This window comes from Cenococcum geophilum, assembly GCF_001692895.1.
Source record: "Cenococcum geophilum 1.58 unplaced genomic scaffold K441scaffold_81, whole genome shotgun sequence".
Lineage (NCBI taxonomy): Eukaryota > Fungi > Ascomycota > Dothideomycetes > Gloniales > Gloniaceae > Cenococcum > Cenococcum geophilum.
In genome coordinates, this window is record NW_027137639.1 from 382,805 (window position 1) to 454,721 (window position 71,917).

General features: G+C 39.9%; 8 protein-coding genes across 8 annotated transcripts; 3 read left to right on the plus strand and 5 right to left on the minus strand.

The window, feature by feature from the left end:
* Window positions 1–30,191: 30,191 nt before the first annotated feature.
* Window positions 30,192–32,222, minus strand: K441DRAFT_670317 (DNA primase large subunit). Its single transcript, XM_067650269.1, has 3 exons — window positions 31,988–32,222; window positions 31,328–31,857; window positions 30,192–31,246 (listed from the first exon to the last, which is right to left on the minus strand). The coding sequence occupies exons 1-3, from the start codon at window positions 32,175–32,177 to the stop codon at window positions 30,437–30,439; spliced, it is 1,530 nt and encodes a 509-aa protein (XP_067497192.1). The 5' UTR covers window positions 32,178–32,222; the 3' UTR covers window positions 30,192–30,436.
* A 248-nt stretch (window positions 32,223–32,470) lies between these two features.
* On the minus strand, window positions 32,471–33,694 carry K441DRAFT_691015 (4-nitrophenylphosphatase; the record flags this gene model as incomplete). Its single annotated transcript, XM_067652442.1, has 5 exons — window positions 32,471–33,133; window positions 33,201–33,292; window positions 33,349–33,417; window positions 33,557–33,578; window positions 33,629–33,694. The coding sequence occupies 5 exons, from the start codon at window positions 33,692–33,694 to the stop codon at window positions 32,471–32,473; spliced, it is 912 nt and encodes a 303-aa protein (XP_067497193.1).
* A 215-nt stretch (window positions 33,695–33,909) lies between these two features.
* Window positions 33,910–36,089, minus strand: K441DRAFT_670320 (peptidase M18, aminopeptidase I). The gene is made up of 3 exons (XM_067650270.1): window positions 35,873–36,089; window positions 35,754–35,815; window positions 33,910–35,427 (listed from the first exon to the last, which is right to left on the minus strand). The coding sequence occupies exons 1-3, from the start codon at window positions 35,937–35,939 to the stop codon at window positions 34,030–34,032; spliced, it is 1,527 nt and encodes a 508-aa protein (XP_067497194.1). The 5' UTR covers window positions 35,940–36,089; the 3' UTR covers window positions 33,910–34,029.
* Window positions 36,090–36,828: 739 nt separating this feature from the next.
* On the plus strand, window positions 36,829–38,892 carry K441DRAFT_592782 (WD40 repeat-like protein; the record flags this gene model as incomplete). Its single annotated transcript, XM_067644898.1, has 4 exons — window positions 36,829–37,121; window positions 37,221–37,348; window positions 37,404–37,978; window positions 38,041–38,892. The coding sequence occupies 4 exons, from the start codon at window positions 36,829–36,831 to the stop codon at window positions 38,890–38,892; spliced, it is 1,848 nt and encodes a 615-aa protein (XP_067497195.1).
* Window positions 38,893–39,956: 1,064 nt separating this feature from the next.
* Window positions 39,957–40,934, minus strand: K441DRAFT_670322 (uncharacterized protein). Its single transcript, XM_067650271.1, has one exon. It carries the CDS (start codon window positions 40,775–40,777, stop codon window positions 40,301–40,303), a length of 477 nt encoding a protein of 158 aa, XP_067497196.1. The 5' UTR covers window positions 40,778–40,934; the 3' UTR covers window positions 39,957–40,300.
* Window positions 40,935–45,402: 4,468 nt separating this feature from the next.
* On the plus strand, window positions 45,403–46,503 carry K441DRAFT_701073 (uncharacterized protein; the record flags this gene model as incomplete). The annotated part of the gene is made up of 4 exons (XM_067653300.1): window positions 45,403–45,425; window positions 45,525–45,634; window positions 45,875–46,095; window positions 46,234–46,503. 4 exons carry the CDS (start codon window positions 45,403–45,405, stop codon window positions 46,501–46,503), a joined length of 624 nt encoding a protein of 207 aa, XP_067497197.1.
* Window positions 46,504–48,553: 2,050 nt separating this feature from the next.
* Window positions 48,554–52,431, plus strand: K441DRAFT_691019 (glycoside hydrolase family 3 protein; the record flags this gene model as incomplete). Its single annotated transcript, XM_067652443.1, has 7 exons — window positions 48,554–48,623; window positions 48,685–49,291; window positions 49,365–49,680; window positions 49,737–49,948; window positions 50,080–50,341; window positions 51,426–51,572; window positions 51,643–52,431. The coding sequence occupies 7 exons, from the start codon at window positions 48,554–48,556 to the stop codon at window positions 52,429–52,431; spliced, it is 2,403 nt and encodes an 800-aa protein (XP_067497198.1).
* A 693-nt stretch (window positions 52,432–53,124) lies between these two features.
* K441DRAFT_691020 (uncharacterized protein) lies at window positions 53,125–54,440 on the minus strand (the record flags this gene model as incomplete). The annotated part of the gene is made up of 3 exons (XM_067652444.1): window positions 53,125–53,637; window positions 53,682–54,014; window positions 54,150–54,440. 3 exons carry the CDS (start codon window positions 54,438–54,440, stop codon window positions 53,125–53,127), a joined length of 1,137 nt encoding a protein of 378 aa, XP_067497199.1.
* Window positions 54,441–71,917: the final 17,477 nt, after the last annotated feature.

Sequence of the window (71,917 nt, forward strand, 5' to 3'; positions counted from 1 at the left end):
GTGACTGAGGCTGATCCTTTTTAATATCTGCGTGTCCCTTCCATACGACATCTTTAACTATACCAGTAGTACCGTTTACTAAGCCTAGTTTAACCCAGATATTATATATTAGCATTACTTTCGCGCCAATATATAGGGCTAGTTTCTCTATAGTATCGCACTAATCAGGAGTAACTTTCCGCGCACCTACACCAGTGTTAACTAACTTAATAGCCACCACTGGCTATAAAAGGTCGCGAAGCCGAATAGTGTTATACTTGCCTACAGCAGCGCGTATACCATATAGCCGAATTGCGTTATTAAAGCCCGCAACCTTATTGGTAAATAGGCCCTGCTTACACCTAGTTAAAAGAAGCTTCCAGGTCAAATCACTTATAGAATCACTACGTAGCTCCGCAAGGGCGGTCCTAAATGTAGAGCTCTTAGCGTCATCACCGCCCTGCCGCATAACTTGATCTAGGACAGCAGTTCGGTCAATCGCCTCATAGGCTCCCTTTCCATGGCTAGCGAGCTCTGACGGCCTAGCGGATAGATTACTATATAAGGCCGCCTGACCTACAGGGGGAAGCTGATGGAAATTACCTACTAGTAAGATGTTCAAGCCCAAAGTAGTCGTCGTTACGCGTAGGGTAGATCTGACGGAGGCGGCGATCAATCCAGGCCAGATATACTTGCCCGATCATAGATTTCTCGTCAAGGATGAGATAGTGAATATCCTTAAAAGCTTATTATAGAGGCGTAAGACTAGCAGCAGGCAATTCCTCAAAGGGGCGATTCACTGGCAACCTCAATAGTTCGTATATAGTTCTACCATTAATATTAAAAGCAGCTACTCTAGTAGGGGCGGCTCGAACCAATGGCGACGGCTTGCCATTGGACATGGCTATATTATAAAGCGTAGTAGACAGAACAGCAATAAGATGTGACTTGCCGGTTCCCGCCTCTCCATCAATGTTAATCTATAGTAGGGGGGGGGGCCAAGGCCTAATTGGATCTGCCTGTAGTAATTAACTATAATATTATAGATATAACGCTGACCTGGTTATAAGGAGGACGGAGTTACTATTTAGGATAGGCGGCTCCATGGTAGAGGCTATAGCTGTGCTTCCTGCTAAAAAGTCCTCTTATTAAGCTGCGGGTACGTACCACCTACTTTAGACTCGCACCTTTACTAATTACTAATTAGATTCTTCCACTTTTATATAGCAACGCTCCACTCCTTCTTTATTCCGTCTTAGTATCTTTATATATTATAATAAAGGACTTAGATATTATAAGGGGATAGGATATTAATGCTCGTCGCCTTAAGGAAATTAAGAGATATAATCTTGGATAACATATAAGAGGCCGGGCTTAAAAAATCCACGTTTTGTACTACTAAAGATAAAATACCATGCAATTAGTTTATTTAGAAGATTCTTAGCAACTTAACTAAAAAGGAACGTGCTTCAAACAGCTAGTCTAGATAGGCTATTATTCCTTTTATATTATCTTAGAGAACCAATGCCACTAAACGGTAAAATAATATAAAGTTAGAAGTTAAACCTAATTTAAACCCATAATAACGCTGGTATATACATTTACTTCCAAGCCAATCTCCGAATTATATGGTTTTATATTACTAAATAAGCCGTTCTTACTTAAAAATATAACCTTCTAGTTTTAAAGAATAAACCTAATCACCTAAAGTACTGTAAAGCTTTATATAGTCTATAAATTTTAAAAGGTAACACAGAAACTCTAATAGTTAAAGAAATTAGTTTCTCGCTATTTTAAGAAGTCGCAGTATTAGTAGGTTTTATCTTAGACAAGAATAAAATTACTTAGCTTAATATGGTCACTAATAAGGAGGTTTATATTACCTAGTAAGGGCCATTACAAGCCTTATTTTAGTAGTGTATGCTATATAATAGAAGTAGAGTAGAATTTCTACTTAAGAGTACGGATTATAAGTCCCTTTAATAACATCTAGCTATTTATATGCTAATAATTACAGCTAAGTATTTAATTATAAAAGCACCGTACTAATTACTAAATAAGTAGGGCATAAACCCTCCTAGAATTGCCGATACTCTAATCTATAGTATTCGCACGCTAAGGCCGCACTTAAGAAACGGCAGAAGATTACGCCTAAGCCAATCCGCAAGCACTCAGATATTAAGTTTATTAATAAAGATAGCGAGAATAAGAGCGATGCTTTATCTATCTTATTAACACGCAGCGGTATTCTAAATCTATTAAGTCTAAAGAAATATAATTATAAAAGGGAGTAACCTACTAGAGGCATCCACGGGTAAACTATGGTAAACTACGGCAAGCTACTAGAAACAGCCGCAATAATCCAGTTATCTAGCCTATGGACAATCCCAATAATATAAAGCATGGTAAAAATAATTACGATACTCCCTAGAGTAAAACTGCTTTATATCCCTAATTAGCTTAGACTCTATATAATAATTTAATACTATACCCGCAAAAGCTTGCCTTAGTAAAATTATAGAAACTAATATAATCTAAGATACCTTAGGTAAAAATGCGCCTAAGGATAATATAACCTAAGCTAAGGAGATATAGGCTATAATGCCTATTACATAAAGGTATAAGCATATAGTTATATAGAGTACATCTTAAATTAAACTAACATTAGCTCTTTTTAGATTTTAAGAGGCCGCTATAGCTAAAGCAGGAGGTAAGGTTTAATGAATAGAGCAATAGATATACAAATGTTCGGCTAAGCTATATAGAGTTCCTAAAAAGGCCGTCTTAGCAAAGAACCCGGTCCCTATTCCTAGTAAATAGGGTTTAAATCTAAAGTTTAAATCATTCCTATACTAGCTATATAGCGCATCTAAAATATTCCACTAAGAGCGCACGCAACTAAACGGTAGGGTTTTTGCTAATAGTATAGGAACCAGAAAAATCATAACCGCGTACTTAACTATTATCCTTAGTTACCACTATGCTATAAACCTAGACAAAGTAGATACTAATTAAGCGGCTAGGAATGCGAATTAGTATCTATAAAAGGATAACTAGGCTAAAGACGCCGAGTGTCCTAGCTAGGATAAGATGCCTTTTCTATACTTATATATAAATCGAAACGCCATATCTATAATGCGAAGACAGTATAATGCAAATCTAGTTATTATAATTCTAAGTGTAATTACTAGCTAGAGAGACAATTATATCTTATTATTTAAGGACTCTACGCTTGTAATAAAAGAGCAGACGCTACTACGGTTTATAATATACTATGAGATAGAAGGTATATCTAAAGGAATGGCGCGACCAAACCCTTAGGAATAGCTTTAAATGGGGACTTTAGGGGACTAGTCAGATTACAATGCGATAAATAATAGTCGGACTCTGTTGGACTCACAAGGTGATATCACGTATCTACAAGTTGTAGGTAGTATGATGGTTGTTGTTGTATATTCTTCTTGTCAAGAAAGGGGGAGGGCAAGGAACTTAAGGTTCCTCGCTACGGTAGTGCCGCGGCGACACGTGATGACACGTGACGACCGCTTACCTTATTCCCGACACTAGCAACTCTTCTTTTGTGGTTACCATCTATATACACTTATAGATTGCCACTATACAAAGATACAAAGCTAAGGAAAAGAAGAAGGAGAAAAAGGGAAGACACTAGGGGTTAACGCAAATACAAAGGGGCCACTAAGGCGCTAGTGGTAAGCGAGCCAATAGCAATTTTCCATGCCGGGCATAGGAAATCCTAATTGGTTGGTGGAATTTAGGGTCGGCAGAATATGGCAGAATTTGGCAGGTAACGCGTCCTAGAAAACTGTGTCGTTAAAATAGGGTTACGGAGCTAGCGGGACGTAACTGGATACGGCTAGCTCGAGCGAATGGGAACGACGGTTGACTAATAGGAATGCTCTTGAATTGCCTTTGTCATCGCATCTACCGGGTTGTCTTAGCCATTAATCCATCGAATCCCAAAGAGTTCTTGATGCTCCACGAGGACCTCTATGAGAACTTCCACGAGGACCTCCATGAGGACCTCTATAAGAACCTCCATGAGGACCTCCACAAGGACCTCCATGAGGACCTCCACAAGGACCTCCATGAGGACCTCTGCAAGGACCTCCACGAGGACCTCTGCAAGGACCTCCACAAGGACCTTCACGAGGACCTTCACGAGGACCTCTGCAAGGACCTCCACAAGGACCTCCATGAGGACTTCCACGAGGACCTCCATGAGGACCTCCACGATTGCTTTGTGGTCGACATTGATTGTACCCTCTGCCGTGTTCCAATTCCCTGCTAAACTTCTCCTGATCTTGTGGTGGTAACGTAGATCTGGGTTGTTGCGGAGGTTGTTGCGGAGATTGCTGCGGAGATTGCTGCGGTGGTAACGTAGAGCTTAATAGAACAGGGCGTGGTACCTGATCCTACTGTGGCAGCGTTTGAAGTTTGTTAGGCCGCGAAGCAAGGGGATCTTGCGCTTGCTTAGGTTAAGGGGCAGTAGTCGAAGTTGCGGGTTGCATTGGTGGATCCTGGGGAACTAAAGACAGAGGTAGAAGTGATAGATACAGAACTAAAGACGGGGGTAGCTGCGGATATTGCTGCAGAGGCTGCTGCGGAGGCTATTGCGGAGGCTGTTGCTAGGCAGGAGGAGGACCTTCTGAAGAATATCGGTTGGTTTTTGGTTTCCGTAGTTAACGTGTGATCTCAGCTTCCGTCCATATTGGTTCTTCTGCACTAGTAATAACGGCCTAAATATTGCTAGCAATTGGGTTACTGTTCTCAGCAACGTATACCCCATTCCTACGGAGGAAGTCTTAAAAGTCCCGAATAATACTAGCGTTACCGAGTGCCCAGGTGTCGGCGGTCCATCCTATAAAATCTTCCCTAAAGTATTCCCATAACTGTAAATCGGCGTAGTGGCTATCTCGGTAGAATAGAATATAGTGTAGGAGAAAGCCGTTAACTTGTTTTGCGGTACAGGTTGCCGTATCAAGGGCGGGGAATTCGTCCCAATCTTCATCGATAAGTTTCGCGTACATAGCTACCCCTAGTGGTAAGGAGTCTCTCCAGTCGTTTGGAGTAGCCATGGTTATGTATTATAGAGTTATAGGAAGGGAAATGTTGGTGTAGGGATTGTCGTTTGCCGTCTTCTGTCGCGACCGTGATTTGATAGTGGCTGTATTGTGTTTTTGTCGTTTAGTACGCGTCCGTGACGTATATTTGTTGTTTGGTACGCGTTCGTGACGTATATTTGCGATTACAGGGCTCAGGACCAGTTCTGGCCTTAAATCGCGAAGACTCGTAAAGCGTGTTGTTCTGCGTGATGGACGCAAGAATCTGTAATCTGGGGAAGGCTCAGGACTAGTTCTGGCCTTTAGATCCTTGGATTCGTGGAAGAGTTCTATTTAAGGTTCAGGACCAGTTCTGACCTTAAAAGACAGCTTCCCTTAGCACAAGTAGCACTGGTATAGTGGCTCGTCTCTTCTTAGTGAAAACCTAGCTGTTCTATAGTATAACAGTGAAGTTAACCACTGATCAGTGTTGGACTTACAAGGTGATATCACGTATCTACAAGTTGTAGGTAGTATAATGGTTGTTGTTGTATATTCTTCTTGTTAAGAAAGGGGGAGGGCAAGGAACTTAAGGTTCCTCGCTACGGTAGTGCCGCGGCGACACGTAATAACACGTGACGACCGCTTACCTTATTCCCGACAGACTCTTATAGGTAAAAAGAAAATACCCTACTTATAGTTCTCTAACGGCCCTCTATAGAAGTATATAGACTATTACAACTACGCTCTTTAGCAGAATCTTATAGGATAAGTTTTATAATAAAAAAAATAAAAAACTTATATTAACTAATTCCTTCATTCTTAAAAAAAAGTGGTACCGCTATACCTAAGATTCTTTGCCTAGGCTATTTCCAGTACAGTAATAGAGAATAGTGTTATGGATATATGCTGGTTTATTATAAGCGCCCTTAAAGATACAGATTGGGCAACCGCTTAAGCTAACCTAGCATTTTTAGAAAATACACGTCCGCGGAAGTTAATAAAATAGCTAAACTATAGACCTAATTTTTAAAGCAGGGAAGGAGCAACCCTAAAAGTGCCTTGTAGTCTGCGATATATAAAGAATTAGTTAAGGTCAGTGGCCTAATTCTTATAAATTTTCTTATTCGCCGTAACCGGGATACTATTGACTTTAATAACCGAAAACTAAAAGCTGTCCTAGGCTAGCTCTAAATTTAATACGTAAAGTATAATTATAAAACTAAAGAACTTAAATTCCTATACAGTATAGAAGGTGCAATAGTGTTAGAAATAGAAGAGGCATTCTAGTAGAAAATAGTTGAATAAGAGAAGATGGTTCTCCTACTGGGAAAAAACTAGTATAAATGGCCAGCAGCTCCTTAAGCAGCTACTTTACGTGCTATAATATAGTAATAACGCCCGGGTTACTTTTATAGAAGGATAGATTTAATAAGGATCTTCCAGATAACCAAAAAAATAAACGTTTAGTCTAATACTATACCAACGCAGTTAAAAATCCTATTAAAAGTATCTTGGATTAGAACAAGGAGGAAATTCTTTATAATAACGCGAAGTTTAAGACGCTTTTAGCTATCTATAAAGAAATTACAGTAGCACTATATATTAAAGGCTATCGTAGCAAATTTTTTATTAGTACTAATTTTTTATTTATTAGGGCGGTATATATACTAGCAAGTAGCAAAACACTCTATCTTTTTACCTCTTAATAGTAGTACGCTTAACTGGAACTCTAAGCTAATACTTATTTTAGGCCTTAGTTGCTAAATATAGTAAGGATGCCGTTATATACCTCCTTAGAGGAATACTACTAAAGTAAAAAGACCATATAATCTATAACTCGTGGAAGCAGCTAAACAGATTATAAACTCTCTTATTATTTCTAAAGGCTATTATAGAGGGTATTACTATTAACGGCTTCCCGTATTAAAAGTGGAATTCTAAATAAGCTTAAGTTTAAGAAAAATATAGACATAAATAAGCCTGGAAATTTAAAGAAGCAGCTAATGCAAATGTTATAGATTATAGTAGCGATGTGTTTTTAATCCTTTTAGCGCGGAATTAGGTAATATACTAGGTAGTTTGCCGTAAATTCTTCTTTAGTAGAAGAAGTATAACAGACTATTATTTTTAGAATTAGGCAATATAGTAGGCAGTATTCCGCAGTCTTATGGTTAGTAAAAAGCAAATACTAGATTTTTTTTTATAGAATTAAGTAATATACTCGGCGATATATAGCAGTCTTACAGCTAATAGAAGGCATATACTAAGTTATTTTTTATGGAACTGGGCAATATATCGGCAATATACCACAATTCTTTTATTAATAAGAGAAGATACTATCTTGCTATTTAAGGAACCGGGCAATGCGCGGGTAATATATTGCAGTACTCTATTAATAAAAGAAGCCGCTAACTTATAACGCGGGAACCGGGCAATATATAAGCCAATATTCGGAATACTCTGCTTATAAGAGAAGCCTATTAGCTTATAATGTAGGAACCAGGTAACGCACGATTAGGTATATCACAGTGCTCTATTAATAAGCAGCGCCTACTAGTTTACTATTTAAGGACCTAAGTAATACGCTAGGCTATATATCGTAGTGCTCTATTAATGTGGCAAGTCTGCTAGCTTATGATATAAGAGCTAGGCAATATATAAGCTAATATATTAAAATACTCTGCTAATAGACAGTACCTACTAGCTTGCAATTTAAAGAATTGGGCAATATACCTAGCAATATGCAGCAACTTCGTGCTTAGTGATAGAAGTCTGCTAGCTTACCGCTTAAGGAACTGGGCGGTATGCTAGGCAATATACGGTAATTTCGCGCTTAGTAATAGAAGTTTACTAGCTTACCGCTTAAGGAACTAGGCAATATACTAGGCAATATACAGCAATTTCTCGCTTAGTAATGGAAGTCTGCTAGCTTACCGCTTAAGAAACTGGGCGTGTACTAGGCAATATATGGCAATTTCGCGCTTAGTAATTAAAGTCTGCTAGTTTACTCTTTAAGGCAGTAATCTTATTAAATTAGAGCTCTTGGCTAAAGTTATAATTAATATAAACTTTAAATCTAACTATTTAATTAGTAGAGTAGAGTAAATATAAAGTTAATATAGCTTTTAGAGCTTTAGATCTATACCTAATTTAAAATACAGTTAAGAAAAAATAGATTATTAGTAACTCCATACTTAATATAAGGCTAATTAGTAACTCCTAAAGCTCTGCTACTAACTTGGTGTCTATTAAGGGGCGTATTAACCATAAAATTTAGAACACCCGCTTATTTTACTACTATTCTCTTTATACTAGTACACAGCTTATTCTAGATATATGCCCTAATCGCAATACTATAGTCACGTTTGCATGCCTTATATAATATTATTATCTTAACCTTTTTAATCGCGATGAGCTTGTTTCTAGGGGGTTCGTATAGGAGGTAGGCAAAGATATAGGAAACGCCGATTATAGAGAAGACGTTAGTTAAGGAGGAGGCTCTATTGCTATACTAAAGTAGGGAGTCGCGATAGAGGCCTAGTGGCAAAGAGGGGCTCTTTTAAATTGCTTACTAATGTTAATTACGTATTAATATGCGAAGTTAAATCTAGAGCCTTATTCTAGAGCCTTACTAAATAATTAACTTAATTATAGATTTAAATAAGCCATGGTAGTAGCCGCCACTAATTATAAAACGGGTGATATTAAAAGGCGTACGGATTGAACAGTTATAATATAGAGGCGATTTACAACCGAATAGTAAGGAGCTTTAAGCTCTATATCCCTTCGTCTAGTAAAAGAGACTTTTTATATTAGGCGCTTTAGGCGCTCCTACCTAAGTTAGCATGCTACGGGCACCCTAGCTAGCGTGATTTTATTAGTAAGCCTCACCAAAACGCGTTAACTTATAATGCCGATGAAATACTATAGAAGGCCACCACCTATATATATATTTAAGGAAGTTAGGCAAAATGTCGTAATATATAATATTATAACTATAGGTTTCTACCCTTCCTCTATTAACCAGCTGCCAATTATATAGGATAATCTTCCATTAAAGTCTTCCTCTAAATTACTACTACCTATCCGCTTTATACGCATTCTTAACGTTAATAAGAATAAGCCTCCCTCTTAAATCTTACTGCTAAATACTATCCATCTATCTATTACCTACTCTCTATATTAGAACCAATTTCCCCTTAACTTAACTATATACTAGCCCTTAACCTATTTTTAAAGTAAACGTCGTAATAGTATATATACTAATAAGGAGTTATAGATATTTTACGCTAATTAGTTATTATAGATAAATAAAAACCCTAGGTATATAACTACCCTAGCTAAGCACACTAAGCGTCCCTATATTAAAAAGGCGTTATTAAAGAATAGAAATAGGACCACTAAGCCAGCTCTAAAGCCGCAAAAGAAGAAAGTAGCAGATAGTTACTAGAAGAAGATTAGAGGGTTTCTAATTAAGTAAGAGAAGAATAGTAAGGTAGCTAAAGCTATAAAGACAGCTTAGCTACCTATTAAGAAGCCTCCGCTAACCCATTCTATCCTACCAGCCGCTAGAAATGCCGCTATACGTAGTTTAAAGAGAATTAAGTTAAATAAAAACAGCGCCGTGGAGATAGCTATTATGGAAACTAGAAAACTATAAAGAGGGACCTCTTTAATATTATAAGTCAGACAATTAGTCGCATAAAGGAGGGATAGGATGCTTTATAGACTATATTACCCGCTAATCGCTAAAATAGAGAGTTTAAAGACAGAAATTAAGGAACTTTAAAAAGCTAAGGTTTAAAATATATCTATTATTAATCTAATCCGAGACGCCTAAGTAATAAAATAGGATTATCTCTAAGGTTATAAAACTATATTCGCAACTAACTAAAGCGCATAATATAAATTAAAGAAAGGTAATGTTTTAAGAGCTTTTGGTAAAGGACTAGCTTAAGGTTATAAGGGAGGACGTACTATATACGCCAAATAAGGTGTATTAAGTGCTATAAGTGGTTAAACAGTTTAACTAGCGGCTGTTTAATATAGAGGATCAATTAAGGGCGGTATAGAAGGGCTTAAAGAAGGCTATAATAAAGGCTTAATTAGCTTTACCTAGTCTCCTATTAAAAAATAATCAAAAATAATACGTAAATTCTATACTTAGCTAAGTTATTACCTTTTTATATTAGTAGTCTAGCAGAATTTATAAGGTTTAATAAACTAATAAGTTAATTTAGTTTTTAAATCCTAAAGATTATAACTATATAAGACTTATACTACCTAAGGCAATCTACCGCAAAATGCCGCTTGACTCGGCATTTTACGTATTTACTAGAACTTCTTAATTCACCTTACTATTAATAAGCATTAGATAACAGTAATTTACCTACTAGCGTTACTACGGGAGTACTTAACTTTAATATCCACTTCGCCTAACTCTTTACCTCTACTACCTTAACTAACTCTTGCACGGCACCTCTACGCGACATTAATTAGTTAATTAATTAGTTTAACCGCTAATTGCTGCTTTAAGCTATAACTTATACCCTAGAACTACAGCAATCTACCTAGTTAATTAATTCTTATAATTAGTTTATCTTACCTACCTACTTTAGACTTACACCTTTACTAAACACTAACTAGATTCTTCTACTCTTATATAGCAACGCTCTACTTCTCCTTTATCCCATCTCGGCATCTTTACGCATTACTATAAAGGACTCGGATATTATAAATGGATAGGAAATTAATACTTATCGCCTTAAGGAAATTAAGAAGACAATCTTAGATGGTATAGTAGAGGCTAGGCTTAATAAAGTCGCGTTTTATACTGCTAAAGATAAAGTACTACGCGACGACTTTATCTAAAAGGTTCTTAGCAACTTACCTAAGAGGGAAGGTATTTTAGAGAGCTAGTCTAAAGATACTATTATTACTTTAATAACATCTCAGAGAACTAATACTATAAAATAGTAAAATAAGTTAGAACCTAGAAGTTAGACTTAAACTAAATTCGAATCTATAATAACGCTAGCGCCTATATTTGCTCCTAAGCAAATCTTAAAATCACCAGGCCCTACATTATTAGGCAAGCCGCTTTTGCTTAAAAATATAACCTTCTAATTTTAAAGAATAAACTTAACCACCTAAAATACTATAGAGCTTTACACGATCTATAATATTATAAAAGCCAATACAAAAACTCTAACAATTAAAGAAATTAGTTTTTCGCTATTTTAAGAGGTTATAGTATTAGTAGGGTTTAACTCAGACAAGGATTAAATTATATAGGTTAATATTAAATCCTATAAGGAGGCTCGCATTACCTAGTAAGGGGCATTATAAGCCGCATTCTAGCAATGCATGCTATACCACAGAAGTAAAGTGGAATTTATACTTAAAAGTACCAATTATAAGTTCTTTTAACAACATCTGGCTATCTATATACTAACAATTGCAGCTAAGCATTTAATTATAGAAACACCGCACTAAATACCGCGTAAGCAAAGTATAAACCCTCCCAGCATCGCCAATACCCCAATTCACTAGTCTTTACGCGGTAAGCCTATATATAAAAAAAGGCGGAAGACTACGTCTAAGCAGACCCGTAAGCACTTAGAGTACTTAAATAATAAGTTTGTTAATAAAGACACTAAAAGTAAAAGCAATACTTTATTAACCTCATTAGCGTACAGCAGTATTCTAAGTTTATTAGGTTGGAAGAAACGTAGTCGTAAAAGGGAGCAACCTGCTAGAGCATTTAAAGGCAAATTACGGCAAGCTACTGAGGACGGCCGCGGCAGTCCAGCTATCCAGCCTATAGGGGGTCCTAATAGTATAGAGAAGAATAAAGACAATCATAATACTCTCTAAAGCGCAACCGCTCCAGATCCTAAACTAGCTTAACTATAGGTTATAACCGCAGACGATTTGGCTGGTAATACTATACAGGTTTCTACAGAAGACGATAACCCAAAAGAAGAGGCCCTTAAAGATATAATAAACGAAGCCAATAGGGAAGTAGAGGCTGCTAATTGTATTAAGTAAAGGTATAGGTATATAAGCATATAGAGTACATCTTGAATTAGACTAACGTTAGCTTTTTTTAGATTTTAAGAAGCCGCTACAGCAAAAGCAGGTGGCAAGGTTAAGAGAATAGAGCAGTAAATATATAAACGCTTAGCTAAGCTATAGGGGGTTTCTAAAGGGGCCCTCCTAGGGAATAATATAGTCCCTATTCCCCGCAGATAGGGTTTAAATCTAGAGTTTAGAGCGTTTCTATACCAGCTATATAGTGCATCTAAGATATTCTACCAGGAATATATAAAGCTAAATAGTGGGGTTCTTATAGACGGTATAGGGACTAGCAAAATAGTAACCGTATACTTAACTATTATCTTTAACTACTACTATACTATAAACCTGGACGAAGTAGCTACTAATTAAGCGGCTAGAAATGCTACTTAATATCTACCAGAGGGCCACTAGGCTAACAACGTTAAGTGTCCTAATTAGGATAGAGTGCCTCTACTATACTTATATGTAAATTATAACGCTATATCCATAATGCGTAAACAGTATAGTGCTAGCCTAGTTATCGCAGTTCTACATATTATTACTACCTAGAGAGATAATTATATCTTATTATTTAAAGACTTACCACTTATAACGCAAGCGCAGGCACCGCTAAGAGTTATAATATACTATTTAACGGCGGATGTTTCTCTAGGTATAGAGCAGCCAACTTTAAATAAGTAGCTAGAAATAGGAACGTTAGGAAACTAGACCGCCTATAATACTTTAAATATTTATTAGGCTCTTATAGATAAAGTAAAGACCTCTTACCTATAGTTCTCTAATAGTATCCTACTACTTAAAAAGGGCAATCCTTTAATTAGTACCTTGGCTGCCTCGGCAATAAGATTTATTATAATTACGACATCCAAATGCCTAAAACAGCGTGTTATTAACAACTTTATAATCACTAGAAGAGTCCACCGTTTCTTATCTAACAGTAAGCGAGAGGATAAAGGTTAGCAGTTAGTTAAGACCACGTTTTTTAGTAGGGTTTTATAGGATAAGTTTTATAACGAGAAGAATAAAAAGACTACAGTTAACCAATTTCTTTATTTCTACAAAAGTACTATACCGAAACGCCTTAGATTCTTTATCTAGGCTATATCGGGGACTTTAATAAAGAATAGTGTTGTAAACATATATTGGTTCATTATAAGTGGCCTTTTAGATCTAGATTGGGCAAGCGCCTAAAACAATAGCATTTTTAAAAAATGCACGTCCATTAAAGTTAAAAAAAAATAGCGAAGCTATAGAGTTATTTTTTAAAATAAGGAAAGAGCAACCCTAAAGGGGTCTTATAGTCTACGGCATACAAAGAATTAGTTTAGGTTGGCGGAGAAATACTTATAAACTTTAAAATTCGCCATACCTTAAATACTATCGGCTTTAATAGAAGAAAATTAAAAGTTATTTTAGGCGAGCTCCAAATTTACTACCTAAACTATAAGTATGGAACTGTAGAAATTAAATTGCTATAGGGTATAGAAAGTATAATGGCGTTAAAAATAGAAGAGGCATTCTAGTAGAAAATAGTTAAATGGAAAGAAGATAGTTCTCCTAAGGGGAACTAACCAGTACAAATAGCCGGTACCTCCTTAAGCACCTACTTTATGTGCCGTGTTGCAGCGATAACGCCTAGGTTACTTTTATAGAAGGATAGATATAATAAGGATCTACCAGACGACGACAAAATTAATATATAAGCGAAATTTTACGCAAAATTAATTAAATCTCCTATTAGAAGCATCTTGGATAAGAATAAGGAGGAAATTCTTTATGGTAATATAAAGTTTAAGGCGCTTTTAGCTATCTATAAAGAAGTTATATAATTAAAAAATATTAGGGGGTATTATAGTAAGGTTATTATTAGCACTGATTTCCTAACTATTAGGGCGGTATATATAGCAGTAAGTAACAAAACACTCTATCTTTTTACCTCTTAATAGTAGCTTGCTTAACCAGAACTCTAAGTTAACACTTATTTTAGGCCTTAGTTGCTAAATATAGCAAGAACGCTGTTATATATCTCCCTAAAGGAATATCACTAAAGCAAAAAAACCATGTCATCTATAACTCGTGGAAGCAGCTAAGCAGACTATAGATTCTTTTATTATCTCTAAAGGCTATTATAGAGGGTATTACCCTTAACGAGGCATACTTTATTATGCTTATAGAGCTTAATCCGTCCTTTAGTAAATAGGAACAGTTTATATACTATATCTACCAAATTAGCCAAGAAAACCCTCTTATAACAGCATATATTTTATATAATACGGCTTCCTATATTAAGGTTAGAATTCTAAATAAGCATAAGTTTAAAAAGACCGCTATAGATAAGATACTAGACGTAGACACAAATAAGCCAGAGAGTTTAAAGGAGCAGCTAGTAGAAGTACTCTAGCGAGGTATTTTTAATATTTTAGCGTAGAATTAAGCAATATACTAGGTAATTTGCCGCAAAGTCTTATCTAGTGGAAGAAGTATACCAGGCTGTTATTTTAAGAATTGGGTAATGTAGTGGGCAATATACCGCAGTCTTATGGCTAATAAAAGGCATATACTAGGGGTTTTTTTTTAATAGAGTAAGCAATGTTTCTTAGCAATATACCGCTTTCTTACAGTTAATGGAAGGTATATTAGGTTATTTTTTATAGAATAGGGCGATATATTGGCAATATACCGCAATTCTTGTATTAATAAGAGAAGTTTACTATCTTGCTATTTAAGAAACTGGGCAATAAGCGACCGGATATATCGCAGTGCTCTAGTAATAAGCGATAACTGCTAGCTTGCTATTTAAGGACCCAAGTAATACGCCAGGCGATATATCATGGTGCTCTATTAATGTAATAAGTCTGCTAGCTTATAACGCAGGAACTAGGCAATATACGAGCTAATATATTAGAATACTCTACTAATAGGCGACGCCTGCTAGCTTACAATTTAAAGAATTAGGCAATATACCTAGCAATATACAGCAACTTCATGCTTAGTAGTAGAAGTCTACTAGCTTGCCGCTTAAAGAACTGGGCAATATACTAGGTAATATACAGTAGTTTCGCGCTTAGTAATAGAAGTTTACTAGCTTACGGCTTAAGGAACTAGGCGATATACTAGGCAATATACGGCAGTTTTGTGGCTAATAACTAGAGTATACTAACTTGCCGCTTAAGGAACTAGGTAATATGCCAGGCAATATACGGTAATTTTATGCTTAATAATAGAAGTCTGCTAACTTGCCGCTTAAAGAACTAGGAGTGTGCCTATTAATATATAGCAATTTCGTATTTAATAAGAGAGGTTTACTAGCCTACCCCTACGGTTACATTTCCTATGCACTAGGAAATTTTTTTTAGCCACGTTGTTACGGCCGAAAATTAGGGTTGTGTATTTGTAGCAAATTGCCAAAATTGCGACTTACGCAGGTTTTGCAGACCCCGATTTTCGCTTGCAACAACGTAGCCAAAAAAAAATTTCCTAATACAGGGGACTAGCTCCCGTAGGGGATTTATTAGAGTAGGAGACTAGCTCCCATAGGGGATTTATTAGCGTAGGGGATTTATTAGAGTAGGGGACTAGATCCTATAGGGGATTTATTAGAGTAGAGGACTAGTTCCTATAGGGCGGCGAAATATATAGGCATTGGCTCCTGTAGGGGATTTGTTTAAATAAGGGACTTATTTAAGTAGGGGATTAATTCTCCTATAGCCTCTATTTAGGCGGTATAAGGCGGCTTCTAATAGGCTAGTAAGTAGATTACGTGTTTTATAGAAAAATAAAGCCTATATAAAATGGTAGGGTATAGGGACCTAATAATCTGGCGGAAGATTGGGTTATTCACTTTCCTGGGTTTATTTAGCCTACCCTATACTGTTTTATATACGTTTTAACTAAGGCTGCTACCTAGCCTTAACTACTTAAATCTTTAGTTATATTATAGAAGAGTATAAGATAATAAAATATTATTTTATTTACTCTGCTAATACCTTTAAATCCTTCTATACTTACTAGAGTATCTTCTTTATCCTAAAATATAGCTCTAGATTATCCTTCTCCTACCTCCCACTATTTAGAAATACTACTTTCCGGAGCCTATTAACCTAGGGGACTAATAACTAATAGTACGGCGTAAAGTACTCCTCCGCTGTTTTAATAAAATCACCTTTATAAGCTACCTCTCCTTTTTTTAACTTAGCTAGCTCTTTAGTGTCTATATAATTCCACTTCTTAAACCTTAGAATCGGCTTGCACTCCTTATTTGGACCCTTATAATAAATGCATATCTAGAAAAGCACCCAGAAGAATAACTCTAAATTATGCCTAAAGGAGTATTTCTTGCCTAGAAGCACTCCTATAGCTATAAACGCTCTTATACTAGTCTTACCCTATACTCCTAAAGGTCCTTCTTACTTCTCTTTAATCGCAAGATTAAGATTAATTAAGAATAACTTCTAGGAGGAATTATTGTCTTCCTTATTTATTAAGAGGTTGCTTATTAAAATGTTATATTAGAGGATGCCAGCCTATATATATAAAGACTTATATCCTTTAATGCCACCCTTTAGCGTAGTAAGTATTGCAGCCAAAGAGCTTACCTTATAAAGAGCCTTTCTATAGTTATAAGTAATAACGCGTTAATATACCCGATTCTATATAATAGGGCGCTTAATTAGAGAGCTTAAATACGGGCGCTTATTAGGCGGTAATGGGGCGTTAGTACAGCTAGATAACCTCTTTCTACTAGTATTTCGGCCTTTTCTTACACTGCCTTGCACTCTAGCTACGCTTAGAGGTACTATTAAGCTTTTAGGCTTATAGTTTATCGCTTTTGTAATATCCAGCCCCTTATAGATATTAAAGATGTTATTATTTTATCTACCTATATAAACAGTTCTATGGTAATAGTACCTAGCTACGTTAATTACTTCTTTTTCTGCTGCCTTACGTAGCAGTTTACCTTCTTTTTTACGCTCTAGGTACTACTATAAGTTTTTAATAACAAGAGGTATCTTAGTGGTGTTACCCTTATAGTGCGCTTTTTAGCAAGTTGTTGCCTAACTGGTAATATAGGGTGCCCGCTTTATAAGTTTATTAAGGATAAGACGCTCGGTCTAATTATTGCGTACAACCTTAATATATTGTTTGCCGTCTAATGTTAAAATAGTAGGGTTAAACCTAAGCTACTTTTTATTTATTAAGAGAAACCCTAATATCGCCGAGGTAAATTATAGTCCGTCTTTATTAATATCAAATAGTAATAATGCGATGCCTCCTACCCGGTTATACTCCTATAGCCGTATAATAGATCTATAGAGGGTAAAACCTAGGACAAAGCGATAATTGTCCTAAGTAGTAAAGACTTCCTTTACGTATTTCCCTAAAGCAAACCATACCTGTAAGGCTATATTGGTGTTTAGATTACTCTTTAGCTCTCCTGGTATAAGTATATATAACTAATAGTATTAAGAGCTTTCGCTAGCTATTAGATTATCTATAAAACTAATATTTAGCTTTTGCTTCGCCGTAGACCCTTATAAGGGCTGCTTAGTATATACAACGAGCTTTTATTATGTTTTTAGGGCAGACCTATACTCCTCTATAAAGCCTAAAAATAATTTAATTAGGTTATTAAACCACTCTAGGATATTATCTTACTCTACGCTTTTAGGCCAGTTACGCTAACCGCCCTTATCGGCGTATAGTGGATTATCCCCTTCCTTGCATTTCTTAAAAACGGCAGCGCTTACCTCTTTAAAACCTTCTACTTCCCTAAAGAATGCTTTATATAAGCTAGGAATCCCCACATAAAGAGGGCCTAGCTCCTCCTTTAAAACATTATTTACGTATTTCCTATATTCGGATAAGTTAACAAAGCTACTTATATTGCGTAGATATAGGGTTTAAATATAGAATGGTAGTGGTTAGGGGGGAGGCGTAGACTCTGTAATGGTAGCGATAGTTTTACTCTAAACGTCCTTATCTAATTTATAATTAAGAACTGTTTTTAGGAGAGGGGTGAACTATTTAATATTAAAGTTATCGGAATTAACTAAAGGGAGGAGTTAAAGAAGGTTATTATAAAGAGTGCCGCAGCTAGCGCTAGATAGGAGTAGTTAAGTAGCGGGAAGGTTTTGTAATGCTAGAATAAGATTAACAACAAGATTCTTAAGCCCTATGTGTATTAGACGGGACCTATAGTAGACTAATTAACAATTACTTTTATTGCCTATTTAGTGCAATAAGTCTAAAGAGCTAAAGATGCCTAGATTCTAATAAGTTAAGTTAAATAAATCGCGAAAGTTATTTAGCCCTTCCCTAATAGGTTTTGCTTTAATTATCTCTAATTTAGAGAAATTTGCTATTATGGGTAAACGCGATAAAAGCTATATTGGGGTGGCTGGCGTAGTAGGCGGATAGGTAGGCAAGAAGGGGAGATTAAAGAGGCTAGTATATAACGGACAGTATAATAGTAGAGAATTAAATAAGTATAGGAAGGTTAAGAACATATTAGGTGTGTCTTATAATAAGAAAATAACTAGGGAGAAAAGTGTAAGGAAGGAAATAAGGTATAAGCAAATACGCAGAGGATTAGAGATTAGGTATAGAAAAGTTAAGCCGATTTAACGTGGTTTAGATAATTGTAACTTAAGCTATAACTAAAAATAGCTTTTTTCTTCCAAGACCGTTAAATCGCTTGGCTTAACGCTATACCTTTTTGGCTATGTTTAGTATATTTAGCTTAGAATTAGGATAGGATATAGTCTTTAGAATTAGATTTAGTTCTTAGAATAAGATCCTATTTTTAATATTAAGAGAGATATCCTATATTTATCCTTAACATTCCTACCTTATTAATATAAAATTTAGAGTTAACCTACACCCTAGTTACCTATAAAAACGCTAAAGACTTTAATACCTTAACTTTAATTCTTTATAGAGGACTAAGCGAGTTATAGGGCGGCTAACTTATCGCTGCTAAGTATATAAAGGTAGAGGACTTATAAGCTTACTATAAGCGAGTTTTTAACTTTAATTTAACGTACATGCAAACGATAATAAGATACTCTTAACATAGAAGTAACTAGATAGAAAAATAATACCAAGCTAAGGAAATCCTAATTAGCGCCTTAATTCTTAGCGCCAGAAAATATAAATATAATTGCGAAAATCTTTTCTTATAAGAAATTTCTTATTTCTTTAGCTTCTTGGAGGCTCCATCTATAGTGCAATTTACCTTTCTTTTGCGTGTTCCTCTTATTAATAGATCTTCTAAATAATTATCTGGCGCCTCTCCTAGTTGGTCTCTTTACTTATATAGTTTACCCCTCTAAGCTATCTCTATTATAACATCTTTAAGCGGTTTATATATTCTAGTATAATAATAAAGGTAACGCGGGTTTTTAGTATAGTATAATATAAGTCTTTTATACGGTATACCCGCGGGTAAAACCTAGGTAGGATACTAGTATACTATTGCAATAGGACTATATATAAATATAACTAATCTATATCTAGGGTTTCGGAGACGCTTTAAGTCCTCTATTATATAGTAAGTTAGCAACCATAATAAGAGATACTTTAGTTATCCGTCTAAAATTGTAGTATCGGAAATTGTTAATACTTTAGTTAGGGGAGGTATATCTCTAAGGAAGTTTATAGAATTAGCTAAACTATTCTCTACTTAATTATTAGTATTGCTAAATAATATATAGATGTTTTATAAATATACCTAGAGGTACTGGCAAACCTTTAATATAAACCTTTTTTGGTTAAGGTAAGTCTGTTTTAGCCTCGCTATAGCTTTCTATTAGCTTAGGTAAGACTATCTTAGTTTTGCTGCGGCCTTTTAAGCTCTTAAGGTAATTGGTATATATTTCCGTATCCTCTTATATATTACCCTCCGTATTATTATCGATTTTATAAGAGTTAACCTCCTTAGTTGTATAAGTAGGTATAGAGGGCATCTGCTACTATCCTAGTTAATCTCCTTACTTATACGGTTTACTCTTCTTAGCTATCTCAATTATAATATCTTTAAGCGGTTTATATATCTTAGCATAACGGCGGAGGTAATAAGGATTCTTAGTATAGTATAATAAAAGTTTCTTTTGCAGTATAGCTACCGCTAAAACCTAGGTAGGATACTAGTATATTACTATAATAGGACCGTATAAAGATATAATTCCTCTATAACTGGGGTTTTGGAGATATATTATATCCTTTATTATATAATAAGTAGGTAACTAGGATATAAGATACTTTACTTATCCGCTTAAGATTTTAGTATTAGAAATTATTAATACTTTAGATAGATATATAGGGACTAAACCATTCTCTGCTTAATTATTAGTATTGCTAAATAATATAGGTGTCTTATAAATATACCTCTAGGTACCGGCGAAATATATTTAGAACCTACGACTGTATTTATCTGCTGGGATAAGCCTTTAATATGGTTCTCTTTTGGTTAAGGTAAGTTTATCTTAGCCTCGCTATAGTCCTCTATTAGCTTAGGTAAGTCTATTTTAGTTTCGCCGTAGCCTTCTAATCCCCTAAGATAATTAAGGTATATTTTTTATATACCTCCCCAAACCATATCCTCTTGTGTATTACCCTTTATATTATTATTATTTTCGTAAAAATTAGCCTTATTGGGTGTTTAAGCAGGCGTATAAGGCATCTGTTTCTACATAGGGTTAGAAAGCTACGATTATTTCTTTTCCCCGCTACTAGATGCCGTGTCTTTATTATTAATATAATTCTAAGATAATTTAAGGTTTCTAGTAGGTTAATAATTAGGTATATTATCTTCGGGGCGATAGTATATTATAATGTTTTTATAAGCACTAATTAAGGACTTATAGGTTATATTAGTAATATATCTAAGCTTAGTTAAGGTAATATATATAATGTCTAGTATTTTTATAAAGATGGTAAGGGATATATAGTTAAGAGGTTAGATTTAGAGGTAAGTTAAATTAATAGTATATAAGAACTAGGAGTATAATGTTTATATTCCATTTCTCTCCTAAGGCGGAGTTAGGATAGAAGGTAGAAGGGAAAGGCGGAGTATACTAGCCGCCCCTTTTTACTTTATATAGTGTCTATAGTATAATATTTAGTAGCTATAATTACTTTTAGCTTATATATCGTCTGCGCCCAAGACTATAGGTGCCTAGAGTAATCTATAAGTAAGGCATTATTAGGGGTAGCTATTAGCTAAGCTGCTGCTAAACTTAAATGGCTGACAATCCCTAACGGACGCCGTATGCCTTAGTAGGGTTTAGAAGCGTTTATATAAAGTTAGGAACTAGAATTAGAAGTTAATAATAACCCCTAATAACGCCTCTTTTAGCAGGAATAGCATTATATAATCTACTTCTGACGCCTATCCTTCCCGGGGCAAGACACTATCTAAATAGTAGACTTATTCTAGCCAGTTAATCTTATATATTAACCCCCTATCTATAGTAAAGGAGCTATTAGTGCCTCTAGGGTGGTTTAATTACTATTTTAGCTAAGCCCTTTATAAGCGCTCCGCCTTATATAGGTGGTAATTAACTTCTATTAATCTGCCTTACGTTAGGGGAGATCTTTTACTTAAAGCGCTAAGTAGCCGGTACTTAGAGGTCTATAGGCTTGTTCTATATCCTAATAACATTAACTACGATTTCTCCTTAAGTGGTATCCGTAACCCTAAGTACCTATAAGCGCAGCGTCCCTAAATTGTTAGCTAGTGAGTAGGCGTTTATAGATAGAGAAACCAACTTTAAAGATGACGGTAACGTAGAGGCGTTAGCTAGTTGGGAAAGTAACTTTAGTAATAAGGATTAAGAATGGGACGTAGAGATATTATATAACGGAGAAAATGGTTTTAGCACTAAAGATTAAGAAATAGGGGCAGATAGTAATAAAGAGATATTAAGTAACGAGGCTATATAGGCAACGGTTGGATATAGTGGCCTTAGCTTTATAGTCTTAAATCTATAAACATAGGATATAAATGTAAAGAATATTTTTAATAAAAGCTGGTAAAAGGGTTAAGGGGTTGTTCGGTTGCACCTCCGTTACGAATATGGAGGCTCCATATTGTAACGGAACCGGAGCTCAAATGTGAATATGAGGGTGTTGTTCGGTAGATCTGACACCGTTTNAATATGGAGCTCCTCCATATCGGTAAGCGCGTCAAATTTGCAAGCTATACTGTATACGGTAGTTGAAATGAGGTTCTTGGCACCGTTTCAATATGTAGCCTTCGAGCTCCCGTTCCATATTCCATATCAATCTGGAGCTCTCGTATGCACGACTTCTTATAATACGGCAACTCCACACACCCTAATTGCGATACTGCTATCGCATTTGCGGGCCTTATATAATATTATTACCTTCGTAATTATAATAAGCTTGTTTTCGGGGCGTCGCGGGCGTCGCGGGCGTCACTGTAACTCTACTACAGCTCCTACTGGAGGTGGGCAAAGGTGTAGAAAGCGTTGATCGCAGAGGGCGTTGGCCGAGGAGGCTCTATTACTACACCAAAGTGGGGAGTCACGATAGAGGCCTGGTGGCAGAGAGGGGCTCACTCGAATCGCTCACCGACGTTAATCACGCATTGTGCGAAGTCAAATCTGGAGCCTTATCTGGAGCCACCGAACAATCGTCTTTATTACAGATTCAAACGAGCCACGGTGGTAGCCGCCACTAATTACAGAACGGGCGACACTAAAAGACGCACGGATTGAACAGTTATNAGATGGAGCCGATTTGCAACCGAACATACCCTAAAACTTTAGCCTTTTTTTGTTTAGCCTATTGCGAAATAAAATAATATTTTACTATTCCTACTAGAGTCTCTACCCGCTTAACTTATAGCGAGCTATAAAGTATTTATAATAATTTATACTTTTACTTAGATAAATTTATTTACTACCTTAAAAGTAATAATAGAAGGTAAATCTATGCTAACAACTTAGGATTTTTTTTAAATTTCTTATAGACCTGGGACGCATGCCACCTTAGTAACTATTAGTTATATTTAAAACTACGGTACTTATAGATTTATATCTTAAGCATATAAACATGTTTTTTTATAGTATTTTCTTTTTATTTAAATTATTTCTCTACTTATAGTATATAGCGGTTGTTTATCTATTCCGGTGTAGTAGGGAGGGGTAGTTAGGTTACGCGAGAGGGCTTAGGCTTATGGCTACGCTTATAGAGCTATTTATATAGGAACTTCTTTAATATTTCTAAATCTAGGACTTATATATTTCTTTTTTTTATAGTTCTAGTATTTTCCTAATATTTGCTTCTTATTTATATACTAGGCGTTAATAAAGGGCGCTAGGTTAGATTATCTAGCTTATATAATTACCTAGCTCGCATAATTACCTAGCTCGCATAATTACCTAGCTCGTATAATTACCTAGCTTGCATAATTACCTAGCTCGCATAATTACCTAGCTTGTATAATTACCTAGCTCGCATAATTACCTAGTTTATACAATTGCTTAGCTCGCATAATTGCCTAGCTTATAGGATTGCCTAGCTCCTACAAGCACTATACTTATACGGTTACCTAGCTTGTATAATTACCTAGCTTATAGGATCGGCTAGCTCCCATAAGCATCTAGCTCGCAGGATTACCTAGTTCGTATAATCGCCTAGCTTGCATAATTACCTAGCTTATAGGATTGCCTAGCTCCTATAAGCACTATGCTTGTACAATTACCTAGCTTATAGGATTAGCTAACTCCCACGAGCATCTAGCTTGTATAATTAAAGCCGAAGTTATTAAACCTATTAATACCCTATTTACACGCTAGGCATTAATTAGAGGGCGCTAGGTTAGACTACTTTATTTATATAATTACCTAACTTATAGGATCCCCTAGCTTCCATAAGCCCTTAGCTTTTACAACCTTCTGGCTTATAGGACTAAAGCCGCAGCCGCTAAACCTGTTAAGATCCTAGCTGTATGTTTAAAAGACGCTACGCCTAACTACCTAGCTTACTCTTTTTATAGAATTCCTTAATTAATTAATAGTGCCTATTCGGAAAATGTCTCTTAATGTCTTTCCATAATAGAAATTTCTTATTACGTAATTCTATAAGGAGATTCTCTTTCTTAACTATCTATGCCGGCTCTTTAGCGCGAAGAATATTGCTATAATGGCGCTAATATAAACCCTGTGTTCTCCCTAGTAGGGCTTTTATAATATTATCCTATGCTTATAACCCTTACTAAAATTAAACCCCCCTCTCTATGCTCTCTTCTCCTAGTCTTATTAAAATACCTAGTATAAATATACTTCTTTCGTAATAAAGATAGAAAGACTATATAGAGTTAGTCTTTTAAAACCCGATGCTTAATTTTGTAAACTGTATAAGTATAGCTAATTTTACAAGCTAGGTGACAGTGATAAGTTCTAGGGGATAATTAGATAAGTAATTAGCGGTTTAACCTATATATAGCCGTTAGAGCAGGTACTTATAATATTATTAGGTTAGTATAGGGGTGTATATAAAAGATAGGCCGGTATATAGGATGTATTAGTATATAGCTAGGGAAAAAGTAGAATAGTGTAATTGGTGGGCTGGTACGCAGGAATATAATACTATTTAACTTTGCTTAATATGGCTTAGAGGAGTATAGAGCCTTAACCTAAGCTATAGGAACACGTCCTTTAACTAAGCCTCTATTATATAACCACTAACTACTTCTAGGCGCTACGGCCGTATACCCCACCACTTACCCTTCTTAGAACTTTAGAAGTTATACTAGTCCTTAGTTAAGCGACTAACGTTTAAAGCTCTAACTAACTAGCTAAATCCGTTATAGATTAGATAAACTTCTTAATGTATATATAGAGGCTTTAGAGCTACGCTTAATAAAGTAGAGTTCTTATTCTTAATCGTCCTGTTTAACACTAAATTACTCCCTTAAATGTTACTTAAGATATAGTTAAAACTAGAGAAACATGCTATCTAAGAGTGTTCTATTTAGCTTAGCGCAGCTTATAGATAGTAAGAAATATAGCAACTTAAAACTTATATACTAGGGGCTAGAGTTTAAAGTCTATAAAGCGATTATATGCACCTAATCTCCTGTACTTATAGCTGCCTGTAATAGAGGCTTTTAGGTAAAAGCTAACTAAACGGCTAGTAGAATTAACCCTAACTAACTAACTAATAGGTAGGAGGCGGCAACTAATATTATAAATATTAACGAGTTCAATTCCGGCACCATTAAGAGGATAATCTAATTTATATATAAGAGGGACTATAAGAATGGTAAGGAGGAGTAAGGATCTAATATTAATAACGCTAATATCTTATTGCTATCTAAACTAAATAATAGTGGTGGCGATGATAAAGATACAACGATACGGCTGACAACGGCCTATATTACACTTTATCACGTCTATATTAATGTAATTACTAATTACTATAATATACTATAGCTAAAAGAGCTTGTAAATATAAAAATCTAATATATTCTAAGAACTAGCTAGTCTGTAGACAGGTTTCCTAATATTATTAAGGATGTCTTTAGCCTAATAGGCGACTTAGTATTATATAATATAATTACCTTAATAGCGGCCAAGTATATTAAAGAGCTTGTTAAACTTAAGGACTTTATAGAGCTAGATATTATAGGCGATTTTACTATTAGCATTATACAGATAGTAATTCCCGCATCTAAGGACATGGAGGAAAATTTTATGCTAAAACTTTAAGCTGTTTAATCTCAGCTATAATAAACGGAATTACTACTTTAATTCGCTAAGGCGAGGTATACTACGGCTGAGCGCAAAAGCGAAAACATTAATAACTGTCTTAATACCCTCTATATAACTAGGACCTATTATAATATTAGTTGCAGAGCCGAGTTTATATATTATATTAAGGATAGTAGTTATCTATTTGACCCTAATTACCCTTATATACTTCGTTGTAAAAGGTACGAGCGTTATATATAAGTAAAGATATATAGCTTAGGAGATTGGTTTAGGTAGGAAGTTATTATATAATACTTCTCTTCCTTTCTCCGTTTAGGTTAATCTAAGAAATTTAAATGTATATCTCGTCTATAGTCGATCCGTTAGATATTATATAGTAACTATATTATCTATCTCCTATTAGCCTCCCCTTACCTTACCCCTTACCCTACCCTTTATCTTATTCTTTATCTTATCCTTACCCTTACCCTTGCCTATTACCCCTTGCCCCCCCAAAACGAATTATAAAATCCTAGTTATTGCATCTATTTTACTAAATACTAGAATAGGATTGGATGATAATAGACTAAAATAAAATAAAAAGTGGTAAAGAATAATAAGATAAGCGCGTAATAACTAGGAAAAGGTCCTATATATATTAAGCGCATAGTTCTAAAGATGCATTTTATGCTTAAGGGTTACTTTATAAATATTGCATTCGATCTTACCCTACTATAGGAGTTTAGAGAGATAACTATCTTGGAAATGTTTTGTAAGAGTAGCTAAAGTATAGAACTTATATATACGCTTGCCAATTAATAGCTTTTAGTTCCTAAGGTAGATAAAGTATATTTTTAGTCTTTTCTCCTTATATAAGGATGCCTTTGCCCTCTCTAGTGCTTTAGCCGCTTCTAAAATCTTAGTATCTTCTTTAATCTTAACTTAGCTAAGGGCGATACCTATCCTAAACTATCTCTGGCGATAACCCGGCCAATATACCCTGCCTTCTTTAATATTGTAGTAATCTACAACCGCATTAATGGTATTATTGCGTCTATATATCTTATCTTTTAGTAACGTACTAGGAAGCGTTATAATTACTTTAATAAGGCGTTTATGTTTAACCGATCTATTATTATAGGATTCTAAGGTTGCCCTAATATCCTCGCTAAATTTATCCCTAGAAAGTTGCCGCTTAATATTAATTATAGCTTATTTATTATCCTAATTCTTTTTAATATTTTCTAATAGCGCATTTCTCTAACGTTGCCTTTTATTTATAATTTCTCGCCTAAGTTTTTAGTATTCTATACTTCTTGCGGTTTTACGCTTAAGGCTAAGCTTTAGCTTATTTTAAGTTTCGATTAAGGTACGAATATACGGGTTCTCGTTTACCAATAAGGATTATTTTGTTATTAGGTACTGTGGCCGCTATAGGTTAATTAATTGGCTTATTCGGTATACCGCTTTTATTAACTTTTCTTAAGGCTCTAAGCCTTAAACAATTGCCTATATATCTACGCTAACACGCCGCGGAAGGTAGTGCTTTAGGAATGTTTAAGCGTCGGCGTGCTGTATTATTAGGTTCCGGAGGGCGTTATTTACGTTACCTAGGTAGTATAGGCGTTAGAAAGGTTTTAGTAAAACTAGCTCTATATAATAGAACTTACTATTCTTATTAAATGCCTTACCTACGCCGTAACGGAGACTATATAGGCGCGTAACCTGCCGAAATCCTATAATTGCGCCAAGGTCCTTAATCTAGGGCAAAAGAGTTAAGTATAGTAAAGGCTGGTTAAGTAAGACCTTATAGCTATAGGGGGTTTTAATTAATCGCTAAAATACAGGGATATTATCTAGGTTTGAACGGAGTAGTAGCGGCAACTTATTACGCCTAGGCTTAATATATAGCTTACTAAGCTACTCTATAAACATTAGATTAGGGGGTATAAAAGCTTAGTTAGTAAAGAGAAGGCCTAGGAGAAAGATGTAAGGGCTAAGAATAAGTAAAGGGTTAAAGATAATCTTAGAAATTGGGAAAGTATTACTAGTTCTCTATAAGTATAAGGTAAGAGAAATAGGGTAGAAAGAGAATGTACGCTTCTTTTATACCAAGATATTCCTTAGTAAATTCAAATATAAACTTAAGCCCGATTTTATAAGGCCCGCCTTCTAGGTCGCGAATAAGTGTAACTATTATATATTGGTAGCATAGATTAAGAAGAGCTTTAATAGTGCAAAAGCCTAGCTATAGTAAGAAATAGACTTATATCTAATGTCGTCTAACTATATATCTCTTCCTTATTATAACTAAGTTAGTCTTAAGAACTAGGGCAAGATCCTCCACGTCCATAACAGTCTTTTCTCACTTTTTATTGCTTAGACTATATTTCTTTGCCAGTTTCCAAAGTACCTAAGGAAGATATTTTAGCTTTGCCTTACCTTACTAGGTTAAAGGATTAACTAGAAATATAATTACCTTATATATTTAGCGGGTTAGTTCGCTAGTAATTTTCTTACTAGTTGCTCTCTTATATATAAGGCAATAGTACTTCTAGTATAGGCTAAGCGAGCTAGAAACCTTCGTCCCGCACTATTTCCTACCCCCTTTTCCTTATTTTTAATTTAGGAATTAGTTAAAGAAGCTATAAAGGAGCCGAAGTAAGAGGACTTAATACGTTTTCTTAGGGTCTTTCCCTATATAGGTGCAGTATCTAGGAATTATTAGCTCTTTACTAAGTTAGGCCTAAGAGAAAGCCGCTAAATAGGTTATTACTTACTAATACCAGTGTTCTTTAATGCGGTTAATGAGATTTGTACTACTATTAGTATAGTCCTATGTCGTAAAATTAGATTCCTTAAACTCCTCTAACTGTTTAAGGTAGTATTTTAGTAGATAGTCTTAATCCTTATAAAGCTATGCTTAAGCGGGCGCTTCGCAAGTATTATTAGATCTAGCGATGCTATTAGCGTTATAGTTAATACTACTATTAGTGTCGCAGTCGGCGTTACTATTAGCATCACTGTTGGCATTACTATTAAAGACGGTCGGCTTTATCCCGTAGCTATTACCGTCGCTATCCGTGCCTATATACTTATTATTAATAATACTAGATAATAAGCTGCAATTTAATAATTAAGCGCGCCGTATTCTAGAGAGCTAGAAGAGAACTTAGGGTAGTAACAGCGGAAAGGACCTAGAGGGTAATAACGGTAGGAAGGATCTAAAGAGTAATATAGGGTTAAGGAGATAGGAGGGTAGAGAATAAAAGAAACTGGGCCTAGATTAAATAGATTAAAGGTAGGAGCTATAGAGTATATATAGCTTTAGTGCTAGGCGCGTAAAAGGATTATAGTCTGCCTATTAAAAAGCGAGGGGCGTAGGGCGGTAAGCGAGAGGCTTAACGTTAGACCGGCAAGCAAGAGGCTTAGGGCGGCGGGGAGTTTTAGTGACGTAACCTCCAAAAACGGCGACAGAACCCTCCAAAACCGGCAGTCAGATCTCTATTTTCTTTTTTAATAGAGTAAAAGCATTCTCCTATTTAATTTTTAGAAAGTCCTTATACTATATCCTAATTAGATCTATATTATAGCTATAAGAAGTTACCCTACCTTATAGTAGAATTATACGTTTAGGCTATTAAGCGGTATCTATTTCTATATTAGATTATAGATATAATTTAAATATATAGTTGCGCCACTTATATAAGAGTTATTATAGTTATTCTTTAGGGGCTAGTAGGGATTTAGCGGCAACTAATATTATTTAGTTAGATTAAGGTAATAATATAAATAGAATATTAATAAATACTTCTTCTACTCTAGATTGCTGGTTCTCTAGGGTCTATAGCTATATTAGATCTTTAATAAAACCTTAGTATAACCTTAGTATAACCTTAATATAACCTCCTAAAACTTACCTGGCCTATATTATTACTTAGCTCTTTTAATATCGTAATAAATGGTATAAAGTATTTAATTAAAACTCCTAAATAGCTTTATTAATGTTATAATTAAAATATAATGCTATTATTAACTCTAAACGTAATACAATAAGAGTTAAATTGTAAAGTTAGTCGGAGTCAAAATATCAACACTAGCCGAGGTTTTAGCGCCTTGGCGGGCACTAACGGAGCTTTCGGCAACACTGGCCGGGCTGTATGCTCCTGTGAGTCTCGCCAGATTCTTCTTGGTCAGAGAAAAGAACATCTGACCCGACTTCTCCCGATTTAGCGGACTATTCTTCTTCGTACCTTCAGCACCAAGCTTGCGAGAGACCACCGATATTCTAAGATGAAAATGGCCAATTGCATGTCACGTTGCTCCTTTCCCTTCGTTGCATTGGTGCTGTACACGGACAGCTAAGTCTCAAATTCTCCCATTAGTAAATGCACAATGCTTAAAACGCCAGCTCAACTTAGCATCTTGAGTATGCACCTTTACATTCCATTATGAACGACATACCAAATCCAACCCAGGGAACAATACAGTTACCCCACTAACACTCATTCCAGCTGAAAAGACCACATAACGCCATGTAAAACGCCGCAGCCCGGCTAAACCGTCCGCTATCCCAGCATCTATCCCCTTAGACGTCTACTGCTCGACGTCCACCCTATCACTATCCGTTCCCAACCCTCCCACAATACCCGCATTCCCCTCTCCTAAATGCTTCAAAAGCCAACTCCTCTTAAAATACGTATTGGGATGCAAAATCATATCCAGCTCTGTCGCACCCCATGTGCCATCATCCTTCACCTTCTTGATCTCCTTCTTGTGAGCCCACTCAAATACTCGATTGCATGCAATATGATACCTCTGCCTACCCACATCCTCTTTCACCTGTTTCAACAATTCCCTGTCATTTACGCCCGTGCGTTGGAGTAGCGATAACAAATTGTCGGACTTGAAGGTGCGGTACGGACAACCTTGCGATTGACCAGGCTTAGGCAGCGGTTCTGTAAGTAATTTTTGACATGAATAGGGCGTATAGCCACGGCCGCGGCGGTTTGCATCGCCGCCGACATCGCCGTAGGCGTGCCGGATGTTATACTTGTGTTCTTTGGCGAACTTATCATCGGTCATCAGCTTAAAGGACTTTCTCCAGAAAACAATACACTCCTCTAAGCTAAGACCAATGCCTTTAAGGAAAAGGGTATACTGTAAACGGCCGTAATGCTTAAGGTGGGAGTTGGCGCGCAAATTGGAGTGTAGATTTTGCATGCAGAGTGGGAAGTGGTGGGAGATGGTATCGATTGAGGCGGCAGTTAGCGTGGAGAGGCCGTCGATATTGGCATCGGTGGAAGAGTAGGCAGCGTCTGGAGCTGTAAAAGACTGGGAGAGGTGGGCTAGAATTGGGCTAAGGCGGTCGTCTTCATCGAGGCGAGGGAGAGCACGAGCAGTCAGCTAGATTGTGAATCTCGTCAGCTTGCCCAGTCCGACGGAAGCTGAGAATCTCATATTTAGGGAGATCGGGTTCCGACATACCTCAAGTGCATCATCCAACCTCCTCGTGAACTCCGCTACAACCAGACTCATCTGCTCCCTTACCGGCACATAAGCTTTCCCCCTCTTCAACAACACCCTCCGTCCTTCTACTAGTTCTGGCACTCGTTCCCAGTCCACCTTGTACCATCCCTGATCTTCTCCCTTCTTTCCACCCGCAGCAGCCAGCTCCTGACTAAGCTCCCTCTTTTCGTCCTCTTCGACTTTCTCCCACTCCAACCCTAAACTATCCACAAACTGTTGTCGCTCCATCGAAGCTTCGTCCTTAAAACGCAATTTAAAGAACATGGTTTCCAATCGCGAAAAGCGTCGCCTGAGGTCTTCAGTTGCAGAGAAGGCGAGGCGAAGGATAAAGTGGGAGTAGTGGTCTCTCTTCCGCTCTTCTTGCAGGGTAGACGAACGTGAAGAATTGGAGTGCAACGGGAGATATTTGTCAAGAATAGAGGTCATGTGTGTAGCTGTTTCTTCGGGGGTGCGATTGCGGAATGAGCAGGCCTCAAGCTCCGAGAGGACTTAACATAATTGTCAGCATCATTTCATTTTTCTCGAGGCTACTCTTCGATATGCAGTTGGAGAATCTCTTGGACGTTTCAGAATAGGGATGCATTGGACATTTTATCTTTACTCAAGAGTTTTACGCACCTTTCAGCCGGTTAATCGCCCAAACCTCGAACTCCTCTAGCGTTATCTCTGCTGTAGGAGGGATTTCATAAAAGTTGAGTGAGTGAACATAATCTTGCTCTTTGAATTGCGGTTTTGCGAATTGTGTCTTTTTGTGGTCAAGAGCGGCACGCCGCTTGGGATCAACTCGAGAGAAGTCCGACCGAATCATTGTCGCTGTAATCGGTGAAGAGCAGTTGTGGTGAGAGTTGTGGAGACGACGGCTGATTGTTGGTACTAAATTTGAAGTGGTATATGGGAAGACGCGTTGCTGCAGGGGTCGCGTTTTAGCGCGTATTCGGAATGCGTCCAAGGGTCGACTTCTTAGCGGGGTACAGGCACCGTTGTAGCTTCTTCTGGTACGTGCTTTATTTTAAGTACGTTTACTTCTATTTCCGACCATCTGTCTCTGCTCTTTGAACATCTATAAAAGATAGAAACCCCTAAATATGACTCGAGACTTTGTCAGCCCAGCAAATCACCCAAAGCATCTACATAAGCCATTGGCAATACCTCTTTTCCCTCCCCGAGAAAATCCTCTTTTTTGTTCACGCCTGTCAACACTGCTAGTGTCCCTCCTAGCTTCCCTTCTATTCCAAATTGTATATCCGTGTTAAGCCTATCACCGACCATACACGCCTTGCTCCGATCGAAATGGAACCTCCCTTCGATTGCATCCATCATCGCCTGACTCGGCTTGCCTAATGCTAGAGGGTCTTTCCCGAATGCCTTGACCAATCCTGCTCCAACTGAACCTGCGCCTGGGAATAGCGAGTGTGCTGTCGGGAGCGTGCTGTCGGTGTTCGTCGCCAGAAAAATGGCGCCGCGTTGGAGATACGCAAAGCCCATTGCGAGTTTAAGATAGTTGACGTGAAAATCTAGCCCACTAAGTACGATACCCACATCTGGATCTAGACTAGACCCATCTGCCATGGCCGTGAAATCCTCAGGTTCAATGTCGCGCCGCAAAGCCGGGTCTGTGCCTCCTACAAACTGAACCCCTTCAGAAGCGAGCTCCTGCTCAATACCAGATTCGCCAAGTACATAGACCTTGTTCTTAGGTGCGGGTAGCTTGAGGATGCGGGCGATATAAACGGCAGCACTATATGAGGAACCAAAGACCTCGTCCTAACGATATCAGCTCAAAGATCGCCTAACTCGTAGGTTAGAGATCATCATGATTGCTCTCACGTACCACTTTACACGGAATACCCATCTTATCAAATTTCTTCTTATAGTCTGCTCGAGATTTGGTGCTGTTGTTGGTGACAAAGACGAGCTGCTTGCCTGAAGCTCCATATTAGTCAAATCTGTCAATCGGTCAAAAAGCGTGACACCCGAACCTTGACTCCTCAGCATCTCGATGGTTTCTGCAACCCTGGGGAAGAGGTGGTCTCCAGACCAGAGGACGCCTATCCTTCTCCATAATCAGCTCCTCGTCCTTATCACAGCTCTGTATACAGGGCTCGCCCGGAGTTTCTTTGGGTTGTTGGAGAGGATTGAAAATAAGTAAAAAATGGTCCTGTATATTAATATAGAATGAAGACGTACCATCGCAGTCGAATAGGAACACCTGTGAACAGGCTTGTCAGTGACACCTCCCACAAGACTTGAAGTACATACATCGAATTTGTCGAGAAATTCTTGAATGCCGGCCTTATCGCCGGTAAGGTATCTCGGCTGAGACATGTCTGCAAAGAACCACTCAGTTAATTGATTTCCTGTTGGTGAATGGAGAGTAAGGTTATAGGACTGTTGAGCGGGAGAAACGTTGGTGGGGCACTCGGCGATGACGATCTGCCGCGATGCGATCTTGTTAAGAAAATTGAGTGGGAGACATGGGGAACACTGAGCATTCTAGGATCTCCGCGTTTGAAAGCACCTTGCTGCATTTGGATGTTTAGTGCGCAAGGAAAGAGGAATTCATCATATTCGTCTCGATCATAAAAGCTATGGTCAAATCTATTTTAGAGTGCCTCCTGCTCCATGGCTGCTATCAAAATTTATAGCTTCAAGCGTTCTAGTCAATCGACCAGAATCTTTGCCTCCAATTCTTCAAAATTCTCGAAGAAGCTTTCAAACAAATTGATTGCATACTCGACATCATGCACTCCCCCCGTCTCACGAATGCTATGCATGCTAAGCTGTGGATTACCTAGATCTAAGGTTCTAGTACCCATGGCGGCCGACAGCATTGGACCTATTGTGCTTCCGCAGGAGGAATCATTGCGTACAACGAAGAGCTGCAGAGGCACACCATGGGTCGAGGACGAAATACTCGAAGATGCTTTCTTTGCGCGTCGAGCAGCCTCTTGTAGGAGCACAATTCCCGGAGAATTGGTGGCATATCGTGCGTTTGCGTTGATCTTGATAACAGTACCCTTGTTCATTTCCGGACGGTGTACGGACTCGGCCTTTGCGGGGTAGTTCGGGTGGACCGAGTGTGCCATGTCCGCTGAGATGAGGAAGGAGGTTGAAAGGGTTTGCTCATAGGTTGTTGAGTAGTCGGGCTCGAACTTGTCATACGATTTGTCGGACTCGGATTCAGAAGATGGGAGGACGGAGAGACGACGGATCACAGAAGGTAGGAGATTTGAGTGAGCCCCTTGGGCAGTCTGACTACCAATTTCCTCATGGTCGAAGAGAGCAATCAAACGAATGGTAGAGTCTTTATCCAAAGCCGAAGGTGGGGAAACTGAAGAAACGAGGCCTTCAACGCTGCAGAAGGACATCATCAGGTTGTCGAGACGAGCGGAGAAGATGAGCTCATTGTTGAGGCCTCCAATGACGGACTTTTGCGTATCATAAAGTACTATTTCAAAGTCCATAACTTCGGACGGTTCCACACCAGCTTCTTCTGCAATAATTTCTACAATGTATGAGTGATGGCGGTCCATTGGTGTCTGCAGAGGCTCAAATTGTCCGTCATCATTTTTCTTCTCTTCTGCCTTGTCCTTGCTTTCTTCCCCGGTCTTCCCTTGCCTATTCAGTTCAGCAGAGACCAGGCCCGCAATTGGGAAAAGTTGAGTCTCTTGGTTGAACTGGAAGTTCTCCCGGCGGTCCAGATGAATAGCCAAGGTCGGCACGCGGAGAATCGGCCTGTCCACTTTCACAAGGCGCTGCTCAATTGCTCCATCCGTCTTCACCATTACCCGCCCAGCTATGCTGAGATCCCGATCGAACCATGTGTGCCATAATCCTCCACCATATGTTTCCACACCCACTTGTATGAATCCATCACTTTGGCGTTTCGAGACTGGCTTAATTCGAAGACAGGGCGAGTCAGTGTGTGCACCGATCATGCCAATTGGGTTTCCTGGCTTCCATTTTTGTCCGATCGCAAAGGCGACAATGGATGACCCATTACGAGTGAGGTAGTACTTCCCGCCTGGATGCAGGCTGGATGACCATGAATCTCGTTCCTATCGGAGACTACCGTTAGCTTAAATTCCCAAACAAGTAGCTTATTCTACACCAAAAGAGAGGCTGTTTACTCCGCAAAATCCAGGCCAAACTCGTGACTAGATAAGGCTGAGGAGGCCAGGGCGAATCCTGCTAAGCGGCTGCTGCAGGTTGCGAGGGTTGATTGGGGGGCCTCTCTGCACGATGGATTTCCACATTGCAACAAGATCAGTCTGAGCTGGAGGTCATCCTCCAGATTAGAGCGTTAAGATCACTCTGACATAAGCTTTCGAGTATTGCAGGTTGCTCGGGACGAGATAGATCGTACGAATTGAACAGCACCAACCTTAATCTGTTTGAAGCCCGCTTTCTCAAGTCTCAGTTTTGCCGATTTCACGGCATGAAAAGCTAATAGTGAATATCAACCTGTAGCCACCATGTCTCAAACACCCGATGCACACTTACGGGTGGGGGAAGCGTTCACAAAAGACAAGAAGTCCTCCGCACTCCTCGATGCCGGCTTAGGAGACATGGTTTGAAAGGCACGTGACCGGATGGCAGGATCAAAAACAATGCAGGACTTTGCTGGCGAGGTCTGCAGGATGTATGCCCGTGCGGATGGAGCCCTTAGCATAGGATAGGTCGCTGAGGTCTTCGAAAAGGTCTGGCTTGGGGAAATGTGGGTGCGAGTTGCAGGGTTCACTCGAACTCAAGCTTCGAACGGCGGACAGGGCGTCAAGCGAAAATTGGTTCGCTAGCGACACCTGGCAGGCGCTGACCCACGGAGGACTTCCTGTTTCAAGCGCGTAAGGAACATCAAAACAAAGCCATACCCATAACAGAAGAGACGTGACTTGAGCGCAAGGCGAATCCACTCTTTCGTTAGTCTCGTCAAACGCTCTTCAAAGCTCTTCACGCTCCAATTCACTATCCTTACCTTCTTCGCATCTCACATCCTCCTGCGTTGCTGTGGTTGCGAGCTCCTTGCCTCCTTCGACGACGCGGGCCTAGTGCGGCTCAAAGCGATTGACATCTGAAAAGACGGCCAAAACAACCACCATAATCCTGTCACGACCCGCCAAAGCTCCCCAACACCCGCCAACTCCGTCTGCGACGATCTGCAATGTGTCCGCAGACCGACTAAACAAAGAGCGTGGACGATTGTTGCGTGCGCCTGTGCCTGTCGCCACCCGGTACGATTTGGTTCAAGGGGAGCTCTAATCACCACGGCGCATTCACTTTCACTACCACCTCTCACGCAGCACAATTCAAGCCAACCCCTACCGTTAAAGTCACTCTAATAGCTATTATCGCATATACTGTTCGCGATTTGTGCAATATATCTGGCCGTCTCCATACCCGAATCTCTCCCGATCGGACCCTGATAATCTCAACAAACACCATCGATTAATCTATTCATCATGCGGGACACTCAGCTTGACGTTGACGTGCCCGTATCATCTACTGAGAGAGTCGCAGAGGAGCTGCGCACGCCTACCCTCATATCACCACCTGAATCGAAGACGCCGCCCACCGCGACACACAAGCGACATCAAAATGGTTTCGAACAAACTGGGCACGACAGAGGCTCCGAACCGGTAGATGCGACAGCTTTAAGTAGGGCTTTAGAACAATTTGAGCAAGCTGGACGACAGCGAGAAAGGACGCCGGGTGCAAGTCCCAGCAGAAAACGACAGCGAGTATATGGAGACAGGTTAGTGAACCGACGCAAAGGCTGCGTAGATAGCTGAATGCGACCTTTTAAGACACTAAAATGGTTACCAGAAGTACAGGGGCTAACAAGTTGTAACAGATTCATACCAAACCGATCCGGACAAGACTTACAGGCTAGCTTCACTCTGCTTCACGATGAAGGCTCGCCAGCAACGCCATCCCGTTCAGCAAGGAGAACGCCCCACAATGAACTTCACTTTCAGAGAAGTATGCCAATTTCCACAATACATAATATCTATTCCCTACTGACATTCTCATTTAGCTGAGGAAGCAAACCGAACATATTCGACGCTACTACGATCAGAGATGTTTGAATCATCAGTGCCCCAATCAATACCGCAAAACCTCTCTCCAACAGAACGAACCACTTTTCACGATCCTACCCGTTCACATACTCCGCCTACGAGGTCATCCGCCCTTCCTGCACCGACGTTAACACCCTCAACTCCACACAAAAACTTGTTTTCATACGCCTCCCCTCGACACAGCTACTCTGGCCATCCGACACCATCCCGCACTCCGCAGAGCAGGCATGGCCAAAATCTCAATGCGCGATCAGAGATATACAGTTTATCACCAGTCAAGTATAGCAGTCAAACGATGCTCCTAAGTCCACGAAAAACCCCTAGAGCGGTTGCAAAGGTACCTTATAAAGTACTGGATGCGCCAGATCTTGCAGATGATTTTTACTTAAATTTAGTGGACTGGGGTAGTCAGAATATATTAGGTGTAGGGTTGGGATCATGTGTTTACATGTGGAACTCAAGCTCTGGCCGTGTAACAAAACTGTGTGAATTGCCAGACGACACTGTCACAAGTGTCAACTGGATTCAGCGAGTGAGTGCTCCTGTTCTGAAGCAGTGAGACCAGCCATGACAGCAGGCTAACGGTCAATGCAGGGTTCTCACATCGCCATTGGAACACATAAGGGATTTGTACAGATATGGGATGCTCACTCCCAGCGCCGGTTACGGACGATGACAGGTCACACAGGCCGGGTTGGGGCCCTTGCATGGAATGAGCATATCCTCACCTCAGGGTCACGAGATCGGCTTATTTATCATCGCGATGTGCGGCAACCGGACCAATGGCTCCGAAAACTTGTTGGCCATAAGCAAGAGGTCTGCGGCCTGAAATGGAACTCTGACGATGGCCAGTTGGCAAGCGGTGGAAACGACAACAAACTCATGGTTTGGGAGAAGCTGAATTCTGAGCCTACCTTTAAATGGAGCGAGCATATTGCTGCCGTCAAAGCCATCTCATGGAGCCCTCATCAACGTGGTCTGCTTGCTAGCGGAGGAGGAACCGCGGATCGGACTATCAAGTTCTGGAACACTTTAATATCCCCTCATGGACCCTCATCCGCTTCTATTGCGGCCGCAGCTGCGGCAGCAGCAGCTTCAAACACGTCAAGCATACCACCATCTCCTTCAGCACCTGCAAATCTACTCAGTAGTCTGGACACTGGCAGCCAGGTGTGTAACTTGGCTTGGTCACGGAACAGCAATGAAATCGTCTCGACACACGGTTACAGCCAGAATCAGATTATTGTTTGGAAATACCCAAGCATGCAGCAGGTCGTTTCCTTGACTGGCCACACATATCGAGTGCTGTATCTAGCCATGAGCCCGGATGGTCAAGTAATTGTTACCGGTGCTGGTGATGAAACGCTTCGATTTTGGAATGCGTTTAAAAAGAAAGAGCGTGCTGGTGGTTTAGGAGGAATGGATGGCTGGGGAGTGATCCGGTGAGGCGAGGAAGTAGTTTTGGAATGTTTAAACTTGTGCAGGCCCGCCTCGAGCCTTCGCTCACTTCCGCTTCTTGAAACTTCATCAATCCGGAGAACGGATGAATCTACCAAGTCGAGCCCAATATTTAAGGCCTTCGACTCTTCGAATGTTATTACATTACTACCGTAGCTGAGAGCTGCGATGCTATCTTCTGGCGTTTTACTCTCGCTCTGGCGAGTCCTAGGCTTTCTTTGTACCGGCTTTATATCATGGCATGATGCATGGGGCATGGCGTTTGGGACTGGGGATACCTATGCTTCATCTTGTTGATGTTGCGTATATGATTGGGGATTGTCCTTTTGGCATCTTGGACGATGGAGCTGGACTGGAGGAGAGCGGGGTCCACTGGTATCTAGCATTGTATGACTGGCATGAATTCACTTGAAGGTCTTGAAGATAACGATTGACGTTGATGCCTGACCGAGTGCGAGCCCGTCCCCATCCACTAACTCATGTGATGCGCAGCTAAGCTTATCTCGCGTTCAAAATCACCATCGTGAGGATGATCATCGCATCGAATGTTGCTGCTAAGCCCAACAACAGATCATAGATACGACCTAAGGAGGGTACTAAAATAACTTCAACCTAACTCAATTTGGCCGGTTGTCTGCTGGTGACCTCAAAATTAAAACCATACTTCTCGGTATCTTGAACGACTACAAAACCTCTATTAAGAGTGCTTATACTGGCAAGAAAACAGAACCTCTACAAAGAATCTTATATGCAGCCCCCTAGAAACATAGATCATAGTAGTGCTTGGTTTTTTAGATGATTAATATATTCGGACGAAGGCGGCTGCGTTGAACTTGAATGTGAGCCGGCGCCTTAAAAGACTTTCAGCAGAATTCCATGCCGCAGCCCTACATTTCGACCTGCTAGGTTTGAGATGCTCTCGCAACTAGAAAGGCTAGGAATTGTCAGACTACATTAACAACTAGGACAGTTCGCATACGAAGGATACAATAGCTACAAAGCATTCGGAAGAGCTTCAAGCGTTTATCACGAGCATTTTATTAGATGTAAATGGCCGCACGGGGTAAGCTTGACGCTTCATCTGCTAGTGGAAGAGACCCATTGTTCTTTTCAAAAAATGAGGAGAAAATCCAAATCAAGTTTTCTCAACATGCGAAACTGTCCCAGCCTCGAACTCAGCCTGGTGTTTTTGACATCATCCATGACAGCACCCTCCAAAGGCACGGCTGCATTTTCGCCATCAAAAACCCTCACAATCTCCTCGAGTGTGTAGCTGCGTATATCCGGGTAAAAGAAATAAATCGTGGCAGTGATGATGATGAACAGCACAGCGAAAAGGATATATATATAGTACTTCCAAGCAATCGCAGCCAGCGCAATAGGGTTGACGAAGATGTTAAAGAATACCGCAACTTGGGTGGCGAAGTGTACGAGCGCAACACCCCCGGCTCGCACCGCGTATTGCCATATCATATGAACCCAGGAGCAGAGTGAACGCGATGTCGTAGAAGGCGTAGAAGGCGTACGAAAATAGGATGACCGCGATGCCTACACCGCCATGTTTCGTAACTGCGAAGGACCCCGAGAGTTCAGTTACGACAATGTAGGAACATAGCATGCCAATTGATGAAGTAAGGAAGAGAGTTCTCCGCCCCACTTTGTCAACCACCAGCGCAGCGCAGACAGCAAAGAAGAGGATCCAGATCTGCAGGCAGCCGTTGATAAGAGTGATGTGAGTGACATTGGTGACACCGACCGACTTAAGGATGGGAGAGAGGTAGTAGCTGAAGAGGCCGACACCGTTCCATTGTGCAAAGACGCCTAAGGTGGTGGAGATGAAGGGACGCTTGCGATTGCCTTCAGTCGAAATCATGTCTCTCTAGCCAGTGCTGGCCTTCAGCTCGCGCTTAAGCTGTATGGAGCGTGTCATTTGTTCCATTTCAAATTCGACGAGCGAGAGGTTCTATCACCTCCGGCATGCATGCGGGCAACAATCTCATGCGCTTCCTCAGTCCGACCTTGGAAACCAGCCAATGAGACTCTAGGACCAGGAGAGTGCCCATCAGTTGTGCTGCGGGAACAGCTAGTTGAACAATCGAAGGAATTCTCCATCCCCAAGAGTCTGTATAAACCCACGCGCCGAAACACCATTCGCTTCGACGCTGGGGTAACCTTCACACCACAATCTCTGCCTATAGCTTCCAACATATCATCAGTTCGTCTTAGAGGCTATCAGCGTCTTCTTTTGTGAAATTGGAAAATCGTATCGAATATGTTCTAGATTGATTGACGAATACCGAGTTAGGACCAATGATATCTAGAGAATCCATAATAAGTTAGAAATCAGCGGAACAAACGCTGCGGTCACTTACCTCGCACACGAACATATTGAATCTTTCCACTTCACCAAGTTCCTCTACTGCATCCATGAACGCAGATGCATACCGCCGCATGTACCCGACAAAGCATTTTGCGCGCGATTTGCTTTGTGCTTCTGCAATTGCATCGATGTCGCACTAGCACGGAGCAAGCGGCTTTTCCACTAGCACGTATTTGTCGTTCTGCAACACCAGTATGGCGTGTGGGACACGAAAGGCATCCGAATTGCACACGATGACTACATAGACATTGGAGGAGCTGCACAGGTCCTCTGCTTTGGTTGTTGTTTGAACTTTGGTGTCAGTGACTCCTTTTTCGCAATAGTCGAGACTTTCGAGGGATACATCGCAGAGGTAAGTGATGGAGAATCAAGCGGAGAGGAGGTTCAGCGTAGGAATATGTGCAACTTGTGCAACTTTGCGGCATCCGATGATGCCTACTCGAAGGACGGGAGACTCTGGAGGCGTTGTTGCCATGGCTTAAGGTTTGGGGAGCTATGGATGTAGTTCCCTTCTGCCGCTGTTCGCTTTATGTAGTAAGTATGATTTTGGGCTCCTCCTTTTCACCATATTTGAAATACTTTTGGATGGCTCAGGTGGCGGGCCCAAATTCCGGGGAAGAGTGGACATAGTTGTGGAGGCCGAATCCTTCAGTATCATGTGGTAGATAGGTTGCAATGACTCGTCGAGTGTGCTATCACTCCCAACTCCCCCAAGCACCAATACCAGAATGAACATGTGGAGAAGAGCCGATCGCTAACTTCAGGTCTAGAACGAGGGGAACGCCAAGATGGAAGCCGACCTCATGAACAGGAAAATTGTCGGACGAACAAGTCACTGAGAAGAACTCTGTCTATTGAATGTGGCTCTAGAGCCTCTATAAATACATAAGAAAAAGGGTAGTAGACTAATTTGGTTACCGTGTCGGAGACCAAGTCGTAGACCGAGTTGTTGACCGAGTTGTTGACCAAGACAGTTATACGAGAACAGGGTGGTGAGTTATAAGGTGGTACCTAAGAGTGACCTTAACGGTCGACACACCCCCCTAGCTGCTTAGTTAAGACTAAACAGCTGGATAGAAAATAGAAAAAGTTATAATAGCAATTTGGTGTTGAGATAAAGAAATCCTCTATAGAGTTACCTTGTCTAATGTTATCTAAATCGAATTAAATTAGATCTTGATATCTTATATAGGTGACTTAAAAGCTCCTTCTAGTTTTTGGGTAGAGGTAGAAACCTATTGCTGTATATTTGCTAATTAACATTAGTTAGGTAGGCTTAGTGTCGCATTAACTGCTTCTTCCGTTATCCTCCTGCAATTTTACTGTCGCCTATATTATCTTAAATCCCTTACCTTAGGCGGGTTTCCCTTTTTAGAATATATTCGAATCGTGATCCTTAATTAGTTAATGTAGTTAATTAAGGCTCTAGTAACTAAGCTAGGGTAGAAAGGCTAGGTAGAGGATCGTCCCTTAAGGCTCGCGGGCCTATTGCGTTATCGTCTTAAGAATTAAGCTCCTCTTAATTAGTCGCTTAAACTTAATTTCCTCTAGAATCCACCTATTAACTTCTACTAATATCTACTTAAGTCTCGTCCTCGTCCTCTAACGTCTCATTAAGCTCTTCCTATAACATCTCGTTAAGCTCTTCCTAAGGCGTCCTTTTTATTAAATCTATTATAATGCCTTAGTCAGCGATCTAGTTATTAAAATTACCTCTAAGCGATGTTTTGTTATCTGTAGGTGTCCTTTCTAATACTGCTTTATAAGCTTCGCTAACTATATAAGTCTTATATTTAATTATTATAGGGCCTTATATAATTGCTCTAGTTACTTCTTTAAGCAGTTACCTAACCACATTAATTCCTGCATATCCGAGTTAACTGTGTAAAAACCGTCCATCTACCTTTTAATTTGGTAGAGGCTCGGTTAGTTAAGCCGCGAAGGACGCGTCCTCTGTCGTACTCGGCTTTAATTTGTTATATTTAAGGGTTATCTAACTATAGTAATATCCGTAATATGCAAACTTCTTACTACCGCGACGGTAGAGGTAGTTGCCCTTATTATGCCAAAAGACACCCTCTTTATTAAGTCTGTGATTATAAACTAGATTTGTGTGAAATCCTAGTATATACGCAGCGTTAATAAGATAGATCTTCTGCTTTCCTAATGGGGTAATAACTATGACTTTAGCTGTTCCAAAGCCTTTAATATTTTCTATACTAGATCCTATATACAACTACTTACTAGCCGGTTGGATATTACCTATAAATCTTACTCTGTTGTTAATAATATGCAAAGTCGTTATAGGGTTTAGAATTATACTATTATAGAGAGCGTAATCTAATGCGATATAAGCTCCAACTTAATAAACTATGAAGCTTCTAAGTGGGTTACTAGGTAAGCTCTTCTACTTTATATTCTCTGCATTCTCTGGCTTCTTATTAGATAAGGCTTGGCTCCTTAATTGGTTAATTAAGGCCTTAAATTCTAGTAAAGCCTTAGTAAGCTTCTGCTCTACTAACTGCATTTTTAAGTCATTTAGTTTCTAACCTAATGGTTAAATTGACTTAACTAAATACCAGCAGTACTTAAACGGGTGCTGCTTTCCGTATAGGCACTGCTTTTAATCCTTCTTCTCCTCCTTCTCTAACTTAGCGTCTAATTTAGGCTTACTAATTGGCTTTCCTTTAAAGCTAGCTGTATAGGATCCGTTTTAGCTTTTTGCCTCCTAAGTAAACTCTAAGCGACGGTGATTTTAGTAGACCTTAATAATGACTTAAAGGGTAGGTAGTTCTTTCTTCTTCCTCTTAAGGTTCTGTAATTCGTTTTTCCAGTATTCTAACTATCCTAATAAGGCAGATTTGATGGTATATACGAAGTCCTTAACTAGTCGATCGCTATCTACCTTAAGTAATTTAACCTTCTTGCAATTGTTATACACCTTCTCCTACTTACGGAGCCACTTCTTAATATTCTAACTCTTTAGGGCTTTCTTTATTTTTAAATATTGGGTTACTAGATTAACCTTCCGAGTGTTATTAGTTAGAGTAACTGCCTCCTTAAGTGATATAAGGATATTATAGACGGTATTTCCTTTAAAGGTGTAGTCGATGTAGTTATGGGATATAGTGCTAATGATATAGGTACGTAGAGACTTAAGGGCTGCTTCCTCTTTCTTATATCGCTTGTAAATACAATCGTACTATTTTCGCAAAGCTTAAAGCTCCTCCTTCTCGCCTTTATTAAGGGCTGAGAACGTAGTTTTCTGAGGATTAATAACTAATAGTAATGGCTCTGACGGTGCTCTGTGTCTAGGTAGATTATCTTTCTTAATATCCGGATTAATGTACTCCCATATATTCTTACCGTCGGCTCTATACTTAATAACACCAATCTATTAGTCCTAATTGTTTGGGCCTGCTAGAATTACAGTGTGTGTCGTAATAAGGGTTTTGGATTATTAAGAGGACATTTTAAGGCCTCTACTGTTCAGTTAATAATAGGGTAATTAGGGTTTTAAATTAAAGATAATGCAGTAGATAGCCCGGGCTTATAACTGTCGGACAAATAAGTCACTAAGAAGAACTCTGTCTATTGAATGTGGCTCTAGAGCCTCTATAAATACATAAGAAAAAGGGTAGTAGACTAATTTGGTTACCGTGTTGGAGACTAAGTTGTAGACCGAGTCGTTGACCGAGTTGCTGACCGAGACAGTTATACGAGAACAGAGTGGTGAGTCATAAGGTGGTACCTGAGAGTGACCTTAACGGTCGACAAAAATGCATCCTCCTTTAGCGGAGTCGCAACTAACATTAGCTATCCAAGCCGCGATGGCAACGCGAGTCTACGGACGGACTCCGGAGATGGCTGCAACTATGAGAGTCAATACTCTCATTCTACTAACAATTTGCATAACGGAGATTCCTTAATTGCAGTCATTGCATGCCACCCAGGACCTGCAAACGAAACACCCTTTCTGGTCCAAGGAGCGGGAGCAATCCCTCGAAACGAGCCCAGACGGATTCACGATCTACTTCGACATATCCTCGCAAGCATGCGCTTGTTGCGTGCCAGACTTGTCAAATTAAGAAGACAAAGTGTGACAACCAACGTCCATCATGCACTACTTGTATTGGGCTTGGTGTGAGGTATTCGTACTCTGGTTTAACGACTAACTATTCATAGTTCGTTATCCAAATATCTTATCTAATAGTGTAGGCGATAGGCTGATATGTCCTAGTTTTGACGGAGCCAGTCTAGCAATTCTCGAGCGCGTTAACCATGCTGTCAGCCTACTTGAGGCGCAAGCCAAGCATATGCAACAACCAACGGAAAGGCCGGCTGTTACAGGTTAGACTCCTATGTCAATAACGTCCGCTCAGAAGCTGTGTTATTCGAATCCACCATTGAGGAAGCTATTCATAAGATTGAACTCCTGGAAGTGTCTGTAAATCATCAGAGTGCAGGCCAATGCATCCTAGACTGGCCAATACTTGGGCACAGTCTTAGGAGAAAGGACCTAGATGCTGCAGTTTTTAATCCTACCATGACGAGCTACCATGACGAGCTACCATGGCGACCAATTATTAGGTAATGCAGACTCGACCGAACCACAAGAGATTTTCGATATCCAGACCGCCTTACGGAGCACTTCTCATGGGGTAGATGAAGACAATGCACCCGAGCTGGTCAAGGCGTTTTTGGCCAATGTCCACATTAAGAATCCGATCCTTGATGCTAGCGATTTGACAAAGTGGGCAAGGTTTACTGCAGAACATGGTTTTGAATGGACATCAAGGTCCTGCCTCCTTGTATGAGCCCCCCTTATGAACTGAATCAGAGAATCCCTCGAACCCCTATAGACATGAAGCATTTTATTGAATTTATGCAATTTGTAGCTTTGTATACTTCTTATTTTAGTCATACAGATTTTTTACTGACTTTCTTAGCTTATTGCCTGCGCCCTGGGAGCGCTGTCATCACCATTTCGGACCATCTCCCTGGAAGTTTATGCAGACCTGAATTTAGGGGCTACCAACAGTATTCGAGATACGCTAAACTACTCTACCGCAGAGGGTTACTATGTTTGCTGCCAGAAAAAGAATGGGACTTCTTGGCAATACTCTTACTGCGGCTCAATGCCTATTTCTGTCGGGAGTCTACTAGATGTATTCATTCCAGCCGCTCCGGGCGTGGACTTCTTTTACCCGAGCTCGTAGTGTTTTGCAAGTTTATATCATGGCAAAGTCGGACCAAACAGCTTTTCAGTTCCCTTCCATTAGAAGCCTAGAACACCGGCTATATTGGTCTTGCCTAAAATCTGTGAGGTATTATTCCTTTCACGCTACCCTAGGTTATATTTTAATTTTGAGGTTAGCGAGATCCGAGATCAACTCCCTCTTCCGCCTTCCGGGCTTGCTCGTCTAGATTATCCACTTTTCCCTACATTACCTGAAGCCAGTGCCTGTGCAGAGTCAGAGCAGGCTCAGGGATTACGCGAAAGTGCATTCCAGAAGAGTTGGTTCTATTACCTTGCTGAAATCTCAGGACGCCACATAGCCAATAGGATAGTAAACTCATTCTATCAGGTGGATCAGATCGCATAGCTATCCTCAGACTTAGACAGAATGGTGCGCATAGCTTCTGAATTAGAGTTGCAAGTGCAGCAATGGTAATAATTCTCCCACTCCCCCCCCCCCCCCAACAATTTCAAAAATGCGAGAGGCAGGGTTGAGCATATTCCAGAATCGGTGCGATGGAGAGAATCTGTAAATCAGTCAGATGAGCTTGCCTTTATGCTTGAGGGAAGAGTCTATTATCTGTATATGCTCCTCTACCGGCCATTTCTCTTCATCGCTATTCACTCAAGGGATGGGCCGATCGACCCCTTCATCCATCCCTTTGTCCAGAAGTGCTTGAAATATTGCTCCGAGCACACTTCCAGCCGAGTAAAAACTATCAAGCATCGCCATCATGGAACATGGTTTACGGCAAGGTCACTCCTTTCAGATGGATTAACAATCCTTGCGGTAGTCAAACGCATGAATATCGATGTGCCTCGCGACTGGCCTCAGCAGATACAGATCATTGTGTCTTATCTTTCTTACTAGGAAGCGGAGGCTCCAGATTTACTTAAAGCGAGGTTGGTTCTACAGCAGGTTTGGGACTTTATCGGCGGGAGTTTCAGATTGGAGGATTCCTAATCTCAGGCGAGCAGCCCCATGACATATTCTATATCAGGACTCGAGAATGTAAAGACTGAGGGGATCTTCAACCAGTTATCTACGAAGGCGGCGGCAAAAAGTAATCGGACACCGATACTTTAGCCGAAAAATACGACCCCACCAAGAAATCATCAATTCTAGCATCAAATTGACTCTGGCTTTAGTACTAATTACAGTATAAAAGGTTTCGTGCTCAAAGTTAGGTCTTAATCGTTCTTCTGCAAGCTTTAAAGCCTTCCTCTACGGCAACGTGGTGTTGCTGTTTCTTATAATTCTTCTTATTAGGTGTGCAAACCTTAAAGATCTCTATAATATCGTCAACTAATAAAACTAAAGGTCTTCCGCTCTTCTCCTTTACAGAAACTAGATCTTCGATTTTAGGAAGTGGGAGGCTAGCAGTAAGGCGCTCTTCTTTAACTGCAAGAGATCGTTTCTATATATCGGCAGCTGTTGATTTTACAAGGTTATAGAGCTTTGCTGCCTCTCTTCCAGTCTTTCCACACTTACGATACGTTAAATATTAAGCCCTCCTAATATTAGAAGTGTAAGGACCTATTCTACTAAGTATTAACTAAGTGGGGTAGTTGGTTTTAATAGTGTAGGCGCGAAAAAAGTCAAATTTTGGTGGGGTTGGGTTTTCTCGCTGAGTAGCGGTGTCCGATTACTTTTTGCCGCCGCCTTCGTAGCGCTTCCGACAACTATCCGCTTTATCCCTGCATGACTCGACACTTCCCCGTAGTTCTACCGCAGTATCGCCGGCCCCCGTGCGTGCACGAATGGAGTACCCCACTAAACTAACCCATGTTGGCCGTCATATTCCGTATACCATATAATAGGGTAGCTGCTTAATGGAAAGACCGGGTGGGCTGGGAAGCAGCTGAAAATTTCCGGGTTCAAAATCCTAATATTGTGTCAGAATCTGCAATTTTTGGTCATCTTCCCTAAGTCGACTTCGCTTCAACTACCTACCGACCATCTTGTTCACCAATCAGTCACAGTGCTTAATAAATCTTTCATTTTCATACGCGCCAATTGCCTCACAATCATGNATACCTTCGATATCGGAGGGGTTCTAGCACAGCTAACTGTAGCCGAGAAAGTCGAGCTTCTCTCAGGTATGCACAACAAATAAACCAACTACCAACCGCCACAGCCCTAATCGAAACCACTAAACAGGTACCGATTTCTGGCATACGAAGTCTATCCCACGTCTCAGCATACCCGCAATCCGCATCACTGATGGACCCAACGGAGCACGGGGGACTAGATTCTTCAATGGTGTACCTGCTGCATGTTTGCCTTGCGGTACGGCAATGGGTGCAACCTGGGATATAGATCTCATGCGAACCGCCGGAGAGTTAATGGGTGATGAAGTTAAGGCAAAAGGAGGTCACGTACTTCTTGGCCCAACAGTCAATATCCAACGTTCGCCATTAGGCGGGCGAGGCTTCGAAAGCTTCTCCGAGGATCCTACTTTATCAGGTAGCATGGCCTCCGCCATTGTCCAAGGAGTACAGTCTAAAGGTGTCGCCGCTACTGTCAAACACTATGTATGTAACGACCAGGAACATGAGCGAATGGGTGTCAATGCTATTGTCACAGAGAGAGCGTTGCGAGAGATCTATCTGAAGCCCTTTCAAATTGTACAGCGAGAAGCTATGCCGAAAGCATACATGACTGCCTACAATAAGGTCAATGGTATACATGCAAGCGAGAACAGGAAACTGATCACTGACATCTTGCGGAATGAATGGGAGTTTGATGGCGTAGTTATGAGTGACTGGTAAGCACTTTCAAACTTCAGACCATTTCGAGATTGAAATTAAGCTGAAGCGTTGCTTGCTGATGTCCAACAGGTTTGGAGTATATTCTGCTGCAAAAGCTGTAAATGCGGGTCTAGATCTTGAAATGCCAGGACCACCACGCCTCCGTGGGAATCATATCATGTATGCTCTCAACTCCAAAAAGCTTAGCATGCATGCCATCAACAATTGCGTAAGCAATGTCTTACAGCTAGTCAACCACTGCTGTAAATTAGGCGTCCCGGAAAAAGCGTCAGAAGGGACCATCAATACTCCTGAAACCGCAAGTTTGGTCAGACGGGTTGCGTCTTCTTCTATTGTCTTACTCAAGAATGAGGGTGATATCCTTCCCTTCAAGAAAGAGAAGCAGGTATGCTTCCAAAAAAGTGCGTATTGTGTCAAGATAGGGACTAACACGTACACCAGATTGCAGTCATTGGGCCCAATGCCAAATTCGCGGCATATTCAGGTGGTGGTTCAGCTAATTTACGCCCGTACTACGCTATCACGCCTTATGATGCTATAAAAAAGCAATGCAAGAACGTTGAGTACGCGCTTGGCGCAACAGCGCAGAAAAATCTACCTGAATTGGGGAAACTACTCCGAACAGCAGATAGAAGACCGGGTTATAATATGAAGTTTTACAAGGAATCTCATACGAGCACCAATCGGACACTTCTCGATGAATTGCATGTGGACAATACTTCCATATTTCTTGCGGACTGGACCCACCCGCAAGTCGAAAACAATCTTTACTACGCTGATTTAGAGGGACTCTCGCTCCTGGAGAAGATGGGATCTGGGATTTTGGGCTAGCCGTGCATGGGACCGCACAATTGTTCATTGATGGAGAGCTTGTAGTCGACAACCTTACTCATCAGCGTTCTAGAAATAGCTTCTTTGGCTCTAGAACAGTTGAGGAACGGGGCTCTATTGATCTCAAGGCAGGCAGAAGATATAACTTCTTGGTACGGTTCGGTTCCGCACCAACTTCAAATTGCAAAATGCCATCCGGCGTTGCTCCACTACCAGTGATCTTATTGGACTGGACTGGAGTGGATTTGGGGGTCAAATCCACTCCATACGCCGAGGAGGCGGTGGAGCTCCAGGACTCCAATATGACTCCAGATCAAATATATACTATAAATAGTAAGTCTTGGCAGAAGGTAAGGAAAAATTTAAGGAAAGAAGAACGTACCAAATCAACCCCAAATTACAAAGCCTCTATATAAGAAGCTTCGTGATCTTCTACCTTAATCGCCTCCTTGAAAGCAGCATATGCGCCCTTATCGTGGCTCTCACTCTCGTCATCATCTGGCTCTATAGCCACTGGCTCACCCGGCCCACCTGGCTCCCCCGGAGGTGCCTCTGCTACTGCCTCTGCTGCTGCCTCTGCTGCTGCCTTTGCGACTTCCTCCATAGCTTCCTTATACGCGGCAACTCGAGCCTTTGAAGCCTCCTTTGGTGGTACCATTTGTGTAGGCTCCTCCCTCTGTAACTCCAACATCTGTATTATTAAACGTGCCCTTACGCGGAGGCCCGTACCAATGGCGGAGGCACTCGTTGGCCTTAATAATATCTATTTACAAGCGAGAGCGACGGGTGACGTGCGTTGCTTCGTATGCTTCGGTTTCTTCGTTAAGGCGTTACATCGAATATAGTTCTTGCCCTACAGCTTAAACTTAACCACCTCCTTCGTGTCGTCGGCTTTCGAATTAATTGATTTTGGGGTAAGGGTAACGTGGAGGCGGGCGTACTAAGAGAAATCGTTCCATCGCGGAGGTAGGAAAGTCGAATACAACACCACGACAGTAAGTGTAGATGTAACAGCAGAAGCGACAGCAGCAGTGGCAGGATGGCTAGGTGTCCTAGATTCTATGGCTAATACACTACTTATTAGACAGTGAGTCAGTGGTAGAGTTAAGAGACTTGCCGATTGGCTTCTTCTTTTGCACTGACCCCTCAGCGCTCTATTCCTCCTCAGCCGCAGTTCGAATTAGGTATAGATCTGGAGCTCCAAGAGTCAAATCAACCGTAGATCCACTCCAATCCACCAACCAGAAGGCCCAATCCAAATCCATATCGAAGCCGAATCCACATTGGAGCTCCAAATAGACCCCGCTCCAAGTAGATCACTGTCCACTACATGGCGGTGGATTGAACTTTGGCGGGTCTCCAAGGATTAATCCAAAAGCCGAAATTCAGAAGGCTGTAAAGCTTGTAAAGGAAGTGGACCAAGTTGTAATTTGTGCTGGATTGAATGTAAGCACCACAGTTCAAGGCCTCTAAAATCTTCATACAGTCGCTAACTAATGGGCCCACCTTGATGCAGTCCGAATTCGAATCCGAAGGTTTTGACCGTCCAGATATGGATCTCCCTGGTCACATTAATGAGTTGATTTTTGCCGTTGTCGCCGCAAATCCAAATACCGCCGTCGTACTGCAGTCTGGCACTCCAGTTACAATGCCTTGGATCGGCGAAGTCAAGGCAGTTTTGCAGGCATGGTTCGGTGGAAATGAGTGTGGCAACGCCATAGCAGACGTTCTCCTTGGCACTAAAAATCCCTCGGGAAAGCTTTCGCTCTCTATTCCAATTCGGTGTGAAGACAATCCCGCATTTCTTACCTTCCGGTCTGAGCGCGGCCGCGCGCTATACGGCGAAGACGTGTATGTCGGCTACCGATTCTATGAGAAGGTCAAGCGAGACGTGCTATTTCCTTTTGGTCACGGTCTATCATATACAGGTTTCGAAATGAAAAACTTACGAGTGCAAAAGAACGAGGAAGCGGACAAATTATCAATCTCAGTCGACGTGAAGAACACCGGAAAGATGGATGGCGAGCAAGTTGTGCAAGTCTACATCAGCCAGGTGGCACCTTCGGTGCAAAGGCCTGTGAAGGAACTTAGAGGCTTTAAAAAGGTGATGGTTCCGGCCGGAAGTAGCGAGGGTGCGACGCTCACAGTTAGTCTGAAATATGCAACTTCTTGGTGGGACGAGGGAAGGGATATGTGGATTGCCGAGAAAGATGAATATCGCGTTTTAGTGGGTGACAGTAGTGCAAATGCACCTTTAGAGGCAACATTCGAACTGGCGAAGTCGAGTTGGTGGTTGGGTGTGTAAGGGTCTTCCTAGGTCCAAGTTCTACCAACAGCAGTTCATGTGGGCTTCCCCGCCTTCCATAGCACGATATCTTCACTCAAATTAGACGGTGGGTGTTGTGAGACCAAGCTTAACACCATCCTAGTTCACCGGACATCTAAGCTAGCTTTCATTGAGAAAGTCAATAAATGGATTGTTCTCCTGTTCCTGACATTAGTCATATAAACTTCGAAGTCGCCCAAGTTGCTCGAACCGTTCAACGCATTACTCACAAGCCTTCGGAACTCATCAAATTGAACTTCCACCTGTTCGTAACCGTCACTCCTGTAATTGGGTTTTACCCCTCCTACGATTAGTACGCAAGAGAAGGTACAGATCAACTTCACGATGACGCTGTCAGTTTCCACAGAATCAGACTCGATTCCATCGTCTGAGGATGGCGATGGAAACATTAGCCATTCCAGGTTGAAGGTCCAATTGCCATTTTCGATATTTTTTCCACCAGGTCATACACCATACCCATCCTGACTCCATGCTAAAGGCCGGTCCTTTTGACAGCGCCGATTAGGACAATATAAAGCCTCAATTCCGGTCGACACTTCGAGCTAAAGTTTACCTTTAAGAACTAGAAAATGGTATCAGAACTATTTACATCCCCTATTACCTTTCCACTATTGCATTAATACAAGATACGCCACTCAAGTAAAGGACAAGTCAATCATAAAAAATAACCATATCCTGACTTGATCTCCCAACTCCTTCTACTTTGAAATTTTGCAACTCAGTTATTTTCCCTCCTGTAACCACGTCAAACACTGCCACTGCGGTCTCTACTGTCTGATTCCCTGGGCTAAGCGCATATACAAACTTTCCACTGGGGGCTAAACCAACCATTCCCGGATTACCATTGTGCGAATTGAACACCCGGCCAAGTGCTCCAGTAGATGGTATGACCTCGACGAGACGATTAACCCCGACATCAGTTACGAAACCAGTTCCAATGACGGAAGAATATGTTGCCCAGCATGTTGCCGCCTGGTTTGCAATTTTGAGGATGTTTGCGGTAGTGCCAGTGCCAGAGGGAGAAACAGAGAGAATAGCGGCACCGAAGGAGGCATCCGTTACGAGGATGTCGGATGATCCAGGAATATTTGTGACGCCGAAAAGTACTGCGGTTCCGGCCGGAGATGATTGTGTGCCGCGCATGCTGACTTTGCCACAGGGAAACTGGAGAAAAAGCCAATAGTGTTAACGGCCGGGTTGCCTTTCACTGTGGTTAGAAGCTGAGTGCCGTCTTCATTGAAAAAAGTTTGTGAGGCTGTGTTAGTGGGGCCGACCGGTGGAGTCGTTTGTCCGATGTCAAACTCCCGTAGCCCATCCATAGGGCTAAGACCATTATAAGAGTAAGTGGAGCAGGCGACTCCTGCCTTAGCGCCGCTGTTGGCTACGCAAACCGTGTTGTGGTATGGGTGAGTGGTGACAGAGACCGGGAATTCACCCAGAGTAGAGACCGGGTTTCCAATCGGTGTGAGTTTGGTCGCGTCACCCCGGAAGATAGAGAACAGGCTTAGCGTATTGGAGCCAGGGTTTACGGTGAATAGAAACTATTGAGACAATTCTAGTTAGTATATTCGGTATGTCCTTAATGTGGCTCATAATCGAGTAGGCGAGCTTAGAGAAGACGCAAAGCACCCATTTCTGATTGAAAACTCGTGAGATGAGGTATGTTCACTACTTACATTTCCAGCAATTGTCAAAGGTGATTGAGAGAAGAGCGAATCTGGCCCTGCAGGCATATTTGTGGCGCCAAATATTCCACTCTCACCAGCTCCCCCGGTTGGTGTGATTGATCCATCGCAAAGCGTTCCGTCTGAATTAATTTTCAATGCTACTACCGCATTTTTTGCATTTTTTGGGATGAAGTAAGCGGCTTTTGCATTTCCTATATCATGATCTTTGCCGTAAGGGACAGCATTTGCTGTTAGGAGAAGTGAAAAGAGGATTGACAGCGCCTGAATTCTTTGGACCATCTGGCTAGATTCGGGGTACAAACGACAGTTGGGAGTTGTCTAGATACGTAAATAGTATGACTGTGTCTAAGGAAAAAATAGCACAGAAGCACAAGCGCACGTACAGCCGTCCAACTTATATCCAGGGACCTGATTGTGGAGGGACTAAATCCCTCATTAAGCGTACCCCAATCTGTTCAGCCATGGTTTATCCGTCATTCTAATTAGGACGGTGCTGAATACCCATGCATAATGGCTGAGGGCTAGCGGCGAGGCGCGCTGAATGGTGGACATGGTTTGGAATGACAATATGTATGTCCATACAATACGAAGGGGTTCTGGGGCTGATTTAAGCTTTCTCGTCAGCTCCAGCAGCAGAACTAACAGTGGGTAGTATCTGATAGATTTGTATCCAAGTAAACTCGAGATTGCAGCATCCTCCACCTCACTTTGGTAGCTGGAGTAGAATAGTGGAATTATCAATATGCTCAGGGCGATACTTCTTTTTTTAACCCTTGGTTTTTCACCGTTATTGGTTTCCATTTTAATGTTCAAACATATTTGAGAAAGGCGTAGGAAGTAAAAATGAAACACGACTACACATAACCGGGTACGTTAAGGCGCAGTACGAGGCTTCCGCACACGCACGTTCTCAGCCAAAGAAACTAGAAGCTGGACTTGTATTTCAGGATCTATCGTGCCCTGCTTAACTTCTGGCTAATGGAACCAAAACAGGCAAATTATATGACGGAATCACGATTCTCCACGAGTGTACGCAAAATTCCGCTTATCTGTTAAGTCTACTCAACGTTATGGCCAAATCTAATTAAGACATGCTTTGGAGTGGTTTCAGCTATGCATAAAGGCATCTGCGTATTATTTAATTTATTCAGTTTTATATAGACAAAGACGAATAGGCTTTTTCGAGAAAGTAAAGGATCTGTATGCAGTGGGCGGTTCCTGGGGTTTGCGGAACGAAGACTGTCAAGCTTTGGGGATCTCTCAGAAGTTAAAATTAAGCGAAGACTGTTCAGGCTAGTGATTATGGAATCGCTTAAATCGGCAATTTGAAGAACGGGCCAGTGCAGAGGCTGATGAAAGCAAACTAGATAACCTGCGTTTCATTTATCCCTAGCAAGAGCATCATATACCTTTTTTGCTTACGGGATAATAAGATGAACAAGTCTTACGGATCCTCCTGACACGCGTAAAAGTTGCTTCTTGGGGACAAAGTTCCTTGCAGACATTTGATGTACTTTGTGCCTGCAATATTTTGTATAAGCTATGCCTATTAGACAAAGTGCCGGGATCTTTTTTTTGCATTATGTAATGGCAATAAGCTACATGTCGGGAAGCGCTCCTTTCCAAAATTTTGCTCGTGTTTCTGTATATAAGCCATGTTGAGACAGTCTTGTTCAATTTTGTGAGTCTACTCCTAGGCAGGAAGCCTTCCGGACTCTTTTAGAAATATTAGATATATCCGACGCTAACTTTTAATGAGTTTGGGTCGGGTTCCATCCTCAGGCTTTAAAGAGCTGGGTATTGACGGAGCAAGGCTGTCTGGTCAATAAGGACATGGAGAGGTACGACAAATCAATGGAAATGTCAGTTGGCATTTACGTAATAGCTGCAACGTGTCTAGCCGCCGTTCACTGCTTTTGGGTTGGTGCAGACCTGCTACCGCATGCCAAAACCCTTTCGAGCAAGCGCTAACCATAGCTTAGCTTCCTCTGCGTGAGGTTGGGCTAGCCGTGGTGTTACTATTGGCGAGATTTTGCACCAGGCCCATTAGGCCAGTGATCTTGTTGGATTGGAGTGGAGTGGATTTGACCCCCAAATCCACTCCATACGCCAAAAAGCTGGTGGAGCTCCAGGACTCCAATGCAGCTCCAGATCAAATATATACTATAAATAGTAAGTCTTGGCATTAGGTGGGTGTTTATGTAAGGAAGGAAGATTCGATTAAGCTTATTAAATAGAGCCTAAATTGCTTAGTCTAATATAAAATCTTCCTTCTCTTCTACCCCAATTGCCTTAATATCATTGATATCCTCAAAGGCAGCGCGGGCGTCGTCGTCGCTATTATTCCCATCATCCGAATTTAGCTTAATTAGCTCACTTAGCTCCGCCGGAGTGTCCTCTGCTGCTGCCGTTGCCTTTGTAGCATCCTCTATAACCTTCTTATACGCAGCAATTCGTGCCTTCGAAGCCTCCTTTAGTGATATTAACGGTGGTAAGCTAACGCAGTAGATCTTCCAGTTGACACGATAGGAAGCTCCTGCGACTTCTTTAACTTCTTATAAAGGTAATAGTAGTAGTATGTCGCTGAGCCGTCGCTTTTCTTTCGCTGTAGATCCTCACCCTAAAGCTATATTGGTGACGTACGTTTCTTTATTAAGGCAACACAACGAATATAACTTCGGCCCTATAGCTTGAGCTTAAGTACCTCCTTTATATCGTCGGCGTTTGGATTAATCGATTTGGGAGTAAGGATAACTCTGTTAGAGTATAGAGCCGGCCAAACCGATAGATATTATTCTATTTTGGAGTAAGCTAAATATAACACTACAATGGTAAGTGTAGATGTGGATAAGTAACAGCAAAAGCGACGGCAGCAGCAGGAGAGTGAGCTGGCGTCCTAGATTCTGTGGCTAATACACTACTTACCAGACAACGAGTCAACGTTAGACCCGTTAGAGTTGCCGATTGGCTTTGTATCGTGCACTGACTCCTTAGCGCTCTATTACTCCTCAGCCTCACTCTGAATTAGGTATAGATCTGGAGCTCCAAGAGCCAAATCAACCTTAGATCCACTCCAATCCACCAATTAGAAGCCCGACTCCAAATCCACATCAAGCCCCAATCCACCTGGAGCTCCAAATAGACCCCGCTCCAACAAGATCACTGCATTAGGCCGCAAGGAATGCAGGCGCGATTGAGCAGATGAATTCCTGTCGGCCTTCAATAGTAATAGAGCGCCATCAGTCAAATTCGGAGTCACCCTTTTTCGCTAGTGCTTGTTTAGTCATTGGAATCTTTTTATAGAGATCACCGCATATTGCTAAAAAGAGAGAAGTCTTAGCCGTCGAAACTACCTAATGTTACGATAGGCAACTCATGACAGCCTGAAGCCTGATTCAATGCAGTTCCGAAAGCCGATGGAAACTGAAATGCACAAATACGCATATATTTAAAGCGTGCTCTGCATACAGAGCATAATCTTGAAAAATTGCTTTTTCTCAATGATCTGGTATCTCGAATGAAACCAATATAGAGTAACAGTAAGTTTGGAGATACTCGTTTGGAGATAATCACTGCTGAATATTACCGTAGAAAAGCTGAAAGTCGGCCGCAGTGGCCCACGATATGACGTGCGAGAGGTTGCTTTCGAGAATATTTCTCTAGCCTCTAAACCTAGTGATGATTCTTTACAATAGCTAGTTGCTAATTAGGCTCAGGTTCCCGAGATCCTCGTAGGATGAAACTAAGAGAAGTTTAGCCAAAATACGCCACATTGATGAGCAATCACCACCATAGAGGATCATCGTGGTCATTTTAAGCTTGTACAGTGCCATGAAAAGCCCTGCGTCAGCGATAATTACAAGGGGGCAACCTGTGCGGGCCACTCGCCCACCCTGCTAGCGCTGGCGTGGCTTTAGCCATATACAGCGTATTATAAATCTACAGAAGCCACCAGAAGAGCTAGAGTAGTATAAAATAACGGCAGGGGGGCCTTGTATCCTTATATTCTTGTATTCTTATATCTAAAAATACCAACTCTTGTTCGCCGGCGCGGCCACCATCCACCAATACAATACCCTCGAGACCCCCTTCGAGATCCAGGCACCCGACTCTCGTACCATAAGCGTGATATTACCTACTCCTTAAACCGCCACGCCGGCTAGTCTTATAGCAGGATTAGTAGCTCTCTTGGCCTCTCTAAATATATAATTATAACCTCTTTAAAGAATAATACCTGGACCCCTTAAAGGCAGAGGGGAAGGAAGCCGAATCTTAATACTCTAACTTAACAGCGCCTTATTGCCCGGGCTAAGCTTAATCACTCCCACCAAAAGAAGCTATTTAAAGAGATTGTATTCCTAGAGGGGGTTTCTACTTGCAAGCGATCCCTATATAAAGCATTTAAAAAAGAGGGCTACTTTCGCCGTATTGCTATAGAGAAGCCACTTATTACACCTAAATAATAAGAGGCTAGGCTAAAATGGGCCTATTCTTACCTTAAATGGACTCCTAAGATATAGGCAGTAGTAATATGGACTAATAAGGCGTCTATTTAAACCGGTGGAGGCCAGATCTTTATTACTAGATACGCTAAGGAGAAGTATAATATTAATTATTATATCCCTAAATTTAGGGGCTACTTAAGCTGGATAATTTATAGTAGCATCTCCTATGGGAATAAGGGGCCTTTGGTTATTTTTAAAAAGGACTAGTTAATTAAGCTTAGGTATAAGAAGAAGACAATAAATGGCGACGTCGTACGTATATATGCCCTAATATTAAGGCTTTTGCATGGGAGTTATGGCAAACACTACGATACCAGCCTATTCTTATAGAGGATAATACCTTAATTTACTTAGCAAAAGCAACCCGCCTAGCCTAGGAATAGAATAGTATAGTTATAATAGAATGGCCAGTAAATTCTCCAGGTTTAAACCTGATTAAAAATATTTAGAGGTTATTAAAGGGGAGAATATAACGTAGATTTCCTATAATAAAAAAGGAGGTTAGGAGGTATGTAGAGGAAGAATGGGAGAAGCTTGAACCTAAAGACTTTGAAAGTATACAGGCAATATGAGGGAGCGCTGCTTGGCTGTAATTGCTGCAGATGGCGGCCTAACGAAATATTAGTTACTGAATAAGCACTGTTTTCATGTGGCGATGTGGTGATTGTAAGCACTAACAGGAAGCGCTTGCAGGGTGGGTGAGTGGCCCGCACAGGTTACGGGCTTACAGCTCGGCGTGGTCCGAAAAAAGCTTGGCGTGGTCTAAAAGTTTAACGTGGTCCGAACTTCAAATTTAACCTCGGACCACGCTTAGCTTCGGACCACACTTAGCCCCCACATATATAATGCACATGCAATTTAAATAAAATAGAAAATACAAAGTTGTTCGTCCATAAATCGTAAATATTATAGTATGCGATTGTTACATATGCTGTGCATATGCCTCAATGTGGCCAAATGAGGTAATAGTAGTTAGTTATTAAAATATGGCCTATATATACGCGTAGCATATCCACAATAACAGTCGCACTATAACTTCTTCTCTATAACATTACAGCGTATGCCATAAGTATATATAGTGTAACGTAGGTATAGGCCTTACATATGCTAATAGAAAGACTAGGGCAAACTTTTAAAAATATATTTAACGATCGCATACGCCGCGTATACGCTTACTATGAGCAATCTAAGAATTGCGGATTTTAATAACCCGTAGGTGGCCTTTACTGCCAACCCGTCTCCCTTTGGCTATTACTATAGTAAGTATATACTCCGCATATATGTATATACACTTATAAAGCCTTATAGGCCTAATTCCGAATTTAAATCCTAGTTAGGTAACACCTGGTAAGTTATATAGTTGCATATGCACGGTATATGCTTATAATAACTATAGCGCGCGCCACAGCAGCTTTTACTAGTGGAAGATGTAAGTATATATAGAATTGCATATCTAGTGTATATGCTAACTGTATATAGCCCCGGCTGTCTCGGTTTAAGATAACGCGAGTATATATAGCTTTATATACTGCGCAGGCATATACTAAGCGTATACTAAACCCGCCTAATGCCGCCTTTATGCTCTCCTTAGTGAACACTATAGTGTATATTACTTATCTATACCCTATGCGTAGTATATGCTGAGCCAAAGTATAGGTACGATATTGTAGTTAACGGCATGCAGATATGCGGCTATGTCTTTACCGCTTAACTAAGTGTACGTTTTATATATACGCAGTATCTGCGGCTCTACTAATATAGCTATAATATCGCTGGCATGTCCGTAATAAGCACAGCGGTGCTTATATATACTACTATATTAATATAGTAGCCTAGCATATACTTACTATATATAGTAACTAACCCAACTATAAATAACACGCCGGTTAGAGAGCTAATTATAGGTAAAAAGTATATACTATATATATATAGCGTATATGCGAGGCTAATATATTATAGCGCCCTAAAACTGTTTGTTCTCTTTAATACTTAGCAAAACGCTAAATACCTACATAAGCCTAGGTATATCTATGCCTATATATTGTATATATATCACTAATAGTATATATAGTCGTGGCCCTTTAGGGTCTAAGATCTTGGAGTATACAGATACCTACACACTCTTTACGTATACTTACTCTGTACTATATATATACTAAGCCTAAGCTAATTAAATACAGTGCCTAGGACTAGGGGTTTGCTACCTAATTCGGCAGGCAATCCTATCGCGAGGTAAGAGCACTAATATCGCTTCTGTATATGCGCACCATACCCTAATATATATATCTATCTATCTATATACTTATTCCCCCTAAGTTTAATTTTAAACGTAAAGGTACTTATAGGCCTAAGGGTAGCGTATATAAGGAATAAGCACGGCTACTACTAGGGCTACTGCCCGATTCTAAAACTAACGCTTAACTCTATATTTAGGAGACTGGGAAAGTTAAATTTGGCGTATCCCCTATATATATATTACCAAAACCACTACTTAGTTATATTGCTAGCTTATCCGCGTATATACTATGTATATATAAACCCCTAATATCTTCTACTAACCATAGGTTAACACGTGCTTATACTAGGCGTATGCTAACTTAAGGGAAACAGCGTATTAGCCCTACTACTCCCTCCACCGGCTTAAAGCGCAAGGTTAGTATTTTATTTGTATATATTTAGCATACGCTAACTATATACGCAGCGCGGCCCGACCCCCCTAGGCAACCGTAAGGAATCCCCCTCACCGTCCGCACGCCGCTAAAGTAGTAGGTTTACTTTGTATATACCCTATATATATATTACTAATATTAAGTATAGGGGGCAGAAAACTAACTGGCTGCCGCTACGGTAGTAGTGAGAGCTCTAGTAAGTTCAGTTTATTCTACTACGTATATTATACTTATGCTCTATATAAGCTTCTTCTACTATAGATAAAGCCCGTTGCTTGTTCTGCCTTACTAGTTAAGTCCTAGCATATGCTAGGCCTGTACACTATATATATAGTATGCAGTATATATTATCGGAGTTTCGGTAGAGTTTATTAGGCGGTTAGGCTAGGTATATGCCTAATATAGGGCGCGGGGGCTATAGGCCTATATTAATTAATTCTTTATTTATAGTAATAGAACTCTATAACACTTACTCTCCATATACTATATATATATACGTCCTATATACTAATACTATACTCCTACGCCTACTTCTTAAGCTCTACTAGTTCCTTTGCTTTATTATATATATCTTTAGCCTATTTTAATTTACTAATTCATCTCTTTATATTTTATACACGTAGTATATATACCTCCTTTTCTATCTCCTCTGTAGATAGGTTAGACTTATACCTCTTACCCGCAGTTTAAGGCGTTTAACTTCAAGATAGTAGAGGCGGCATCTATACTATATATGCTGTGGATATACGCAATGTATCCGATACTAATACCATATTATTATCTACTATACTTATCTATAATATAGTCTGCCCACTAAATATAGTAGATAATTCTATACTAGGTATATGCTATAGATTTGGCTTAGGGGTATTAAATGGGTTTTAAGGATTTTAAGGAAGATTTAGTCTAGGATTTCTAGCTTGTCGCTTAGCTGCTTTCCGCTATTTCTAGGCTACTTAAGCTTAGCATCTACTCTGTATCTGCAGCATATATATATACATTATTTCTATAGCTATACTACTATCCGCTTTAAGTTACAATAATTTTTCTATATATTATTTATTCCCGTCTCTTTATATAGCTCTTATAGATTAAACATCTCTTATATATCATCAGGAAATTTTTTTTTGGGCACGTTGTCGCAAGCGAAAATCGGGGTCTGCAAAACCTGCGTAAGTCGCGATTTTAGCGATTTGCGGCAACTTGCGGCGATTTGCTACAAATACATAGGCTACCCATGTAAATCGCCGCAAATTGCGACTTAAGTAGACCCTAATTTTCGGCTGCAATAAAAACGCAACAAAAATACTATAAAGCTCTACACGAAGCTCTACACAAAGCTCTGCACGTCAAGAATATGTCCCCCATGGACAGCCCCATAGTCGACTGCAACCAGCCGCCTTTCAAATTGACACCAGGCGGCTAAACCACAAGCACGCTTCACTCCGCGCCAGGCTCACTCCGCGACCGTTTAATACCAGTCAGCCATGAAGTTGAAGTGGGTAATGTCTTGCGACGTAGACCATCGAGATGTAGATTGAATTCAGCTGTGATAAGTTTTGAATTTTATAAGCGTCTCAATAAATACGAATGCATATGTAAGTGCTCTGCAAATATATGTACTCTATAATAATAACCAATAAAGTCAATCGGATGTCGTATGTCGATCGTCAAGTATTCATCATCACAACAATAAAAAACAATGTCCCGACAGCAAATAAATAAGAGGGTGTGATCATGAAAAATTATTATCCTCTTAATATGAATGGTTGATTTCGTTGCTACTCATATCATTTCACCAATTTGCCGGAATGATCAATCATAGGTGTGATATATGATGAAGTAATATAGATATATTAACAACAACACCAGTTTATGGGGTCTAAGCGTAGAGATTGTATTTATATTTCGCTACACAGATTTCTATTATATCTAAATTACAATCTACTCTCATAATTTCTATATCCTACCTATTCCCCTATATCTACCATTCACCAGACTCTATCATATAATTAATAAGCCACGAAGATAAAAATCCTACCCAAGAACAATTCCATAATTGAGATATAAAAGAGAAAAACCAACCCAAAACGAGTATAATTAACATACACCCAGATAAGTATCCGATATATCATAACCCACCAACATCTATAGTTCGTAGTCGACATCTCCTGACTAATACTAGTGAATAATCGAGGATATACACTAACTGTAATTTAATAATCCATATCTCCCGTATCTGATATAAATACTATAACGCGTCTATATAAAGGCATTATCTTTGCTTCGACTTCAACGTCCCAGTGAAATCGATCTATTCGTTGTCGGCAAAAGATAGTAAGATATTCCAGTCTATTTCTTATCATGAAACTCAATAATTCGATCATAATAAATAATATTCTTCAAGTTAGTAGATAAGATCCTATACACAGGAACATAAATAGGAGAATATCCCAATAAATCTAAGATAAGATAATATTTGACCATCTAGGATATACTAATGTAAAAAGTTGATATCACAGAACAGAATCTATTTTGGTATAAATACTCTAATATATATACTTTATCATAAAGGTAATTCCGCAAATTTATATCGCACAGTAATCTGTCGACGATTCGTGTCGGATATTCCTATAGAAAGCTTATATGATCAAACAACACCAAAAAAAAACAAACACAAAACCACGAATAATATAATACTAACAAATCCATGAAATATTTTTATTGCCATGGTAGACTTTACAGCAATCGTCCAGCACGTGTCGATATACAATACATCTCTAATCAAATTTATTCGAATATAGTATTCATATACTTCTTCATTACGCATATAATACACATACAATATTCCATTAATCAGAATATTATATATACGAAATATGGTAAAACTACGTCAAGATATTAAATCCACTCCGCCATCAACTAATAAGATCCGGAAGATCCTGATATTCTTGCAAATTACTAAATAAATAAAACAATTATTTTCTGTTGATTGTTTACAAAAATCATAATCTCATGCGCTATCAGTCGCATTACGCGTGTTAATTTTTTATCACCGCACTATAATATCACAAGTTTAATTCCACTTTAGCCATAAGACTAGTCATCATCTAGAATTATGGTATCCCTCGAATAAAGGTGCGAAGAAATTATACATTATTGGCAAACGCCGCGTTACCTCCATCTACATAAATAGGAAATAAGAGATGATATCTAAACACATAATATACTATAAAATTACTTGATTTTAGATTACTTCTTTATAGAATAATAATTGTAAATTCGTAAATTTACACATTTTATAAATATCATAAATCTAATTATACATTGCCGGCATACATATGATAATTCGGAAAAGAATATATCCAAACAACAATTGGGTGGATGCTTGACGCAATTACCGTCTCTCTATACTTCCGCTTATATAATCACGTACTCGACTCTACGATAACAGGATAATTATAACACGGTACCCTACCGGATAATACAACGGAATAATGCCGCCTTACGAATATAATACCCAAATCCCAAAGTAAGGCCTAGGTAGGATACTGGCCCATACTCATCTTCCGCATATTCCTTGGTAATCGTGATTCATGCATCAATTTCGTTATTCACCGTCTATACTTACAGGACTATCGGCAAATGATATAATCCACCTCACCAACAGGAGCGCATAAAATATATACAGAACTAAATAATTACCGGTTCAATAAACTCAGATTTATTTTACTAGAATAATATCATATCCAGCTAAAAATAAGCGCATAAATAAAATTTCTTAATATGCACAAATTATAATACTTTCCCTATCCTAAATCATACTGTAAAAGTGCATATCATCACCTCTCAACCTCCACCCCAAAGAAAAATTTACTCAATCTACCTAACTTTACTGATGAAAATAAATTTTACTTAACCAGTATATAACAGATCTCCAACCTGCCGTATATTAATACCCAATTTCTCATCATATATCCACATACTATATGGAATACATATCAAAATGGATAATTAGGATTCGTTTCGTGCCCTCTACTAGACCAGTTAAAGAGTAATATGATTATAATCATTCTCTAACTCATCGAGACTCGTTATCTAAAATCGTTAATATTGAAAATTCTCTAATTCATAAAAGGAATAGGTCAACACTCTCACAACATATAAATCGCAGGATTCAGCGTCTTCCAGTCCGATCTGTGAAATTATAAATATACTCTTACTGGCCAAAAAAATAATAAATTATTAAGCGCGATATGGCCATGTAAGCGTTACTAATAAAGAGAGATGATGTGGTACCTATATCATAGTTCTTAAACACATTCAATATGCATGTAGCGAGCATATAATGACAATTCATATAAATGTCCGCACCGTTAATAAATACTTGTCCATTATTCCAACACAATAACATTATATTGGAAAGATTGGATAACTTTAGTCAGCAATAATATTATAATACTCATGCACAAAATTACCCCCTCTAAATCTCGCGATCATACACATTCAAAATCACATCTACTGCAACACGGATTAATCAAGATTATCGTTAATATATGTAATAATGCCTTTAGATCATGAAAAATAACAACGATACTCCACACTAATATATCTATTATATAATTATTATTCGGATTCATCAAATGCATAATAACTCTTAATAAATACTAAAAGCAGAATTCGGGCGATTAAAAATGTAGATCCTGCAATAAGCTATATCTTCAGAATGTGATTTCCTACGAAGATCTAATTCAGCTATCATAATATTTAATATCCCAAATCCAAATCATATAAAATACACCGTTAGATTAACGGATCATAATTATTCGATATATATACAAATCTAACGGCCCCATAACATTACAAACAAAAAAAAAGACGATTCTTATCATCGACGTGACAATAGAGAAGGATAAGTCTCTGCCATATAAACTAATACTAATCAGTGGATATCGATTTAATCTCCAAGAAGCGCGTGCGAGGCACAGCGAAGGTCAAAGAATGATAAATTAATCAAAGCGGAGATACATAAACTGAATTTTAAGATGATTACATCGAAGGATCGGAGAGAGAATGCCCGTAACATAATTCCATGAAGAAGAGAAGATACGAGATATAATCCAGCACGCAGGTTCGTCAATGCTCGGGAATAAGAAAGCGAGATAGAGATAGATTAATACAAGGAAAGGCAGCCCAAATGCATTAATTAATTATGCACTCATGATCTGATTGGATATATGCCTAAGTTGTGTGGCTGTTCCGATTTCGCCATCTCGATCATTCGGTTCTATCACGTGATCGATCTACGACAATATTATCTCCATTCGCAATGCCGTACCATAGAAGAGCTTTGACGCGGTATCGAGAATATGCTGCTTCTTGAGAATGTATATGGCCTAGGTGTATGACCCTTCTTGTACGAATTGATTAATTGGAATGATTACTTCAATCGAACTTTCAGTTATTTCGTCTATCTTCAGGACTTCTACCTGATATAATACGGGCAATTATATATTTGGAGTATTCGTATCATAACGTTTATTTTACATGAACCTCGCTAGATCATTATCCCGCTGACACATTATGCGCTACTCCTTATATATATGAAACCTATATCTTCGATATCATTACCATCATGTGGATGTATCATAATCCCTTCAGAGATTAAATTCCTAGTTTAGTAATGAACTCTCCTCGATTAGTTCCTCAGGCGCACCGAATAGACCGGCAGACGATATTTTACTGGGTATCTCCCCTTGGCCGTAATATAATTCATTCATATCCAATACTATCGCGATTATCATCTACCACTATATTCTGAGTTCGCATTATAACTGCGTCCGAATCCATAGCGTTTTCCAAGAGACCACTATTTGATTATATCATTCTCTTATGGTCGTTATCTAAATTCGTTAAGTCCATTGGTATTTTAAGTTATTCATCCAGGAAAATATACATCGATCGCTGGGAGATTCGATTATCCGTGAGGTTGTGCATTATATCAGGTAATTTTGAGCTATTATAGATATATTCCATATTCCATTTATACTTGGATCAGAGTTCATGTACTAAGTTCTGGTTCCTTAACTTGTTGCGATATGTGCCGCAGATATGATTCATAATATTATTTGCATCCTTGATTTATTGTCCTTCAAATTCGAGGTCAATATTCTTATAGGAAGAAGGATATATTTTTCGATCGATGCAAATAGATCATAGGATATTTATTCAACGGAAGGAGAGCGTGGATTCACAAGAATCCAGGCCGTGCGAGACGGAGAATCCCCATTAGATAGTGTTAATAAGCATGTAAAGCATAAATGGATCAGGCGTAATTAATAGCCGATTTCAATATATATATAAGTTCGAGTTTGCGAATATTTATCGACATGATCTAATATCTTATAACGGGCTTGCACATATAATTATATCCTGATCATCTATCTAATTATTGAGATTCCGATGCCACATGCGTAGATTCCTTAATTCAATATATTTCAATGGATCATTGATAAAATTTTTATGAACGGAAATTTCTTGTTCCCCTAAAGATATATAGCCATCAGACCAGAGGATCATATCCAATAATCTGAGACAGTAATCGGATCTAGCTATCGATTATCGTATACTCGAAAATAATGAAGATTTTGAGAAGTATCAAAATGTATGCAGGCAATTTCAATATCTCCAAATAGCGACATCTTAATCATTTATCGATATCGTTCCGTATTCAGGATATTTTGAACGTAATTATCTCGAATTAATCTGATGCTATCTAAAGACGCTTTGAAATGTATCGGATTTTGCATTCAAAAAAGGCTATCCAGAATATCAAATCCAGAATTGAGCAAGTTAAATATAGTATATACCTGCATTAATACATATTTTGAAGGGTTAACAAAAAAATATTAGAAATTATTCATTTTATTAAATTATCGCGGTGGCAGTCATATCTGCAGAGCATTTGGAATATATGCGGCGTATCCTAGCTTTTGATATCAGGAAAGACTTGCCGAAATATGTACAACCACGAGAGGTATTATGTGATATACTTTACTCCTTCAACGGGTTTGATGCGCTTTGAAGATGGGATTATCATTAACTCGAGAGATCCATATCGGTACACCCGACACGAACAATTCGCCACGAATAGGAGTCATACACAAGATAGCATCGAAGAATAGATCTTAGAATAAACAGATATATAAATATATAGATCGGTATATATCAAACGGAGCAATATTTATCATTGGTTTTATGCAAAATTCTTCTGACGGACTTAATATATGACAATCTTCTTCTAAACCGAACCGGACACAATCCGAGATGATCTGCAATTATAGTATTCACCAATGGCCTATAATCCCCATATAGATGAGGTTCTGAAATCATGAGCAAAATCCAAATAAATCTAGCCCAATAACACATAAGCTTTTGTAGAACATAACCCATCTTCCACATGCTCATCTCGATATAGTTACATCTTACACATTGCAAATTGCAATTATCGCCATATAAATTTAGTAACTAATTAGTATCAGGACTCTACTCAACAAACCAACAGGCTTATAAACTATGATCTCACAAATAATATAATGATTCGTAGACACGGAAAGATTAGCATATTTAGAAGCACATGTACGGTCGTCCCAATCTCTATAGCACAATATCAATACACGGATCGTATCACGCATTCGCCAATATCACATATCAACCCCACAATCTCTAATGGGATAATAATCATTCACAATCTGGGTAATGACCATATTTAACCTCGCTCTATGGACAATTATTAAACCGAATAATCCAAGACGGATCATATACAATAAATTATATTATCCACTCTTTACGCGACAAGCATATCGAAATATCGTCTCCATTCTATCAAATACTATCCTCGTCTATCATCCCATCAGACCTTCTACATATTCCTAGTTTTGAATAATCGCACCCATATCAAGCTCGTTAACCAGTATATCGTAAGTTCGATCGCTCCAAATCTCAAAATCGACCAGCAACAAGTCTATCTCATATAGTCGTACTTTTTATCTATCTCTATATACGACCACGCATATATCCCTTTTACGATTCTCCAAGGCGATAAATTCCACTCCCCCGATATATAGTATCTACTCGTCTAAGACCCTCTAATTCATTTTGAATACACATGAAATTCTGTTATTTGATAATGATAAGATCTATTTAATCACGATGCAACACAATCGCACATTATCGAACAATATTCCACCTATATGCACTCGCGAGATAATATCATCACCAAACGATACTATCCACCAGCATTCTATGAAACTATATATCAATATCGACATCTTGAAGGATAGTGCATGCTCACTTTAAAAAAAAAGCCGCGACAACAACGTCAAACGCCGTTAAACGCCGTTTGACATGCAAGCGCCGCGTCAGCATATATACAGAACACGCCAAACGAGTAAAATGCCGTTTGACGTGTCTCGGACGCCTAAAAACGTCGTTGACGGTCGATTGACATATCTCGGACGCGTAAAATGTCATTGAACGTCGTTTGCGCGTCTCGGAAATTATATACCAAAACATTGAAGAATCATATATAAATTAATAAAAATATTGTCAATAAACATTGTAAAATATAGTTGATCTATATACATGCTATTTCAATATAAACATCTCGCACAATATATGTCATATAATCGAATATGATGATCTATAGTACACCGACTTTATTATCATTTTATACCACAACACCAAAATACCTTTTTCAATCCAGGGAATATCACCACCCGTATATGCGTACAGACTTAATCATTTCACACATGAAAATTCTGTTATAAATGATCAGTACAGCATGAATGACATCATGAAATCATACATATCGAGATATATACCACCGATATATAAGATTATGAAATATATTTGAATTTGAGATAGTCGCTCAAAAAAAACCCGAGCACAACGTCAAACGCCGTTAAACGCCGTTGACATGCCAGCGCCGTCAGCATTAATCAGAACACGCCAACGCGTAAAATGCCGTTTGACGTGTCTCGGACGCATAAAACGTCGTTGAACGCGTTGACGTGTCTCGGACGCGTAAAATGTCATTGACGTCTGCGCGCTCGGATATATAAAATGCAAAACATAAAATATATAAAATATATAAAACGTAAATGTGTAAAATATGTAAAATATAAAACGTATAAAAATAAGATATATATATATTTTACATCTCGATAAATAATTCATTAATTCTATTCCCCCTATGGGAAATGTTTCCGAGGTTTAGTAATTAACCGCCATAAGGATTGCTAGACGACCGACATATGGCTAAAGGATTGATCCGGATCACGGACGGACGGACCGACGGACGGACGGACGGACGGACGGACGACGGACGGATGGACAGACAGACAGACAGACAGACAGACATGGACGGATACGGATGGACGGATACGGATGACAGATACGGATGATAGACACGGATGGACAGACACGGAGACAGACACGGATGGACAGACATGGATGGATAGACCGATGGACAGATATGGATGGCAGACACGGATGGCAGACACGGATAGACACGATGACAGATACGATGGACAGACATTAAACCCCTTTCCAGCCGGGCTAGCTTCCGAGGCGGACTAAACTAACTAGCTAATTAGCATAATTAAGCTTAGCAAGAGATGCCGGCAAGCGACCCGACATATAAGCTTGCCACCAGCAGACCAAGACCGCTGCCAGCTGCCAGCAGACCAAGACCGCTGCAGGAGTCGACCGACGGCAAGACCAACGAGGGATCCATCCCTCCTACATTCCTCCTTCCTATTTTTTATTCCACCGATGGATCCATATTTAATCTATCCCCATGTGAACCGTCTCCGTGCACATCTCCGATGTAGCCCTTATATCGCCCCTGGGCTACGTCTCGAAGCACATCTCGGAGGCATACAGCGCGTTTCGGAGCACGTCTCGGAGACATGCATCTCGAAGCACATCTCGAAGCACGTCTCGAAGCACATCTCGGAGGCATACATCTCGAAGCGCGTTTCGGAGCACGTCTCGGAGACATGCATCTCGAAGCACATCTCGGAACACATCTCGAAGCACGTCTCGAACAGCCATCTCGGAATACGTCTCGGAACACGTTTCGAAGCACATCTCGAAGCACTCTCGGGAGCGCGTTTCGAAGCACGTCTCGAAACACATCTCGAAGCACATCTCGAAGCACGTCTCGAAGCACATCTCGAAGCACGTCTCGGAGCACATCTCGAAGCACGTCTCGGAGCACATCTCGAAGCACGTCTCGGAGCATGTCTCGGAGACATGCGGTCTCGAAAGCATATCTCGGAGCCAATCTCGGAGCACGTTTCGAAACACGTCTCGAAGCACATCTCGAAGCACGTCTCGAAGCACATCTCGAAGCACATCTCGAAGCACATCTCGAGCACGTCTCGGAGCACATCTCGAAGCACGTCTCGGAGCATGTCTCGGAGATATGCGTCTCGAAGCATATCTCGAGGCACGTCTCGAAGCACGTCTCGAAGCACATCTCGGAGTACGTCTCGGAACACGTTTCGAAGCACATCTC

Bases quoted from the DNA above. Each gene is read 5' to 3' on its own strand.
- K441DRAFT_670317 (XM_067650269.1), bottom strand. From the start codon at position 32,177: ATGATTCGGTCGGACTTCTCTCGAGTTGATCCCAAGCGGCGTGCCGCT. The intron at 31,858-31,987 runs GTGCGTAAAACT...AATTATGTTAAG, and splicing joins GGCGATTAACCGGCTGAAAG to TCCTCTCGGAGCTTGAGGCC. The intron at 31,247-31,327 runs GTATGTCGGAAC...TTCACAATCTAG, and splicing joins GGTTGGATGATGCACTTGAG to CTGACTGCTCGTGCTCTCCC.
- K441DRAFT_670320 (XM_067650270.1), bottom strand. From the start codon at position 35,939: ATGTCTCCTAAGCCGGCATCGAGGAGTGCGGAGGACTTCTTGTCTTTT. The intron at 35,816-35,872 runs GTAAGTGTGCAT...ATTCACTATTAG, and splicing joins TGTGAACGCTTCCCCCACCC to CTTTTCATGCCGTGAAATCG. The intron at 35,428-35,753 runs GTTGGTGCTGTT...AGTCTCCGATAG, and splicing joins CGGGCTTCAAACAGATTAAG to GAACGAGATTCATGGTCATC.
- K441DRAFT_670322 (XM_067650271.1), bottom strand. From the start codon at position 40,777: ATGATTTCGACTGAAGGCAATCGCAAGCGTCCCTTCATCTCCACCACC.